Here is a 72,089-nt window from a genome sequence, read left to right as displayed (position 1 = left end):
TAATATTAATTATATTTACTATTAATTTATATAATACTAAATATTAATTAGTAAATATTTCTACAATAATTTTATATTATTAAACTAAAATTTTTAAACTATTGAAATCTTAAACTATTAAAAATATTTAAAACAATAATTAAGTTATTATTATTTTTAACATATTATAAATTATTACACATATTAACAAATTTATTAAATTTTATCGATTAATTAAATTTATATTATTATTTATATTTAAAATAATTATAATGATTATACAGTGTGGATAAAGATTAATTCTATTGTAACTTCAATATAAAATAAAAAAACGGGGGACTAATTTTTATTTTTTTTTATAAGAAAAACATAAAACTCATTCCATTTAAAATATCTCTGAAGGCTCTGCGAGAATGATAAAGTCTGCGTATGGCTTTATTTTTAGGACAGGCTAACACCCTTTTGGACAAAAATAAAATAAAGTAGGATAAAGTATTATAAAATAAATAGAGGTAAAATTGTATAGAATAAGATCAAATATTTAATTATATTTTATTTGGAAAAAATAGATGTAAATATAAATCTCAGATTTTTTTTTAATTTTTTCTAAAAATTTAAGCTTTTATTTAATAATTATTTTCTAAAAAATAATAATTATGTTGGTTTAAAAGCATAGGTTTATATTGGGCTTTACGCCAACCCATCTGTATATTATTATCAAATGCAGTTGCATTTGAAGAAAAAAAATTATTGAGGTAAGTGTAGATTATTTTAGTATATCAGATAGATATAAAAATTATAAAAGAATTTATAACGAAATCCAATTAGCCTAATCTAAGATCATGTTAGAGGCTAGATTGATTTGTTCATGTCCTTTCATTTTTCTTCTTATTTGGCATTCCTCTCATTTTATACACTTTTTAGATTAAAATTTAAAAAAATTATTATTTGTTGTTTGATACTTTTTTACTTGATGGATAAATATATCTTTTGCACCAAAAGAGTAATATATATATATATAATTTCTTAAATATTTTTAAATATATTTAACATTTTATTTTATTTTTAATTATAAATATTAATAAAAACATAAATTTTTAATAGAATAAGTATTTTCAAATAATTTAACATCCAATTAGATATTTTATAATCATAATAAATTGTTTGAATATATTTTTTTAATTTTAACTAATTTAAAAATAAAGATTTTAATATATTTATAAATTTTATAATATATATTATTAGATACCACATTACTTATAAAATTATAATTTAGTAATGGTTCATTTTAAATATATATAAAATTATATAAAAATATAAATATATATCTAAAAATATTACAAAAATAAATTATATAGTTCTCTTTTAATATAAAAATATCTATATTTTTTAAATAAAAAAATATTAAATTACATAATAGTTTTTTAAATATTCCTACAATACTGTGGCTATCGTATTCATAATAAATGGCTTATCAAAATTAGAAGTGGCAGGATTGCAACAACTATTACACAATCAAGTTAATTAAATTGACTTCATCAATTAATGTAATAGCCCCGTACTAACTATTACACATTATGGATGAGGTTGGGGAAGTTGTCACAAAAGTTTCACCACTAGCACCCGGAAAAGTGAAATGTATGAGTTTAGTTTAATAATGAATTAATTTTTACATATATCATATGTGTATATTATAATAAATAAAAGATTGATATATATATATATATATAATTTTTTAAATTTAATAAATATGTCACAATTATTTTTCTCTTTAGTATATAGTAGGAACATGCACATAAATTAGTCAATAATTTTTCCTTTAAGCACACTCGAAGTGGACTCGCCATCTCCAAACCAAGAGAGGGATAATCCCTCTAAAATTCTGAAACAATTATAAAAATAGTGTTTAAATTTATTAAAATTTGATAACCAAGTATTTAGATTTTTAAAAATTATAAGTGTGTGAAATTGAATATTATTAACGTTTAATTGTATAAAAGCGATTATTATATAAAAAAATTAGATGATTATGAAAATAATATGTACATTTATTAAATTTGATAACTAAATGTTTAGACTTTTAAAAGCTATAACTTATGAATCTAGTACATATAGCAAGTCAATAGCAGTTGCGTACTTGAAATATTAAATTTTATCAACTTAGATAAATAAAAAAAATAAGATGATGAAATCTTATAAAATATTTACTTCTAATAGAGTCGTTATACCGCCTCCTCTACCACCGTCATCACCATTAATTTTTTTTTAAAATCTCTATCTAATATTGAGCAGCACAATGTCTTTCACAACCTACCGCCGCATACATCTAAATTAAAATTATTTATTGTGATTATAACTTTGATTACTAATATTTTAGATAAGACATGTGTAGTATATATATATATATATATATATATATATATATATATATATATATATATATATATATATATATATATATATATTGTTATGATTTTTAGTGAAGTTTAATTTATTTATATAAGCTTTTGATATACTGATGGGTTCTATATACTCAAATATTAATAGTTCTCGATCTTACATACTAAATTTTGACTTATAAAGTTTAAACATTAATTATCAAATTTTAATAAGTTCACGCACTATTTGTAATATCTCTAAAAGAAGCTAATGTGAACACTTTATTACATGTAATCGACCTACTATTTATACTTAAACATAAATATTTATTAGGTTTATATACTAAATTATAACTTTTAAAAGTTTTAATACTTAATTGTTAAATCTTTACACACTATTTTTGTAGTTTCCTAAATATTTTCTGGCAACATCCACAATCATGAGAAGTCTTTGTTGAAATTTTAATTAGTGAAGGAATAATTACAAAAATAGTGTGTAGACTTATTAAAGTTAGACAATCAAGTGTTTAAATTTTTAAAAGTTATAATTTAATATGTAAAACCATAAATTATTAACATTTAAGTGTATGAAATTGATCACTTGGATAATTATAAAAATGATATATGAACTTATTAAAATTTGATAATTAAGTGTTTAAAAATTTCAAAAATTACAATTTTAGTGTGTGAATCTATTAAATATTTATAATTGAGTTTATATAGCAGGTCAATAACAAGGGGTAGAAGGAGAAAGTCCAGTTTTTAGGAAAGTAACCTACTGAGATCTTCCTTCGATGCATGCATGATCTTAGCTCATTAATGGTAATACTGTATCTTTTTTTTTAATTCTCACTCTTTATCGATTCATTTCCTCCCTTTACGGTTCACGACCACCTCTTTAAACTTTCCTTTGCTGTATATCCCCACTACACACATTTTCCTATAGCTTGATCCCCACCTATCTTTCTTCTCACCTTCCTCTATCCTCTCCTGCATGCAATGGCTAAATAATCCATAAGCATGTTAATACAACAAACCACGAAGCTTCATTGTCATGATCATGTCCTTGATCTTATTCCTGAAGTTGTGGACATTACAAATTAACCTTTTTAGGTGATGGGGAAACTTATTTCAGCCAAGATTCTTAGTGCTCATGTGATTCACAAAGCTGTAGCTCCTGCATGGCATCTAATAGGATAGTTCAGGTTTTTAAGTTGGGAAAAGATACTTTTATATTTCAACTGGATATCGCAGAATATGCGAAGGTTTTAGCAGGGAGCCCTTGGTCGGTGCAGAAGCAATTGTTAAATATCCAGTTGTGGCTATCAAATAAAACCCTAGATGAGGTTGACTTCACATATTCCCTTTTTAGGTTCAAGTTTGCAATCTTCCTCCAAATCAGGTAACTAAGAATAATGCCCATAAGATCAACAATCTATTTAGAGGATACACTAGTATTAATGAGCAACGACTTTAAGGAACATCAAGTGTTAAAGTCCTAAGCTTCAGGTGAATGTTGATATTGATTAGAGCTCTACCCAAAGGTCTTCGTTTGAAAAGCCAACACCCTTTTGACTGTTGGTGTCTGTTCAGGTATGAATAGCTACTCAATGTTTGCTATTATTATGGTATAGTAGGTCACATAGCTAAACTATGCCCTAAACATGAGGATGATATTGAGGCATCTTCAAAAAAGATAGTTAAAAAAAATGCAAGCTCTTCCTCAGACAACAGTAGAATCCAATAATCATTTAACCTCAAACAACTCCTGAAAATCTCAATATGGAGATCATCCAGGAGTATGGAAAACGATTTGCATGCTATAGTAACTACATTAGACCAACCTTAAGCTAGTAAAAAAATAACCATAGTTAATGCACATCTTCCTTCACAAAGGATGGATGCAGAGGAGCCTACTCACTCTGTGATGACCTCACATGCTCTCACCAAGACTTTAGATTTTGTCAGATATCATTCGCCACACATCATAACCATGACTTCTGAGTTACTGTTACATACAACTGAAAGTCATCTTCATCAGCAAGATATGGTAAGCAATATTTGGGCCAATATGTATCGTTTTGCTCATATTCCAAGGTATTATCTCTACCCAGGGCCACCAAGCTTTCATTAATTGGCATGGCTCATTTTGTCTATGCCTTTAGGTTCTCTATACAGGCTAGGTATCCCAAGGAACAGTCCTATTTTGAAAAGGGGCCAAACTTGAAGTTTAGTATCCAGTCCACAGATGGGTGTTGCTACAATACCTTAATGGCTTCAGCCTCTACTTCTATTAAAGAGCAACTTAGGCAGCAACTGCAGCCCATCATTCCACCTCCACTGTTGCTCAACTTCCTAAGTCCAACATTGCAACCTAAGTATGCTACATTTACTCGCTGTGAAGAATTATCCTTTGATAACCAAGTTGAGGTTGCTATGGACATGCTACATGGAGCGGAGAATATTATGCAAGAGCTGGACACTCTTAATAAAATGAATCCTATTCTAACTTCTCAATCTGGAGTCTTGGGGGATAGTACTGATGCCATCCTTGTCATTATTGTTGTTTCATATTTAGAACTTTACATTGCTTCTTCACTCCCTTCGATAGATATTTTTCATGACAACTCTTTGCAAGTCATAGAGGCTATAATAAGTCTAAGAAAACGGAAAGTTCGTGCTAGATATGGGGTTGTCATTACTGACATCACAGATTCATCTTTACATGTGGTGCCAAGTAAAAGAGCTTTGGAAGAAATGGAGGAGGCAGAAGGAGCAGCAATAAAACTCGGACGTTTTGTTAACTCAAATATTGAATAGGTGGAAAAGGCTAGCCTTGAGTAGCCCCAACAATCAATATGAAGCTCCTCAGTTGGAATTATCAAGAAGCTGGGAGACCCCTGAAAACTCGCCATCTGAAAAAGTTGGTGAAAACTCATCTTCGAAATATTGTAATTCCTAATGGAAACTGAGATGTCAGATGCTAAGGTTAGCAATCTATTGAATGGTAATGGTTTTCATGATTTCTCTATGGTTAGTCCAATAAGAACTTTAGGAGGTTTGGCTCTAGGCTGGATGGGCATAAATATTAAAGTCCTCTTCAAATCAGAATGTTTTTGTCATTGTATAGTTAAAATTTTTAATTCGAAATGGGACTTGCTTGTTTGCTATTTCAATCATAACCAGCAACTTAGAAATAATCAATTCAACAACTTATATGCTTACTTTCGTGCTTTGGATATTAGAACTTGCTTATTCATTGGTGATTTTAACGCCATGCTATCCCCTTTAGACAAAATGGGAGAAAGGGACTTTTTGTCACGACCCCACCCGTGGGCCCGTGACAGGCACTAGGGAATGGGTAGGCGTAAGGCCACCGAAACCCGTAGTAAGCCTGACACTCACTGACTTAAACAAATCTCATCTCAAATTAATATTATTAAAACCACAAATTATCTTAATAGCTACATTCTACATAAATACTTGATGCGGAAAAACTAGGCGAGACTCAAGGCTCGAAAATTTGCAATCGATACATCTACTATTACTACTGCGGAGAATCTAAGATTTACCAATTTACATACCAAATCAAATACATCACCCGATGATGAAGGAGTCGGGTTACTGAATAAGAGTCGCGAGAGGACTAACAGTCACGAATCTAAAAAAAAAACATAAATGGAGACTGTCAGTCTCGAGAGTGAGTTAAAATCAAATAATCTAGGGACTATTGCTTCTTCTCAGAAAACATAGATTATTCAAATCAGTATATCAAACCATACTATAATCATACCCTACTATTTCCTTCACATAAAATATTAATCATTCGAATCAATATATCAACCATGCACGTAAATACAAATCACATTATAATCAAATACCATAATAAATAAATAAATAAAAATATATATTTACTTTTACGGGACGAGTGGCTCGGTAGAACCCTAAACCCCAAAATCTAGTAGCCATTCGGCTCTCTTAATCCAATAAGACTGGCGCCCAGAGAGCAATGCTCGACCAGGGACCTTACCTCCAGTCTGATCACTTGAATTCCAAATAAGCCGGCGCCCAGAGAGCAATGCTCGACCAGGGACCTTACCTCCGGCAATTACTCAAATCAGCCCAGAGAGCCATGCTCGACCAAGGCAAACCCATGAAAATCTTATTACATGTCCATGATCATTACCGGTGCGCACGCGATCCTGATGTAACCCATCAGGCGGCATGTTCTACAAGCCACATTTCCCAAAACACAATCATCACATATAATAAATATCATTATCTGATGAACTCAACCAACACATATCGAAATAAAGATTAAAGATTTAAGGTAAAACAACGTGCAATTTGTGAGGGAAAAAATAATAACGTTTATCTTATTATAACATACTAATAATAATATTTATATTATTTCAAATATTAATAATCAAGTGAAATCATTTATTTTGCGATACTAATAATCATATTAAGCACAAATTCTAAATAGCATATTAAAATCAGACTAGCAATAGCGCAAAGATTAAATGACTTTAACTCACAGGTTTGACGACCTCCTAGCTCTGCTCCGGTGCCTCGGTAGGAGCGAGCCGAACGAACTGACAATTTAGACACGGAAAACAATTTATCAATACGCTGAGACAATCGATCATTAATCCTAGGTCTAGACTCCTAGGACTGACTGTCTAAGAATCTCGACTCGGGAGAATTCTACCGAAAATCCAGCAGAACCTCCCCTACAACACGAACATTACCCCCCGTAAAAACGGGTCCAGGACCTGCCAGAAGAACACTTCAAATACTTAACGATTCAAACAATAGGAGTCGGGTCCCCAAACTTCACTATTTTCCGACTCCGCCACACAGCACAAAATACGACTATGGCAGGTCAACTGACAGACAAATATTTTTGACTCACAAAATCATCAAATACTCAATATAATCCAATAGACACAATTAAACTAAGAATTTCTAAAATTAACGGGCCAAAGAAAATTACCGAAACACTCGATCGCTCGGTCGACTCGCCTCCAGCCGCCGGAGTCCGATCGACGATCCGAACACACCATCGGACTCACAACGACGCGCTGAAGACGATCCCCGCTTCCGATTTTTCGATCTGACACCCGATCATCCGGAGAGATTTGCGGACGATCTCGACCGTCGATTCGCAAACGAAGCCCGATCGCCACGAAACCGGTGCCAATGCAAAGCTTGAGCTGAGGAGAGTCGGGATACGTCCTCCGATCGTCCATCCTCCGCCGGAGCTCGCCGGAAAAGCTGAAAAACGCGGCTGCCCCCTACTTTCTCTCTCCACCGGATCTTCCGTCTCCGGCCACCACAGGCGTTGCCGCTGCTGCCAAAAGAGAGCCCTTGCCGAGAGGAGCCGATCGCCACTCGACTCGGCCGCCAACATCACGGAAGCAGGAACGGCCTTGCCGCCACACGTCGCGATTCCGCTGCGGCCGCCACCGCCTCCACCGCCACCATCGTGCTCGCTGGTTGACGTGCGCTCCTTCCGACGTCAACGCCCTCGGCCTCGGCGTCCGTCCACCATGGACGCCGACGCCCCTCTCTCTCCTCCCTTTCTTCCTCTTCCTCTTCCCCGATTTTCTTTCCTTTCAATATCGACATTAGGCCCTCGAAATTTTCCTTATTGCAATTTGGTCCCTCAACTTTCTTAATTACTTACAATTTCATCCCGCAGAATTCCAATTTGACCCCCAAACTTCTTTTTAGCCTTCAGTTAAGCCCCTAACTATTTAATTTGGGCCAAATCCGAATTATTGAAAATACACAATTACAAAAATACCCCTGACCGACATATTTATTTACAAAAATACCAAGCTCACAAATTTCCATTAAACCCTCACAAAAATAAAATTATACTTTTAATCCTTATTCCAAAATAATCCTCCAATTAAATCCTACACACAATTAAATTAAATAATCAATTTCCAACTTAAAATTTAATACTACTAATCAATTATAATACCAATTTTCCCAAAATTCTTTTATAAAAACATCCTTTATAATTTCTTCCAAAATTTTACAATATATAATTTTACTTATATAAATATGCATTTGGGAAAATTTTGAATAACCAAAATATAATCATTTTTCAAATAATTTACTTGAATAATTTCTTAAAATTTCAAACTAATTGGGTATAGAAAATAACTCATTTATTTGATTAATATTAAATTTTTCATTAAATCATTTCAAATTAAACCCAATAATAATGAAGCTAAAATTAACTTAAATAAAAACTCATTATTAAATATATAAAAATTCCGGGTGTTACACTTTTGTAGCTCTAAAAAAATACAAGTTCTATCTTGTTTAATATGCTACTTGGTCTTATGGCTTTACCTCTTAGAGGACCTTCATTCACATAGAATAACAGGAGAGCTTAGAACTTTAATGTCCAAGAACACATTGATTGAGGTTTATGCACTTTTGGACGAAAACCATTGTTCCCTCAAGCTTTCCTCTTTCATTTAGATGATTTCGGGTTTGATCAACGGTCCATATTGTTAGAGACTACCCCTATTACTTATCATCATAAGAAACTATTTTGGTATGGTCGTAGATGGGAACACTCTCGAGAGATTTCAGTTATGATCCAGTCTTGATGGAATACTATATGTTCGAGATCCCCCATATTCAAAGTAATGTTAAAACTCAAATCATGTTGCTTTGCATTAGTGGATTGGTACAGAAATCACAATTGAAATTCCAAGAAGGATATTGATAGTATCAAAGCAAACATTGCTCAGGTTAAAGAAACCTTCGTTGGTGCAGATTGTGATAACATTCGAGCTCTTGAAAATATGCTTAAATCGGTCATCTTTCAAGAGGGAATTATTGGGCTAAAAAAGCTCATAAGTCTTGGCATAAATTAGAGGATATAACACATGCTATTTCATGCTATGGTGTTTCAAAGAAGGAGGTACAACCAAATCCGAGGAGTCCTAAACTCCTATGGTATGCGGATTTCAAACCACTATGATATAGCGTAAGCCTCTATTTATTACTTCGCTCAGCTCTATACCTCGACAGTCCCTCTTAATTTGATGTTGTCATGACCAACTTCCAAGCTGGGGTATCAAAGGAAGACAATGACATGTTAATTGCCCTTTTTTCAATGGAAGAGCTAAAAGCAACAGTCTTTTCTATTCATCCGGATAAGGCCCCAGAATGGAACCGTTTCACTAGTTGCTTCTTTCATAAGTTCTGGAATATCTTGAAGGACAATTTATTTCTATCCAGTTTAGATTTTTCAGGGGTGGGCATATGCTTCGCAGCATAAATCTTGCAACAATCTCATTAATCTTGAAAAGTGTCAACCCATATGAGTTTCAGCATTAGCATCCAATTAGTTTGTTTATGGTTTATTATAAAATCATTTCTAAGCTTTTGGTAACCAGATTGCAACATATTTTGCCAAAGCTCATTGGTCAATTTTAGTGTGCCTTCACCAAAGGCATATCTATAGCAGATAATATTCTAGTCTGTCATGAGAATACTTATCACATTTGAAATAAGAGAAAAGGGAAAGTCGGGCTAATGGCTATTAAAATGGATATGAAAAAGGCTTATGATGAATTAGAATGAGGATTCATCTGACACATGCTTCTATCTATGGGTTTTTCAGATTTATGGACGAATTGAATTTTGGAATGTGTTTCATTTGTCTTATATTCTAGAAATATTAATGGAAGCCTAGAGGCATTTATCATATCATCTAGGGGCATCCGACAAGGTGATCCTTTGTCCCCCTTGATTTTTTTTATTATATGTGGAAGGGTTGTCTCATTTATGCTCCCAATTTATGAGTTTTAGAAAACTTCGGGAATCAGAGTAGCTTTACAAAGTCCATATGTCAATCACCTCTTATTTGTTGATGACTCAATATTCTTTTATAATGCCTCAAAACTGGATATGGTGAGCTTTAGGGATATCCTACAATTATATGGCCATACTAGTGGTCAGGTCAATTCTTGGAAAATCAACAATTTTCTTCAGTCCAAATAATTTGATTCCGACTCAAGTTCACATTGCATGTATTTTTCAAATTCAGAATGTTGGTCACCTGCACAGATCTTTGGGTCTACCCACTTTTCTGGACAAATCCAAGAAAAAGACTTTTGCTGAAATTATCTCAAAAATCATAAATAAGATCTGAGGATGGAAGGAAATGTTGCTATTTGAGTTTTTACTATGAGTTGTTTTCTCCTTCCATTAGGATTATGTAATCAAGTCAATAAACTTATCTCCAATTTCCGGTGGGGTCAAGCTAATAATCAAAACCGAAGACATTGGATAAAATGGTCTGTTTTATGCTAGAGTAAAGCATCAAGAGGGTTAGGATTTAAGGATTTGCATGGATTTAATCTTTCTCTACTTGCAAAGCAAGTATGGAGACTTGGAATAACCCTAATTCTCTCTTGGCTAGAGTCTTGAAAGGGAAGTATTATAGTAGGGCATAAGCTGTCTCAGGCTCGGAGAAGCATTATAGTAGGGAATAACCTTCTTCAATTAGTTCTTCGATGGCAAGTTAGGAATGGAAAACCCATTAAATCCTTTTAGGATCAATGGATCCCAACAACGGTCCTTTCTATGATCCATCCAAGGTAGGATCGAATATATCCTACCAAACGGTGGATTTTTTCATTGATCCTACTCTCAAAGCTTGGAAAACAACCTTTCTCCATTAATATTTGCTTCCTGGCCAAGTCTCAGAGATTTTGAAAATTCCAGTGTCTATCCTAGATAACCAAGATACTTTGGTATGACACTTTCACTCCTCAGGTTTATACTCTATGGGTTTGGCTTACTACGCATGGTATCAGCTCAATCACCCCTCAAACATTTCACTACCCCTGTTGGAAACATTTGTGAAAGATGAGAATTCCAAACAAGATAAAGGTTTTTCGATGGAAATTTCTTTCAGATGTTTGCGAGTAGGATCGTTAATTGCAAGACATTCAAGTCACGATGGTTTATGCCCTAGATGTGGAGCTTAGTAATCTAGTATGCATATTTTCTTCCATTGTGCATTTGCACAACACGTTTGGAGGGTTTCCCCGCTCGGTTCCTTTCTTCAGTTTTCCATCTACAAAAGGTTATTTAAGTACAAGATTATATTCAAGAACAATGCTCGTCAACCAATAGGAACCACTTCCCCTGATTGTTGTAGGTGTGATCTTATGGAATATATGGAAGGCACGCAAAAAATTAGTTCTTGTACATGTATGGCAAAATGAAACTGATATAGTTCTATTTTCTATAAAAAGATCTCATAATTCAACCCGGCAATGCTGGATTTAGACACACTTAGGTTTACGCAACTCTGAGCGCCTTTCTCTACTTCTCCTAGGTAGCAAAGGGATTGGATCATTATCAACTTTGATGCTGCTAGCTGCTCTACTTCATCTCAAGGAAGTATAGGGTTGGTGGCTTTTGATGCCAACGAACAAATCCTCTCTTCCTTCTCTAAAAGATACCTTGGTATTTTAGAGCCCTTCATTTTAGAAAGTTTAGCTCTCAAAGAGAGTTTGGGTTGGGCTTCTCAATCTGGTTGGAGAAAGGTTCTCTTTTCCAACGATGCTCAGGTCGTCATCAATATAGCTCAAGGTCTGCTGTCGGTTCCTTCTTTGGCCAGAATTGTCTTTGCTGATTTATTTACCCTTAAACAAAATTGTAGCTCTTGTTTGTTTTCTCATATATCCCGTTCTTGTAACTACTGGGCTCATAATTTAGCCAAAACTGTTTCCTCTTTCTAATCTAATAGATTTCTATCTTGGTTAAAAAAAATTGAGAATGAAAATCTTGATGTTGATTACTAATCCTTCCATTTATAACATGTATAGTATTTATTTATATATTTTTATTTATCTTTTTAATTTTTATTCTTTAAATGAAAGTTTTACCCTCCTAAATGTAAATATTATTTTTTATTATGAAAATAATAAAAATTAATTTTTTTTATTATATTTTTTTATATAATATTCGGTTCCACACACTCAAATATTAATAAATTTTAATATTACACACTAAATTATAACTTTTAAAAGTTTAAATATTTAATTATTAAATTTTAACAAGGTATTCTATAATTATCTTTATAGAAGTTGATATGGATAATATGTAACATCTTATTGACTTATTATATATACTCAATTATAAATATTTACTAGGTTTATAGACCAAATTATAACTCTTAAAAGTTTAAACACTTAATTGTCAAATATTAACAAGTTTATAGATTATTTTTATAATTATCCCAACTAATAAATCAAATTCAGGTATTTGTTTACGCCTAAAATGAATTAATTAGATGTTTCTCAAGGACTAAATTAATTCTAGTCCAAGGCCCAATTTATATACCCAGTGATCTTCTCAAGCAGCTACAAAAATATGAGAAGGGAAATTACATATGAAAGTTTCTTTTTGAAATAAAAGGAGATTTTCATTAATAATATTTAATAAATACAATTTATGATAGACAAATAAAATTGACTATGTTTAAGAAATACATAGTAATTTTGCTATAAAGATGAGCTTTTCCTCTAAGCTTCGTTGATTGTTTCGATGGAATAATTATATACAGTATATTAGCTATGTTTGGCATATTGGCAAGAAACACATTCCAGTGGTGGCTATACTAAACCATAAACCAGTTTTATTGTTATTCAATGTGTCTTTAAATGAGCTCGATCTTTTGAATATCAGACTATAAAAGAAAAAAAATAAATACTATTAAGCAAGATAAAACAAAAGACTCATAATATTTCATCAACAAAATTAACAAACAATTAAGAAAAGTAAATCTAATATAAAATTCTAAATGATTTTTCAACCAAATAAATTCATATTCCTTGTTGTGAGGTCTTGATTCATGAGATCTTCTTTATATATTTTTATTTGCCATCTATTTTCTCAAATTCACTGTTAAAGAAACATAAGAAATTTTATTATCAAAATCTACAAGTTTTGACCAACTCATACCGGTTTGATTAGTTATTACAACTAGAAAAACCTATAAAAAAATAAAGAGAAGAAATAACTAGCATAGAGTTAAAATTAGCTGCCGTCGACGGTAAAAAAAAACCGCTGATGGCAGCAAAAAGGAAAACAGAAAAGAAATTTCTATAGGTGACTAGGATTTTCTCTTTTTCTTCTTGAAATTATTTTGAATTACATATGAAAGTTAGAGGGGTGCAGAAATCTACAAAAATTGCAGAAAAATATTTGGAGGAATCATGTTATCAGCAACGGTTACTTTTTCCTGAGTCTTACAAGTAACATAAGGATTTTGTAAACAAGGGACATTACTTATTTGACAAATTCCATAGATTTAATTATATAAATTTAAATAAAATTTTATCTTACCTAAATAAAATTATTTAAATTTATAAATTTATTTATTTCAACCAAACAAAGTATAAATTAATTTCTTAATTTTCTTTATCTAATATTTATTGCCCAATACTTTCCGTTTAAAGGAAAATGATATATCTATTTCTTTTATAAATTCCTTTCCATTTTGTTCTATTAGCATCTCAGCAAAATTCTCAACTTATTGAGGTTATGTTTCTTTGTACTTCTGTGTGGGATTTTTTCTTACGGTTGAGTTGTTTAGGCTTATTTTCAAATGTACTTGAATTGAATGTATTGGTTTGGATAGATAAACTCAAATGTAAGCTTTTTTCTATTTATAAATTATCAAATATTCTTACTTAGGATTCAAATTATGTATAGATATTTAAGAATATTTTAGAGTTTTAATGATATATTTCTATATATAAAATGATGAAAATATGTGCTTTTACCTCACTTAAACTTAATTGTCTATTTTCAGAAATATTAGCAAAAATAGGAAAATATGAAGCTAAAAGAAGCTTAATATGACATGTTCGTGTCAATGCTCAAGATTAAGATACATGAACTGCTAATTACGAGGTCCAAGGGACATTTTAGTCATTTTATATAATTATTAAGATTTATATTAAGAGTTATTTATGATATAGTATTTGGTGGAGATTAAGATACTTTAAGTCTTATCTATTAGATAGACTTATATTAGTATACTTATCTCTAGAGAGATTTATTTAGAGGAGGACTCTCCTTTATATATATCTCTACAAAAACCTAATTAGGGGGAGAGGAAGGAAGAGAAGGAAGAAGGAGGGGAGTTTTCTCCTACCTGCCACCATTATTCACTCTGTAATTCTCTACAGCTTTCCATAAACATTTAGTTTCATTACTTTTTTTAGGATCTAAGGAGCTTTTCAAGAAGTGGAGAGTGATGACCAATCTTCTTCCTACTTGAAGAAATTCTTGATCTAGAGGAAGTTTTTACCTTTTTTATGTCTTTCTATTTAATACCATGATCATTGGGTTAAATATGTTAGGCTAGTATTCATAAGTGTTTAGTTTAGTCTTTTTACTTTTGTATGAACCTTGTTATTTATTTATTTAATGAATAATTTTTTTACCTTCATATCTTTATTAGTTTCAGTTATTATTGTTAGTTAACCATCATATTAATTTAGCAATAGTAATTATTATGAAAATCTTTAGGTTTAAAAGTATTAGAAACATCATCTTTGCTTTAATCTATATTGGTATAACAAACCTAGGTTGCATCATTAGCTTGAGTGACTTAGGGAAAACGGCACATCACCATCTCATTCATTAGATCTAGGCTTAAAGTAAAACTAGGAGATTACTCAGTAAATGGCTAGACTAAATACTATTTTTAGCATATAGTTTTAGATCATAAGCATTTGTATTTGCATTGCATCTTTATTTATTGTTTAGTTATTTTACTTTACGAATATTACCCTCTCAACATACTACTTTAGAGTATTTAGATTTACTTTTATTGTTTTATGTTGATAATTAGTCTTTATAATAAGTGGGCTTATAGTTCCTTGAGAGATCGACCTCGTAGTGAACTTACCTTTACTATAGGAACGGTTCGTGTACTTGCGAATACTAAAAAAGATAAATCACTTATTATATATATAAGAAAGCATCTCAGCAAAATTCAAATAAAATTGTACTTTAAGAAGGATAGTTACAAATTAAATTCTAAACTTTACACCTTTTGACAATTTTATTCAATTATTTCAAACTTTAAAAATAAATATTTATTCTTTTAATTTATTTTTAAAAATACATTTTGATGATAATTTTTTAAAGTCTAACAGTAAAAAATGATGTAGAAAGTCGATTGTGCTTACTAAAAGGAATATTAATGATAAATCAGAAAAAATAGTTTATCCTAGATTTAATAATATGACAATTGAAAATCTAATGTATGTCCATTTTTTCACATATTTTACATCTAAATGTAACAAATTTTTTATTGACTCGCTAATTTTTATATTAGTAAGCAGAATTGACTTGTCACATCATTTTTCTTATTGTAATATTTCAAAAATTATTACCGAAAAATATTTCTGAAAATAAATTAAAAGTATTGATATTTATTTTAAGATTTTAAAATAATTTAATAAAATTGTTAAAAAATAAAAAATTAATTAATTAGTAATTAGGCCTTTTAAGAATCTATAAAATTTAAGTTCCTTAAATATATATTTTTGTATAATATCTTGTTTAGAAGTTGAAAAGACAAAAACTTTCAATTAATTAAGGGTACTCCTGTATGAATTCATATTTAACTCTATAACTAAGGGTAAAAAATAAAATAAAAGAATTAATACTTTTAGTGAGATGCCACTAAAAAGTAGAAGTTTAATGTGAAAAAATATTATTAGATTAATAGACAGAAAGGATGCCATTGCAACAAAGAAACAATTCCACTCTCACTCTTTTAGAGCCAAACCGGAAGTTTGGGGAAACTACGGATTTATGTATTGCGAGCCAAGAAAATGAGGAACCATCGGAAAGTCTTTCTGCTAGAAAATGAATATCTAAAAATTGGCATAGAGGGGATTGGATGTTTGGTGAGAAAGAAATTCCAATGGAATGAAATTTAGAAATTTGTGCGAAACTTGATGCTAAAGTTATAGAATATGAGAGAGTTATTAAGGGAGAAAATTCAGAGGAAAGTAATTGTTGGCACATATGATATAGCTATTGTAGAATCCCACTATCTTCGGTTATTAAATCGAGTGTATATATTATGATAAATAAAAAAAATGATATATATATATATTTAGTGTTTTATATTTTGATATTAAATGATTAAAATATATTTTAATATTTAATTAATAAATACGTATCAATTATTTATTAATTTGATGTTGGACTAAGCAAATATTTTTCTTAGTTATTACTTATGAAGGACAATCGAAAATAGATTTACGCTAACAGTATAATGAATTGTGGATGAAGTATTTTTATAATATATTTTTTCTTTACATGTTTTATTTTTAAATCAAATTTATACATATGTAAAAATATGTATTTCAAGAACTTTTTAATATACAAAAGTATAATCTTGGTGCGTGAGTTTTATATTTATGTATCTTTAATACTAATTTATATAAATATAATTAACAAATTATTTCTTTAATTAAATAATGACTCTATTATTATTAATTTATAAATATAATTACCATATTAACTAATAATATGAAAAAAAGAAAGAACCATAAAGATTTTAGAATTTTATTCGAAAATATTTAAAATTTTGAGATATTATTAATTGTGTCATTTATTAAATAAATGTTATATAGATTTAACTTATTATTAATTAAATTTTATACATATATATTTTTTGCTTAAATAAATTTGAATTAAAAGAATATTTATAATTGATAATTCGGTCGGCTAAGATGAGCTATCAACATAAATCTTTAGAGGCTAACCTCAATCTCTGGAGTACCTGCAAGGAAGGTTAGAAAGTGTCGGACGGGGTTGTCCAATCACTCACTCCGATGATAAAATAAGTAATTTGTATAAGGATGACTAAAGTATATAAGGGTGGCTAAAGTCATAATGGATATCAATTTCTAGTCAACTACGTCTTTTTAGGATGGGACAGGTTGACTTATTATACTCGGTTATCAACAATATATCCATTTGAGATCATATAACTTGATCTCAGAGAGTTCAGAGTCGCCCTTTATTTGACAAATTCCATTAGCAAGTTTTAGAACAAACTACATACAAATGCAAAGGAAATTCATATAACAACTACAAGGTTAGTGAAGACAACATATTCCTGCTTTTTAAGATAGAAAAAATGCCTTATTTGGCCCCGTACTTTTATTTTTTTGAATTTCAGTACTTGCACTATTATTCGGTGAGATTAAGACCTTGTATTCTTAATATTGTAAAATCTTAGTCCTTTTACTACAACTAGAAACAAAATTAATTTACATTAACTGATATGCCATGTCCTTTGTTGATGTCAAGCAACCTGTCCACGACATTTTTATTGTAAGAAAATTTCCATCCACGTCATTAAGTTTTATAATGTGTCCCAATATAAAATTTAAAGAAGTAAAGCATTAGGATTTGTTTCATATCTTCTTCTTCATTTTTGTTGAGTTCATAGCTGCAAAATATGGATGGTGAATGAGAGATACCTCTCTATGGCTTAGGGTTTGGAGCTGTTGTTGATATCTCAAATAGCAATCGCGATCCAGGGAGCAGGTTTTATACCTGTCCTCGCAAAGATGAGCAAAAATATGATCCTTTTAGGTGGTACGACCGTGAGTACAATGATTACCGATTGATGTAAATTAATGGGTTGAGGAAGGAATTAACTGACCTAAGGTGTGAGCGAAACCAAGCTTTGGTTCAAGCAGGTGAAGCGCGAGCAGAAGTTGAGGCGGTAAGAGCAGTGTTGAGTCTAATGTCTAATGAGATACAATTATTGAGGGCAACACATAAGGAAATGAAAGGGGACATTCAGTTTCTTGGTGAAGAACAAGATTTGTCAATGATGGAAATGGAGAATGTGAAAAATCAGCTGAAAGATATTGATGGACAGTGTGCTACATTCTAGAAATCTAGGTTTTTGTTTCTGATGGATGTTAGTGTTGCTGTAGTTGCCATTGTTGGTGCAGCATATAGCCGTTAAGATGCAGATTGCTGATCACTGCTGCAAGAAGCTCTTTTTAGATGGTTTTGTTAAGAAGCTTTTGTTTTAGATGGTTTTGTGGAGAAACTTTTGTTAAGCAGATTTTGTAAGAAGCTTTAGTTATGTTTTACCTTCTGATAATGATCCTTCCTATTTAATGAATATGAAAGCATTTTATTTGACCATATTGTGTTGTTTATGAACAACAAAGAGAAATAATATAAATTGTTGTTCCAAATAAATAGCAGTTTTGTCTACTCAAAACAAACATAATAAAAATAAAGAGTAGTTTTGTCCACTTAAAACAAACATAATAAAAATAAAGAGCAGTTTTGTCCACTTAACATATACATAAGTTGCATTTTAACTTTTCGATAATTCCAAAAGTCAATATTTCAATATTTTAGGGATTTAAAATTAGAAAGTAAGGATTTATTTAATCTACAAGGGATTAGGGATTTGGTTTTTATTTTAGAAAATTAGGGATTTGTTTTTCGCTTAGAGCTAAAGACAAAAAGTTCAAATCCAAACTTAAACATTCTCACGTCCTACTATACAATTTATACATAAGACAGTCTCATTAAACAACGACTGTAAGCCACACTCCTGACTCCTGTAATGGAAAATAATAAAAGTAAAAGATCTCAGTCTCACTGAATAAAAGTGCAAGTACTGAAACCTAAAAAGAATAAAAATATAGAGGCCAAATAATGCGTATTTCCTTTAAGATAACATACGTGTAGTTTTATAAATAAACTAAGCTTTATTTTAGGATCACATGCATGTGCCATTGTGTTTACATAGAGAATTTTTTTAATATTTGTAATTATTTTTGAGGTTAAATTGATATGTAATTTTATAATTTTATACATTAATTTATTAAATATTAAATTTAATTAACAAATTAATTTCTTATTTAGTCAAAGATTTCCACTTTAAAAACTAGCATTTAAATTTATAATTTTAATATTATGTAACCTATTAAATTAATTTCCTAATTATACTATGATTTCTAATCATAAAAATAATAATGTCATTTATCTTTATAGTATTAATTTTATATATAATCAATACAGTGCTATATTTGTTAAAATATATATATAAAAGCACGATAGAAAGAGAATTTTCAATTTGACTAAAATACTCTTAAAATTAATTAGTAATTACTAATTTTTATTCTAATCTTATATGTAATTAATTTAATTTTCTAATCCTAATTGAATTAATTAGTGATTAATCTATTTCAGTCCTAATACTATAATAATTTCATATACATTCCTAATCCTATAAGAAGTTAAAAATTACTATATCACATTATATATATTATTACCTATTGATGGATACCTATGATAGTATTCAAATAATTCAATTCAAATTTCGCAAAAATTGAAGATAAGAAGTCAAAAAAAGATATAATACTTTTAAATTTATTATATTGATATTAATTAGTGTTTATTATTATTATTATTATTATTATTATAATACTTCATTAGTATGCTTATTGCAAGTGAATTACTTCATGTGATCAATATATTTTTATTTACTAAACTAATTATCTATCATAGTGTCTATATATATATATATATATATATATATATTATATGTATATATATGTAATTGAGTTTTATTGCTATAATTTTTGAGATATATATTTATTTTTTATTTCAATAGCTCATTCCTCCTCCATTTTCATTTCAAGCAATACATAAAAAATATCATTTATATCTTCTGGTGTTTATTTATGATGTAATATCTTTATTTCTTCTACTATCTTTTTTTTTTGAAAATATTACTATTAAAAGTATTATATTATAAAATTAAAATTATTAAAATTAATATATTTAACTCTTTTTATATTTTCAATTAATTTGAAGGTTTTATCTTAATATATTTTTAAAAATAATTATGAAAATAATATAACTAAATTATTTTAAGAAAACAAATAAAAAGTCTATTCAACTATAATAAATTTTTTTGATGAATAATAATTTAATTAAAAAATAAAACTAGATAAAATAAACATATCGTTAGATTAAATTAAAAAAAATTTAGATATTTTTTAACTTTATATAAATTTATTTGAAGTCTAATTATTCATTAAGTTTGGAAAGTATATAATAATTCATGAGCTCATATTATATGATAAAAAATATTTATAAATTAGTTAAATATATTTAATAAATGTTATATTATATATTAATTTACCAAACATAGTTAGACGATAATCTCTATAATAATAATTTATGCGGCGGGATGATAAATACAAATATATATATATATATATATATATATATATATATATATATATATATATATATATATATATATATGAAATTAGATAGAAGTTGTGATTTAGTTTCAGATATGGTAGTGCCGCCACAATCGCGACCTCTATTAATCATCGCTATTGTCGGTAGCTTGATTCTTGTTACTTTTTTTTTTTTTTTTAATGGGATTATACAATTCTTTTTTATTTATTGAAGAAAATGGTTCTTCTTTTAAAAGGACGATGAAAAGATGAAAATCTAATTTTTTTTAACAATTCGATTAATCTAAAGACACTTAAAAATTGATTTATAAATTAATATATGGATATAATAAGCATTCTTTTTGAAAAAAATGCAATTTATAACTACTCTATTAACATAATTAAAACACTTACTTCTTATGTCAAGCTGTACTTATTTATTTTCATAAAAAAGCATTTATATTCTCCTAGAAAAAATAACTACTAATAATCTCTGTTTAGAAACTTAATCAACTTAATTAGAGCATCAAAATCAATAAAAGATTATTTTGCAAATGGTTAAATCCTTTTTTTTTACTTTTAATATATAGTACTTTATCTTTTTGAAATAAAGCTGAAGTCAAAATAAAATAAAATAAATTATAAATATTCTTATATATTGTGATAAGTTATCCTAAAAATAAAAATTTAAAGCATGAAAAGTTCTATTTAATATGTTTTTTAGAAATCAATATTAAAATTAACTTGAAATAATATCTTTCTACAATAAAGATTAATCTAAATTATTTTCCTCCAAGTAATTGAAATTCCTTAAATTTGAGAGTCTTAGGATAGGAATTCCAACTCTAAAATCTAATTTCTGCATTCCTTTTGGTTATTTTAAATATAATCACATTATAAATATTATATGTTTAGTTAAATTATTATATTAAACCACATTTGTATTGCATGATTTCATACTATTGGCTATCATGACTGTTCTGAAAGCGTCAGTAGTCATATATTTATAATGTGATATTCAGAAAAACTTAGCCATGAAAATTTATAGTTTTTGGTTATTACATTTAAAACTTATTTTATTAATTTCTTTTTAGTTAATTTAAAATCTGAAATATATCGGGTACATATTTATTTTATGGCAATTGATTTGATGGGATATGATACTGATCTCACAATTATTTGTACCTACAATAATAGGTAAAACAAGTAACAAAAAATATTTTTTTATATTATTTAAAAATTACTAGAATTAAAAATATTTTTTATATTATTTGTACCAATTACAAAATATTTTTTATTAAAAAAAATACAAACCACTTTTCTCTTTCAGTTATTTTTATTTTAAATTTTTGCTGCAATAAGATAGTATATATAAAATGGCAAATATCTTTGAATCTTGAAGGAAACAAAAAATAGTTAATTAAAATATATATCATGCATATCTAATTTATTAAACATACAAAAACTAAAAATCTATGATCCCATTAGTTAATATTTTTTTTTTTTACTATAACGGACATAAATTTGAATATCATTCTATATTAAAAGATTTATAATGAATTGTTAATATTTGATAAAATCAAATCCAACAATATATTATCTATAAATTAATGTTGAATAATGCCAAATAAAACTCTTACGGTTCAATCATAAAAATTAATAAGGTAAAAATAAATGAATTCTCAATTATATGGATTAAGTTTCTCTGTATCATATTTTTGTTGATTTCAATTAGCTTTCCTTATTCCATTATTACAAATAAATGTCATAATTTATTGTAATCATATCGTAATAGGACTTCATCTAGCATTTTTAAAGTGGTACTGTGTTGTTTTCAGAACTTAGGTTTAGATTTCCTTCGACCTAGGTTAAAATTCTTGGTACTGCGGAGCTAGGGTCAAGTTTGTTTTGTTTGTTTTCATTAACTCCAATGTCTCAGCTTTCACTGTTAGAGAGTCTATCATTCTTTTCTTGTGAGCTTGTCTTTGATGCTATGTTTAGAATGAGTATTGTAGCGACAACAAAAATCAGAAGCGCGGTAGACTCGTGCCGTTTTCTTCAAGTGATTAGTGCAGACCGGCCTTGGATGCTTCGATTGTTGTTTCAATGATGGGCACCACCGTCAGAATTAGTGCAGAGCGTAGTGGCAGCCGTGTCATGAACTGCCTCGTCATCGCATCAAGCATCGCCTTAATGAATAACACTGAAGTTAGTGCGTGAAAGGTCGAGCAGAGGTCAGAGCATATATGGTTGAGTTATGGTTATAAGAAGCATAAAAAAGGTGGTAGGAGTATTTTCGTACGCTCGAAATCCAGAGAAGTTTAAGCAAACACTATTTATTTTTCTAAGTAGAATAAAGTGTTTTAAAATTCAATATTGCACCCAGTCCCGTAAGAAATCATTATGGCATTTCATTGTTAGGCATATGCACAATTCCATACTCATTTTTAGAGCATGCATCATACGTCGTGCATTGCAACCCTTGGTGATAGGGGGCATCATCACGCTGGTGCGCGATATTATAGAATTTTATATATAGAAAATGGCTAGAGATTTTATGATTTTATAAAAGTATTTTTCAAGATAATAAAACTTTTATGAATGATAATTATAAAGCAAATAAATAAGTAAATTTCTCAAAGTAAATTGTGTTAGCTTGGGATTCTCTAGATGACAAGCTGAGTTGCTGTGAGAATGAAACTGTGGCACAGTAGGCCCATGTTGGATTATAAAGGAGACTTGTAGATTCCAGTCGAAAGGAATTTTGTGTCAGGATGGCATAGTTTTGTATCGGTTATCGCAACCAGATGGATGATATGACGTGAATAATTTGATGTAGATGTTGAGGATATTCTGTACGTGCAAGGGACACGTAGTTAGGAAAGAGTTTGGCTATCTAGATTTTTGGCAGAACCAGAGTTGGTCCTGATCATTTCAGAGAAGATTCCTTTTTGCCCGCGAGTAGCTGAAGACAACTTTCAGAAAGCAGAGGAGTGGTTCGAACCCGAAGTGGAAGTGCGTGGAGATTTGTATTAGAGAGTATGTAAATCCTAAGGCGTATCATATGCAAGAAGTGATGTTGTTTAGTAAGGAAGGCAAGTTAGCCCTTTTTATGTGGAACCCTTGGATTTATCGGCAAGATTGATGAGGTGGCATGCAATTTGGACTTGTCGCCAAATACTTTCTCGCAGGTCAATCTAGTATTTCGTAGATCTGTGTTGAGAAAGTGATATTTTTTATCTTTAGCTTGTGTTGCAACCTCGGTGTGTGGAAGTAAGTGAAGATTTGACTTCCGAGGAGCAATAAGTCAGGATCGTGGATTCTCAGGTTCACCAGTTTTGCTCAAGGGTTTTATCGATGGATCTTGTGGTTAAATATTTCTACCGAAGAAAGTACCCGAGAAGCCGAGCTCGAGATGAAATGTTCCTATTCTCATTAGTTTCAGTCTTAGTGTGAACCCCCTTTTTCTTTTAAAATTCGAGGATGAATTTTTCTTAAGGGGGAGAGAATGTAATACCCGGAATTTTCCTTTAATAATGATAATATTAATAATAATTAATAAATGAGTTTTTATTTAAATTAATTTTACTTTATTTTTAGTTGGTTTAAATTAGAACGATTTAAATGGAATTTTAATGCTAGACAAATAAGGGAGTTATTTTCTATATCCAATTAGTTTGATTTTTAAGTAAATTCTTTGGAAAATAGATTATATTTTCGGTCATTCAAATTTATTCCCCAATCTGAATATATAAATAAATTTCTATATTGAAAGTTATGAAAGAATTAGTAAAGGATATTTTATAAAAGAATTATTGGAGAAAATGTCATTTTAATTAGCTAATGGTGTTAAATTTTAATTGAAAAATATTTAGCAATTGATTAATTAAATTAATTGTGTTAGGATTAAATTGGAAATTTATTTTGGAATAAGGATTAAAAATATAATTTTATTTATATGGGGTTTTAATGAAAATTTGTATGTTTGGTATTTTTGTAATTAAATATGTCGGCAAGGGCTTTTTGATAATTTTACATTTAAAAGCAAGGGTAAATATGTAATTTCATATTTTCATTAATTCTAGTTTGGCCCAAATTAAATAGTTAGGGGCTTAACTGAAAGACTAAAAAAAAGTTGGAGGGTCAATCAGAAAGTTTATAGAACAAAATTGTTAGTAATTAAAGAAGTTGAGGGACTAAATAGTAAAGAAGAAAATTTTAGGGACCCAATATCGATGTAGAGAAGAAAGAATAGAAAAGCAGAAGAAGAGGATCGAGGAAGAAGGAGGAAGGAAGGGAAGCAGCGGCGGTGTCGTCTAGCCAGTGGTGGCAGGCTTCGGAGGCGACGAAAGGTATGGAAATGGGAAAGGCAGCCGCCTTGCCGCCGTTCATGGTGTTTCCGGCAACCGTTGCCGATGGTTCTAAGCTCCAAATGATCAGTGACTTTTGGGCTTTCTTTTCCGACCGTCGCCACCCCTTAAGGCTGCCGGAATTGCAAGATCCAGCGAGGTGAAAAGTTAGGGGCAGCTAGCATTTTCTGGCTTTTTCGGCGAGCTCCGGCGAGCTTTGGCCGATCGAAGGGTATATCCGGACTCTCCTCAGCTCAAGCTTTCCAACGGCACCGGTTTCATGGCGATCGGACTCCGTTCGAAAATCGACGGTCGAGATCGTCCTTAAATCTCTCCGGATGATCGGGAGTTGGATCGGAAGATTGGAAGCTGGAATCGTCATCAGCGCGTCATTTCGAGTTCGTTGGTTCGTTCAGATTGTTGATCGGATTCCTACTGCTGGAGACGAGTCGACCGAATGATCAAGCATCTCGGTAATTTTCTCTGGCCCGTTGTTTTTAGAATTCATTAGTAAAATTATGTGTTTATTGATTTGTGTTGAGCATTAGAAATATTGTTAGTTAAAAAAAATTGTTTGTCGGACTGTCTGCCATTAGTCGTGATTTGTGATGTGTGGCGACGTCGGAAAAAATAGTGAAGTCTTGGGGACCCAATTCCCGTTAAAATAAATTGTTGAATATTTAAAGTGTTTTCTGGCAGGTCCTGGTCGTTATACAGGGGGTAAATGTCCGTAAATTAGGGAAGGTTCTGCCGGATTTTTGGTAGAATTCTTTCGAGTCAAGATTCTTAGACAGTCAGTCCTAGGAGTCTAGACCTAGGATTAATTGTCAAATGTTTTAATGTTATTGATTAAGTTGTTTTCCGTGATTAGATAATCCGTCAGTTCGGCTTGCTCCACTCGAGGCATCGGAACAGAGCTAGGAGGTCATCAAAACTGTGAGTTAAAGTCATATGTCTGTTTACATGTGTCATGCTGAGATTTTACGAAATAATTATGATTACATGATTTAATATTTTAATCATTTATTTAATTTCTATTTATATAAGTTTCATTTTCTGCTTTATGATTTTATTGATTGCGAGTTGACTCGTGATGGGACGGCAATAGAACATGCCACCTGATAGGTTGCATCAGGACCGCGTGCGTATCAGTATGAATCCGAGACTGATAACAAAAGGGTAAAAGGTTAAATTAAAAAGGTAAATTTAGGACTTGCCCTGGTCGAGCCTTGCTCTCTAGGCTGAGTAGAGTGTGCTTGCCGGAGTAAAGATCCCTGATCAAGCATTGCTTTCTGAGCGCCGGTCTTATTGGAGTAAGAGAGCCTAAAGGCTAAGACTAATAGTGATAATTAAGTAACCGGACTGGAGTTAAGGACCCTAGTCGAGCTTCACTCTCTGTGCGCCAGTTCTATTGGAATGAGAGAGTCAAGTTGTTAGTGTTGGGATTAGGGTTATTCTGAAGTACTCCGTCCCGTAGTATGTGAAAGTTATTTTTATTTAAGCATGACATAACACGTATATTTTTGCATGACTTAATGTTTATTTTCAAATTAAATAAATGTGTTATTGAAGTGTTTGAATTTTTTTCTGGATATATAATTTTAACTCATTCTCGAGACTGACAGTCTCAATTTCACTGTTTTTCAGGTGATTGTTAGTCTTCCCGCAGTTCTTATCCAGCAACTCGACTCCTTCATCATCGGGTTGATGTAATTGATTTTGGTATGCTTGACTTGTAAAATTTTAGATTCTCCGCAGTAGAAATAATAGACTTATTAGTTGTAATTTTATGTAAATTCGGGTTTTGCCTAATTATACTAGCAGACTGAATTTAATATGTAAAATTTAATGGTTAAGATAAATTTTTGAATCAGTGCTTTGGACTGAGTCCGAATTTCAATTTGTTTGAGTTAGTGAATGGTTAGGCTTATTACGGAATTCGATGGCTTTACGCCTACTCATTCTCTAATGCCGATCACGGGCCCACAGGTCGGATAGTGACAATTACAATTTATCTATTATTATTATTTTGAGTTAAATTTAATTATTTTAACCATTTTTTAAAATTACAGGTTATTTAAATAAATAAAATTGAAGCCGAGCAATGATATATAGAATGATAATTAACTAACGACATCATAGATTTTGTCTTTTTATGATCTCTTTTACCCCTATTTTGTTAGTTAGGAGCATTATGACATTCTTTTTAATTCTTAGTTGAACATTTTTCATATTAAAACATTCTGAAATTTTTTATTATGAAATTGAATTTCTATAAAAAAATGTGATTCTGGATTGAAAAATCAAATCTTGGTAACGTGACGCAGGATCTATTTCTCAGTTATATGAATAGTAGAAAGAGATATTTGTATAATGATAATAATACAACAAACAAAAATGAATGATTGATTCTTTCATTATCAACAAACAATGGTGGATTGGACTTTTGCTGTGAGGAGGATATGTAGGGCAGGGGCGGCCATAATATTTTGAAATAAGCAAACACTATCACCTTTCTTATGTTATCTGTTCCATCATCACAGAAGAAAGAAAGGAAGAAGCCATGAGGAAATTGCAGGTACTGTTCATCTCCACCCCTGCAGTGGGAAACCTTGTCCCAACAGTTGAATTTGCCCAACGATTAACCGATCATGACCCCCGATTCTCCTCCACCGTACTCATCATCTCGATGGCTCAAAGACCCATCGTCAATGCCTATATTCAATCGTGTTGCTCCACAGCCTCCTCTGCTACTGCTATCAACTTCATCCACCTCCCTTCTCCTGAGGACCCTCCTTCACCTGATCAGTACCAGTCATCATTCGGATATATGTGCCTCCTCATTGACAGACACAAGGTTCATGTGAAGCATGCAATTTCTCAACTCCTGCATAACGAGGTCCAAGTTTCTGGGTTATTCGTTGACATGTTTTCTACTTCCATGGTTGATGTTGCTGATGAGCTAAATATTCCCTGTTATCTCTACTTTGCATCTCCGGCTAGTTTCTTGGGGTTTATGTTACATTTGCCAATTCTTGATACCCAACTCGCTACTGATTTCATCGACTCAGATAATGATTCCATTGTACCAAAAGACCCTTCCACCAAGTTGATCATACCAGGTTTTGCCAATCCTTTGCCCCCACAAGTTTTGCCTACGTATGTTTTGAGAAGGAAGCAAGATGGGTATTCTTGGTTCTTATACCATGCAAGCAGGTACAAGGAGACCAAGGGTATGGTAGTGAATACATTTCAAGCACTTGAACAACATGCCATTAACTCGCTCTCTGCCAGTGGGTTGCCTCCGATTTATCCGATTGGACCAGTTCTTGACCTTGGTGGGCCGATCCAATGGCACCCAAACCGGGGCCAACATCATACTATCCTGAAATGGCTTGATGATCAACCCATGTCCTCAGTTGTGTTCTTGTGCTTTGGGAGCATGGGAAGCCTTGGCAGCTCTCAATTGCGAGAAATAGCAATTGCGCTGGAGCGAACCGGATTTCGGTTCTTGTGGTCCATCCGAGAACCAGGCAAGGGCAAACTGGACGTTCCAGCTGACTATGCAAATGCCAAGGAGATACTGCCGGAAGGGTTTCTAGATAGGACGGCTGGAATTGGTTTGGTTTGTGGATGGGTCCCGCAAGTGACGATCTTGGCTCATCAAGCAATTGGTGGGTTTATATCACACTGTGGGTGGAATTCAATACTTGAGAGCTTGTGGCGTGGTGTACCAATTGCGACATGGCCAATTTATGCAGAGCAACAAATGAATGCATTTCAATTAGTGAAAGAGTTGGGATTAGCAGTTGAGATTAGACTGGATTACAGGAACGAGGGCAATGATTTGGTGCCATCAGAAGAAGTGGAAAGAGGGATAAAGTGTTTGATGGAAGGTGATAATGAGGTGAGGAAAAGGGTGAAGGAGATGAGTCAGAAGAGTAGAATAGCTGCAGTGGAAAATGGATCATCATATGCATCTTTAACATCCTTGACTGACAGATTAGCAGCCGGTATTTGAGAATGACGTTGTTGTGGTTGCATTCCATACTGATTAACCCCTCCAAGTTTTAGCAGTAAGGATGCTCCAGTATCTGAAACCTTAAACAATATATAGGATAAATATTATGTTGTTGACTCCATCCACATTCTAGGATCTGTTTCAAATTCTGAGTTAATGTAAAAGAATACCTGCAAACATGATTACGGATTAATCAAATCAAGTTAGTCGTTAATTATCAAGGAAGCATAGAATAAACATATAGCTGGAAAAAAAAAATCATTATGAACAGAAGCTTTATTTCCACCAGCAACAACCTCATGCAGAATGACTTTGTGATAAAAATATTATCCAACTAGCCCAGGCTTTTCTCCAAAAGATATGATTCTGATGCCAATTCATTTTTATGCATCAGTTTGCTTCTAATTTGACAAAGTTATAGGTTTGCTAATAAATAAAACTCAACTGTGGGAAAATTACATTAACCCTCGAAATTTTCTGTACGAGAGCCTATGAGAACTTCATAAAAGCTGAAACTTCTCTGAGATAAAGGCCATCTAAATATTTCTTCTACATAAATAACCCAAAATTTGAGCAAGGTAACATTCAGAGAAACATCTCAACTATGCCTGAAAACTTGCAGAATTTTTTTGGTTTTCACTCAAGTCTCTCCATTCCACATTATATACGAGACTAATCTCTGTTCGGGTTGGGACGCTATAAACAGTAAAGCCTTCGCAACGAGTGCGACTCTGAGAATCTAAACTCGTTACTTTTGGCTAAAAAAAAACACCTTGGGATCTAGCCAGCGTTCTACTGTACCAACACTGTATTGGTTAAAACTTGCAGAATTTAATAGTACATTCAGTTGAATTTTGAACATACCCATCAATTGAACACACAGCTTTTACCAAAATTTTAGCATCTTGAGTCATCTTCCATAAAGATTAAAAAAATAGCTTAAGCCATATTCAGAAAAAATTAAAGTTGAGGAAATACTATCTTCCACAGACACAAAGATGAGTAGCAGGTACTGGCCAAGAAAGGGATATAGTTCAAGATGCTCATCAGACAACATTCAGGACAGATAAGGAGCAAAAGGGTGAAGGGTTTAAGTTGTTGAGAAAGCACATGGAAGCAGATATCATACTGTGGACTTTTACTATTCCTCATTGAATTATGAAAAATAACAAATGTGAATTTCTTTTTTTACCTGATGGGATTAGATAACATTGTATGCGTAAAATGGTAAACCAGGTGCAATTTTTTGAGGTTATTGCCAACAGCTCTTGCTAAAGAATCAGAAAGCCTATCTTTTCCAGACTCCTAACAGTTCCAATCTACCATTTAACAGTAGCTAGACGGTAGTCAGAGACTCACAGTTGAATGATTTAGTTCTGCAGGTAGCTTTTCATTTTTGATAACCGAGTGGTACTTCAATATTTAGTTTCTCAATTTCGTGACTCCTATAATTGGTGTTTTTTTTTTTTTTTTCTTTCACTGTTTCGGTTAAATAGTGAAAATGCACTTATTTGATGCAGATAATGTTACCATTTCACAGTTGCTTCCCCAGCTTTCTGCGGTCACCTAAATTCAGATTTAGAACAAACATCCAGGTACAGAGTGATAGGCTAATATTCAAGCTTAAAAGAGATTTGTCACAGAAAGAAGAAGACATTGGAGAAAAATCACTTTGAAGCATTGCAAGAGATAAGCAAAGAGACTTTTCAGGCTATTATTGCATATAAGATTTATCACTAAATGGTAATAAATTAAATATTTTTAAGTATCTTCCTTAAAATATAATTTAACTTATTAGGTTGATAATATAAAAATTATTTTAAAAATATTTATTAAGTGACTTTTACTATTACATAAATTAATACTATAAATATAATATATTACTATTTTTAGGATTATAATTTTATTCTATAATTAGAGATTAATTTATTAATTAATATAATATTAAAAATATAATTTAAAATTTTATTTTCTAGAATTAAAATTTTTATTTAATTATGAATGTATTATTAATTAATAAAATAATAAAAAATTATAAAATTATATATAAACTAAATTTTATATGTCAAAAATAAATATATATACTGAAATAAATAATCTATATGTCATGAATAATGACTAATATCAAAAAAAATGTATGTATTAAAATTTAAATTATATATATATATATATATATATATATTATATTATCACATTATACAGATATAAATTGTTCGGCTAATATAAATTTTTCTTTCTTTCTTTTTAATCTGAATGATTTTTTCAATTTTTAATATAATTAATAATTGATAAGTGATTAAAATTAATTAATAATTTTGCTTTCTTAAACAGATAAGACAAAAAATGAAAATAAAAAATAACAACATGAAAAAGGTGTTAGAGATCAATAAAAAACACATAAAAATTCATATATAGTATAAAAGTATATATATATATATATATATAAATTCAATATTATATATTTTAACTTTCTTTACACATTAGTTATATATGTTTAAATTTTATTTTATTTTAATAAATTTTTAGTGATTGTGGTGCCTCAAAAATCACTCTCGAATCAGAATGAGATTATTTTATCAATGAAAATCACCAATTTTCTCTTTTTCCTTAAGGAATAGAAGTTCATTTCCATTAGAATCAATTCAAATTAATTATAAATTGTCAAACAAGCAAAATAATACTTTGGGTAAATTACTACTGACTCCCTAAGGTTATGTGAAATACACAAGTCAATGTCTTATTTTTGAATAATATATTATGACCTCTTTAAGATTTAGTTTTAGTATATTTTTCACCATTTAGTAAAAAACTCAGCGAATATTTCGTTAGTCAAAGCACTAATAATTTTTAATATTCCAAAATTACCCTTGAATTATATTACTCTTTCTCCTCTCAGTTATGATACAATATACTAATAGACCCTTAAATTTTAAAAATGAAATTAATTTTTTAATTTATTATCAACTAGTGAAATGTATTAGAGATCAATAAAAACATATAAAAATTCATATATAGTATAAAAGTATATATATATATATATATATATATATATAAATTCATCATTATATATTTTAACTTTCTTTACACATTAGTTATATATGTTTAAACTTTATTTTATTTTAATAATTTTTTAGTGATTGTGGTGCCTCAAAAATCACTCTCGAATTAGAATGAGATTATTTTATCTATGAAAATCACCAATTTTCTCCTTTTTCTTAAGGAATATAAGTTCATTTCCATTAGAATCAATTCAAATTAATTATAAATTGTCAAACAAGCAAAATAATACTTTGGGTAAATTACTACGACTCCCTAAGGTTATGTGAAATACACAAGTCAATGTCTTATTTTTGAATAATACATTATGACCTCCTTAAGATTTAATTTTAGTATATTTTTCACCATTTAGTAAAACATTCAGCGAATATTTCGTTAGTCAAAGCACTAATAATTTTTAATACTCCAAAACTACCATTGAATTATATTACTCTTTCTCCTCTCAGTTATGATACAATATACTAATAGACCCTTAAATTTTAAAAATGAAATTAATTTTTTAATTTTTTATCAACTAGTGAAATGTATTAGCATTACAAAATAAACTATAATAAAAACTTATTATAAAATTTAAGTTTCTTGTAAATAACTATAAGAACTTTAATAAAATAAACTATAAAAAATAAGGTGAGCGTGATAAGTTTGTTATGATATATTTTGAGAAGGGATAATTATATTTTTGGTGTTTAAACTTATCAAAAAATAACTACTGAGTGGTTGAATTTTAAAATTAATAATTAAGTGCGGCAACTTGTAAAAATATAACAAAATAGTATTTTAGCAAGTCACACATTATAAATACCGATTTTAATTTTTTTATATTAAATAAGATGAGAAATAAAAAAAAACATATGGTAAAAATGTGTTGTAAAAATAATAAAATGATAAACTTGTCCATCATATACAATCGTATTTTTACCAAGTTATTAAATTTTCATAGCGCAATAAATATTAGGATTTATGAATTGGAGATTAAAGATTGAGACTACTAAATTAAGGATCAATAGAGGTTAGAGCAAGAGAATTATATAAAATAAAATTTACCCTAAAGCTATATCGTTAATGAATCTACTTTAGTTTTTGACATGTTTAATAATTTTTACTTTTTTATTTATATCTGTAAAAATCTTACAAAAACCTGAAAGTTATTTGCTAAAAACATCACTTTGTTATTTTTTTACAGGTTGCCACATTTCAATTATTAATTTTAAAAATCAACCATTCGATTGTCATTTATTGACAAGTACAACCACTAAAAATATAATTATTTCTTTCCAAAATGAAATTAAATGATTTCATATAAATTCTTTGTAATTTACTAAGTTATTAAAAAATTAAAAATTTTAGTTTTATAATAACAGTATAATCAATAAAGTCACAAGTTTCTGTTTATAAATTGTATATATAATACATGATATTAGCTTTCTTTAAATTTATATAACTTTAGTGAAATAAAATTTGAATGATAAAAATATAATTGTAGATGCTTTGTTAAGTCTTATAAATAATATTAAGTATAACTATATTTAGAACTTATAATTAAATTATCATAGTTATAATTTATCTTGAATATATAATAAAAATTTTAAAATTTATTTCTTAAAATTTTATAAATTTGATATATGGTAATTTTAATATGATGAGGGGTTAAAAGTAATTTTAATATAGTATATTAAACTAAATCTTAAAGAAATCATAATATATTACTAAAAAATAAAGAATCGACTTGTGTATTTCACATAACCTCACGAAGGTCTTAGTAATGTACCCTAATATTTTTTGATGCATATAAATATTAATTTTATATATTTATTAAATATAATAACTACAAACTAACCATTATTATTATTTTTAACTGTAATTAAATATTATTATTAGTATCAAATAATAAATGAATTTAATTTCTATTTCATACTCAACCAAATACCATATAACCATTATCATTCTCATTCTCATTTCTCTTTCGCTTCCATTCGCGTTTACATTCACATTTCCGTCCTCGAACCAAATGGATTCTAAGATTAATGAGTACTCGTCACTTTGTTTCGACAAGATTCACATTTTTATTTCACATTTACATTCCCATTCCTGACCTTGTGCTTTGTTTTCTTTCCTTGCACGATTTACATTCTTCAGGAATTCATCATTAGCACCGTCTGTTAACAATGGCTCAAGTTCTGCTTCTCCGGGTACGAGTTTCCCTTCTCTGTATATGTAAAGAGAAACTCTTTGTGCTCTTATCTGATTCACTGAGAAAGGAAATAAATAATGCAAATCAAATCTAAGTAATTAAAACCTTCAGTAGAAAATGGATTCAAATGGAAAATTACTCTTTCCCATAATTCTTGATCAAGGTAATATATATTTCAATCTCACTAGTGAATTATCCAACAGAAACAATTTTTTTGTAGCCTACTTTAAATTCATAATAATCGCCGAATGTTCAGGTTTTCCATAGTGAGGCTAAAACATAATAGAATAAAAGAAGAAAAGATTAATAAAAGTCGGAAGAGCTAAATGTAGACTGTTTAAATAATAAAATATAATATTATCATTTTATTGAGATACTATAAAATAACAGTTTCTTTTATCCAATTAGATGGTGAAACAAAATATAATCATTTTCTTAGGTTCGTCATAAAAGTAAAATTTTACCTAATAAAGAGGTGATAGCTTAAATTCAAGATCTACACATCTCAAGAGCAATCGCTTTTACTATTCGAACTAGGCCTTGAGCCTTAGGTGTAATAATCCAATACATATTTTGCCTCAACGACGACCCTTTTGGACGAGGACTCCTTTTTAAGTGTATCCTATCATTAAACAGATAGAGAGTTCCTACATACTCATATCCTCCATTTTCAACATCTGTATTGTAATGATGTTTCGTGATTGGTATTGAAACAAATTTAGTGGGAAGATCCTGTATGTCAATTATGGTAAAAAGAACAAGGAGATTGTAATGACTAGCCCGAAAGCTAAAGATAGCCGCATGATTTGGTGCGGGAGACAAATCATATTCTCCGGAACAAAGATATAAATTTAGAATTTGGAGTTATCGATGAAAAACAAATGCAATTTTCTGGAAAGTAATAAAGGAATTGAAATAGTTAAGGGATAATAATAAAATTAGTTTTTTAATTTTTTAATTTTTCAATTTTAGTGTTTAAATTATTGTTTTATTCAATTAAATGTTTGAACGTACTAATTTGTATATATTATATATGATGTCTCCTACATGCTTTAGAAGTTAAAATAATAATTTAACTCATTTTATACATAAATATTCTTACTCATTATTACTTATAATTTTTTTAGTTTTTATTAATCTCTTAGCACTAAAAAATAAAGGTGTTGAACTAATTTTTAATTGTTTATTGTTTTTCTAAAATAATTACTCATCTTTTGTTTTTATAAATTATTATTTTTAAGAAAATTCAATACCTACTTCTGTCTCTTTAAATTGTTTTGAAATAAAATAAAATAATTTTATTTTCTTAAAGTGAATATAAGAAAAATAAAGAATAAAATATAAAAAAATTACATTTTATTTTTTATTTTTATTCGAATGCATCAACAAAGTTTTTTTTTTTAATTTTTTAATAAAAAATAAAAATCTAAAATAAATAGTGCTGAAACGAATAGAAAGAAGAACAGAAAAGAAAAAAAATGATTTAAAAAAAAAAGAATATATAAATCAATTTACTATTTAAAATAAGTTAAAAAAAATATTTTAACTCAAAAAATAGATTAGAGATACCATATTAAATATTTTTAACAGATTTAAATAATGAATTTAAAAGAAATTCATTAAAAAGAAAAACTAAAAATTAAACTACCAAGTTATGTAATTTTCCCATTAATTAACTGGTACCTTTCTTTGCAACCTAAGTTGGACCTTTTGATCACATGCTCTCTCTCATTCTAGTAGTTGTTTATACATGGCAACTTCAGACAACACCTGTTCCTTTCATCATCTTTTTACAGCCAAGTAGGCTATCTATAGATATGCATATTGTCACATGCGTAGACTTTTACTACTCAAATACATGTGGCACTTACTTATTTTTCATCGAAACTAAGTTAGCCTTGCCCCTGACAAACTATCAACGATAGCCAAGAAGTAAGTTAAGACTATGAGGGTTATGGAAAGGATGGAAAAGGCACAATTGGAAGCTTAGAAAGAACAGCTTCAATTATTCAAGAGAGCAGTATAAGAATTGGTGGAGTCTTTACAAAGCTTGGCTATGATTTTACTTCCACTCTATGCTTGGGAAAACCTATATATAGCCTTCCAACCGACCTAATCTATGGTTGAGATTAATCTTAGCATTAGAAATAAGAAACATAATTATTAAAAGAATCAAATGATCAAAATATTTTTAAGTTATACTTGATTGTACTCGAGATACAAGTCATAAAGAACAAATGTCTCTTACATTAAGATGTATAGATATTTCAATGAGTCCCATAAAAAATAGAAAAGTATTTTATAGAATTTATGATACTTCTGCCAAAGAATTTTCTGATGTATTTATAAAAGGATATAAATGATGTAGAAGATAATGATATGATAATGATTCTAATATAAAAGGTAAATACGAAGGTGTACAAAAAAATATTGTTAGATAATAGGAAATAATCTCTATATATTAGCTGTATAGTCTTGTAGAGTAAGAAAAATATTTTTTTTGATTAGGTAGAGATTTTCTTTCCTTTATAGATGCTGAATTTATTCTTGATTTATAAGACTGTAATGCTATATATATATATGTGTAAGCTTTCTTCATGAACAATGAACACTTTATGTTCTTTATCAAATTCTGTTTTGTTTTAAAATACTTTTCATGGTATCAGAGCTATGAATGGGACGAAAGTGGTGACAAAAAAGGAGGCAGTAATGTCTCAACAAAATTAATGATGTCTCCGTATTTTATTTCAACAAATGATAACCCAGGAAATATCATTACACAGGTTCAGCTGAAAGGAGAGAACTATGACGAATGGGCAAGAGCGATAAGAATGGCGCTCAGAGACAAAAAGAAATACAGATTCATTGATGGTGATATAAAACAACCTATAAAAGACTTTTCAGAGATGGAAGATTGGTGGACTTTTAACTCCATATTAGTTTCATGGATGTTAAACATAATATAACCAAGTTTGCGATCAACTATCTCATATATGGAAATCGCAAAAGATCTTTGGGATGACATTAAAGAATGATCTTCTGTAGGGAATGGACCACGTATTCATCAGCTCAAAACTGAGTTGGCAAAATGCAAACAGCAAGGAATGGCAATAGTGAACTATTATGAAAGATTGAAGATGATATGGGAAGAATTGGCAAACTATGTGTAGAACCGAGTGTGCGGATGTGGGAACTGCAATTGTAATACTGCTGCAGAATTGGATAAGAAACGAGAGGAAGAAAAGCTACATCAATTCTTAATAGGATTAGATGACTCAATTTATGGAACAATATGTTCTAATATTTTGAGTACTGAACCATTGCCGAATCTGAATCGAGCATATGCTATGGTGGTTCAAGAAGAACGGGTTCGCAATATAACTCATGGAAAGGAACAACGAAGTGAGCACATGGCCTTCACAGTACAAATAGGCTCGATATCAAAAGGACGAACTGAAAGTAAAGATAAGTCCATAGTCTGCACCAACTGTAACAAAACGGGCCACAATGTTGAATCATGTTTCCAACTTGTTGGTTATCCAGATTGGTGGGGAGATATGCCAAAAGGCAGCGGACGTCGTGGACAGGGAGGATCAAAACAGACCACTAACCCAGCTGGTAGGGGACGTGGTGGATCAATTCGAGCTAATGCGACATGTACACCAGGACAGGGTAATGATGCAACTGATACAAAAAAATGAGGATTGAGTGGACTGAGTGGTAAGTAATGGAACACATTGATCAATCTTTTGAATGCACAAAAAGATGGAAATCAAGAAAGATTGAATGGTACGTATAACACCATGAAATGGATAATTGATAGTGGAGCTTCTCACCATTTGACTGGAAGTCTTGAATTGATGAATAATGTGAAATACTCATTCTGTCCCGGTTGGATTGCCAGATGGAAAGGAGATTATGGTGAAGAAAGAAGGAGCTGTGATGTTGAATAAACATTTAAAATTGAATAAAGTTTTATATGTTCTTGATTTGAAGTGTAACTTGATTTCTATATCATAGCTGACTAAGAAAATGAATTGCACAGTTCCATTCACTAATAAATTTTATATAATGTAGGACCACAAGTCAAGGATGTTGATTGGTGTGGGTAAGAAGCATGAGGGGCTCTATTACTTCAACCAAAATGAAGGAATGAAGAGTGCAATAGCTTTAAAAAGGTGCAAAATAACAGCTTTAGAATTTGGCATCAAAGGTTGGGTCATCCTTCTAATAAGATTGTTAGTTTGTTACCTGTTGTTGATGTTAGTAGTGATAAATGTGATAGTTATGAAATTTGTTTTCGAGCAAAACAAATTAGAGGAGAGTTTTTATCTAGTAACAGCAAAGCTTCTAGCATTTTTGAAATGATACATTGTGATTTATGAGGTCCTTATAAAACTCCAACTTTTTATTATGCACATTATTTCTTGACGATAGTTGATGATTTTTCAAGAAGTGTGTGGGTTTATTTGTTATAAAATAAATCTGAGGTGGAACAGTTTCTTCGTAATTTTTTTGCATTAAGACAAAGACAATTCAATGGAAATGTAAAAATAGTGCGTAGTGATAATGGAACTGAATTTACTTATCTACATGAGTACTTTGTAGAGAATGGTATAATGCACTAAACAAGTTGTGTTGGGACGCCTCAACAAAATGGAAGAGTAGAATGAAAATACCGACACATACTTAATATAGCTCGTGCTCTTCGTTTTCAAGCAACCTTGCCTATTGAATTTTGGGGAGAATGTGTGTTGACTGCGACTTATTTAATTAATAGGACTCTATCTATGTTGTTAAAAGGAAAAACACCTTATGAATTATTGTATGGTCAAGCTCCATCATATGAAAATATTCGAGTATTTGGCTGCTTGGCATATACTTATAATCAACGACGAGAAGGAGATAAATTTGCCAGTAGAAGCCGCAAATATGTATTTGATGGATATCCTTTTGGAAAGAAAGGATGGACTTTGTATGATATTGAAACAGGTGACTTGTTTGTCTCTCGAGATGTGATTTTTGTAGAAAATCAGTTCTCCTATATATAAAAATCTGACGATGAACCAAGAATGACTGACAATACAAATGATGATCTTTTAACTGAAGAAGAATTAGATTTCTTCGATAAATGCCTAAACAAAAGAACAATGATAGAACAGATGAAGAAGTAATTGAGTCCAACAATGAGCAAGATCAAGATATGACTACAGCCGGGGGGGGGGGGGGTATGACTAAAACTGAAACAAGTCAAGATTTGCAACCCGAAGAGATGCTTGGCAGTGGTCACAGGGGAAAACGTGACAATGTTTTGTTAAGGGACTTTGTCTTACATACTGTGAAAGTAATGAGCCCCTCTACAAAATCACTTGATAATCAGCATTCCTTAAGTAGTCCTTATCCTCTTACACATTATCTGAACTGTGATAACTTTTCTTTGTGTCACCGTGCTTTCTTGGCAGTAATTACTGCAGGAGTTGAACCTAATTCTTTTGCTGAAGCTATCAAAGATAAACAATAGAGAGATGCTATGGCAAAGGAAATACAAGCCTTGGAGGACAATGAAACGTGGACAGTAATGAAATTACAACCGGGAAAGCAAGCAATAAGATGCAAATGGGTGTTTCACATAAAGTATAATGCAGATGGAACAATTGAACGTTACAAGGCTCGATTAGTTGTTCTGAGAAATAGGCAAGTTGAAGAAATAGATTACAATAAGACGTTTGCACTTGTGGCAAAAATGTCTACTATCTGTACTTTTCTTAAATTTGCTGCAGCTAAAAATTGAAAACTTTATTAGATGGATGTGCAAAATGCAATTTTACATGGGGACTTGCAAGAAGAGGTGTACATGTGCATGCTTCCTAGTTTTTGTGCTCACAAACCAAGAATGGTGTGTCATTTGAAGAAATCTTTGTATGGGCTACAACAGGCTCCTCAATGTTGGTTTGCGAAATTAGCTTCTGCTTTAAAGAAATATGGTTTCAAGTAATCTTATTCTGACTACTCTCTCTTCACTTTGCAACAAAACAAAGTGCAAATAAATGTTCTTGTTTATTTTGACGATATTATTGTATCAGGTAATGAACACTCAACTATACAAATATTTAAACAGTATTTGAATAGTTATTTTCATATGAAGGATTTGGGAGTCTTGAAGTATTTTTTGGGCATTGAAGTTGCACGTAGTTCTAAAGGAATTTATTTGTGTCAACGGAAATATGCCTTGGATATTGTTTCCAAAGCAGGTTTACTTGGTGCTAGACCAGTTTCTTTCCCTATGGAACAAAATCATAATTTGGCAATGGCAAAAGGTGATTTTTTGCCTAATCCAGAAAGTTATAGGCAGTTGGTGGGTCGACTTATTTACCTTTCAGTCACTCGACCTGAATTATCCTATTGTGTGCATGTGTTAGCTCAGTTCATGCAGCAACCCCACAAAGAACATTGGGAGGCAGCCTTGAAGTAGTTCGTTACTTGAAAGGGAAACCCAATCAAGGTATATTGCTACGGTCACAGAATAATCTGCATCTTTCTGCTTGGTGTGACTCTGATTGGGCGAGTTGTCCTCTCACTTGTTGTTCTTTGATAGGCCGGTATATTTAACTTGGTGGTTCTCCCATTTCCTAGAAGACTAAGAAGCAACAGATTGTTTCTCGGTCATCGGCTGAAGCAGAATATCGCTTTATGGCTATGACTACTTGTGAATTAAAATGGTTGCAAAGTCTGTTACTTGATCTTGGTGTACATCATTCAGCACCTATACAGTTATATTGTGACAGTTAGGCAGCCTTGCATATTGCCTCAAATCCAGTATTCCATGAACGCACCAAACACATTGAGATTGACTGTTACTTTGTTCGTGCTGCAGTTCATCATGGGATTATTCGACCAATGTATATTCCCACTGGTTCTCAGTTAGCCGATATTTTCATAAAAGCATTGAGTGGTCGTCAATTTGAACATCTCCTTTGCAAGTTAGACATTCTTAATCTTCATGCTCCAACTTGGGGGGGAGGGGGGTGGTAATAGGAAATAATCTCTGTATATTAGCTGTATAGTCTTGTAAAGCAAGAAAAATATTTCTTGATTAGGTAGAGATTTTCTTTCCTTTATAGATGCTGAATTTATTCCTGATTCATAGGACTGTAATGCTATATATATATATATATATATATATATATATATATGTGTGTGTGTGTGTGTAAGCTTTCTTCATGAACAACGAACACTTTACATTCTCTATCAAATTCTGTTTTATTTTGAAATACTTTTCATTAGATTTAAACTCTAGAGCATTTTATATATTATGTGGTTGTCATAATCTAAATTTAGTTGTTTGTGATATGGCTAATTCATGTTCTAATGCTATTACGTTTCTTGGAGTGACTCAACGCTTATACTCATTATCTTCTTCTTTTACAAAATGTTGGAAAATTTTGCAAGATCATGTTTCTAATTTAACACTTAAGCCATTGTCAAATACACGTTGGGAAAGTCATATTGAAAGTATTAAAACAATAAAACTCCAAACTCCATAAAAAAAAAATGCTTTATATCAATTAGTAGAAACTAGTGAAGATCCTATAACAAAAAGTGAAGCTATTTCTTTAGCAATACATGAGATTGAAAATCCTGAATTTCTATTAGGAATGATTATTTGGTGTGATATGTTCTTTGTTATTAATTCGTTTAGTAAATATTTACAATTAAAAAGTATATATCTTATTGTTGCAATAGATCAATTGAAAGGTCTTCTTTCTTTTTTCAAAATCTATCGAGAAAATGGTTTCACGTTAGGTTTGAGTAATTTAAAATATATGAAAATAATTTTTGTTTCCTTTATAATGTATCTAAGTTAAAATTTCTTGATGATGATAATTTGAAGAAAAATTGTTCAAATTTAAAAAACTTTTTAAAACTTAATATGCTTTCTGATATTGATGGTTCATATTTATTTTCAGAAGTAAGCTTTTTAAAAGAAATTAATGGGGAAATAAAAACACTAGTTGAGATATTAAATTTTATAAAAAAGATAGAATTCTTTTCTAAATGCATAGATAGCTTATAGAATACTATTAACCATTTCTATTACGGTAGTGTAACACCCGGAAATTTTATATATGTAATAATGAGTTTTTATTTAAGTTAATTTTAGCTTTATTTTTATTCGGTTTAATTGGAATGATTTAAATACAAATTTTGAATGTTCATGTTAGATAAATAAATGAGTTATTTTCCTTATCCAATTAGTTTGATTTTTAAGGAGTTAATTAAATAAATTATTTGAGGAATAAATTATATTTTTATTTGGTTATTCAAAATTTTTCCAAATGTATATATATATATATATATATATATATATATAAAATTATATATTGAAAAAAAATTATGGTAGAAATTGTAAAGGATGTTTATAAAAGAATTTTGAAGAAAATTGGTATTATAATTGATTAGTAGTATTAAATTTTGAGTTGGAAATTGATTATTTAATTTAATTGTGTATAGGATTTAATTGGAGGATTATTTTGGAATAAGGATTAAAAGTATAATTTTATTTTTGTGAGGGTTTAATGGAAATTTGTGAGTTTGGTATTTTCGTAAATAAATATGTCGGTCATGGGTATTTTTGTAATTGTGTATTTTCAATAATTCGGTTTTGGCCCAAATTAATTAGTTAAGGGCTTAATTGAAAGGCTAAAGAAAAGTTTAGGGGTTAAATTGGAATTTTGCTGGATGGAATTGTAAGTAATTAAGAAAGTTGAGGGACCAAATTGTAATAAGAAAAAGTTCGGGGGCCTAATGTCGATATTGAAAGGAAAGAAAATCGGGGAAAAAGAGAGGTCGGGAGAGAGAGGCAGGAAGGAGGCCAGCCAGGGCCAGGCGTCGATGGCCACGGCTAGCAGACCAAGCGGCTCTTGCGAGGAGGAAGATGGCCGAAGCTTCCTTGCCGCTTGGTGCCGATCGACTCCTCTCGCTCTTGGCTTTGTTTTGGCGGCAGCGGTGTCGACAGTGGTGGCCAAAAACGGAAGATCCGGTGGAGAGAGAAAATGGAGGTAGCCGAGGTTTTTCAGCTTTTTCGGCGAGCTTCGGCGGAGGATGGACGATCGGAGGACATATCCCGACTCTCTCAGCTCAAGCTTCGCGATGGCACTGGTTTCGTGGCAATCGGGCTCCGTTTGCAAATCGACGACCGAGATCGTCCGCAAATCTCTCCAGACCATCAGGTGTCAGATCGGAAAATCGGAAGTGGGGATCATCGTCAGCGCGTCGTTGTGAGTCTGATGGTGTGTCCGGATTGTCGATCGGACTCCGGCGGCCGGAGGCGAGTAGACCGAGCGTCTCGGTAATTTTCTCTGGCCGTTGATCTTGGAAATTCTTTGATTTAATTTGTGTGTCTATTGATTGTATTGAGTATTTGATGATATTTGTAAGTCATAAATAATTGTCAGTTTGCCTGCCATAGTCGTGTTTTTGTACTGTGTGGCGGAGTCGGGAAATAGTGAAGTTTGGGGACCCGACTCCCGTTGTTTAAATTGTTGGATATTTGGAGTGTTTTTCTGGCAGGTCCTGGACCCGTTTTTACGGGGGTAATGTTCGTGTTGTAGGGGAGGTTCTGCCGGATTTTCGGTAGAATTCTTCTGAGTCGAGATTCTTAGACAGTTAGTCCTAGGAGTCTAGACCTAGGATTAATGATCGATTGTTTCAGCGTTTTGATAAATTGTTTTCCGTGACTAGATTGTCCGTTTGTTCGGCTCGCTCCAACCGAGGCACCGGAGCAGAGCTAGGAGGTCGCCCTAAACCTGTGAGTTAAAGTCATTTAATCATTGCACTATTGCTAAGTCTGATTTTAATATGCTATTTTGGAAGTTTATGCTTAATATGATTATTAGTATCGCAACGTAAATAATTTTACTGGATTATTAATTATTGAAGATAATATAAGTATTATTATAGTAATGTTATAATAATACCAAATATAATCAGTTTTCCACATGAGTTGCCTGATGTCTTACTCTTAATTGTTAATCGTTATTTTGATTTGGTTGAATGATTTCATTATACAATGATATTTATTAAATGGATGATTGCGTTTTGGGAGATGTGGCTTTCGTAGAACATGCCACCTGGTAGGTTGCATCAGACCGCATCGTAATGATCAAAGACAGGTAATAAGGTTATTATGGATTTGTTTGCCCTGATCGAGCATTGCTCTCTGGGCTGAGTTCAGTTGATTGCCGGAGTTAAGATCCCTGATCGAGCAACGCTCTCTGGGCGCCGGCTTATTTGGAATTCAAGTGTTCAGGCTGGAGGTAAGGACCCTGATCGAGCTTGCTCTCTGGGCGCCAGACCTGTTGGATTAAGAGAGCCGAAAGGCTACTAGAATTGGGGTTAGGGTTCTCTTGAGCCACTCGTCCCGTAAAAGTAAATATATATTTTTATTTATTTATTTATTATGGTATTTGATTATAATGTGATTTGTATTTACGTGCATGGTTTGATATACTGATTTGAATAATCTATATTTTATGAGAAGAATGCAATAGTCCCCAGATTATTTGATTTTAACTCACTCTCGAGACTGACAGTCTCATTTTTACTGTTTTTCAGATTCGTGACTGTTAGTTCTCTCGCGACTCTTATTCAGTAACCCGACTCCTTCATCATCGGGTGATGTATTTGATTTGGTATGTAAATTGGTAAATCTTAGATTCTCCGCAGTAGTAATTAGTAGATGTATCAGTTGTAAATTTTATGAGTTTCGGGTCTCGCCTAATTTTTCTGGCAGACTGAAGTATTTATGTGGAATGTAGCTATTAAGATAATTTGTGGTTTTAATAATATAAATTTGAGATGAGATTTGTTTAAGTCAGTGAGTGTCAGGCTTACTACGGGTTTCGGTGGCCTTACGCCTACCCATTCCCTAGTGCCGGTCACGGGCCCACGGGTGGGGTCGTGACAGGTAGCTTCAACAAAAAATTTCTTTCCAAAATTAAAATTACTAAAATCTTATTTATATTCAACCATGTCACAAGAAAGACTAGATAATTTAGCTATATTATTAATTGAAAAATATTTACTTTTTAAACTTGAATATAAAAATTTAAAGAATAATTACTATTTCTCCCCTGTATTTTTTCATATTATACTAATTACCCCATAATATTTAAACAATATATCTTTTCATCCTTCTACTTTATATTTTTATACTAGATACTAATTTGGTTAAAATTTTCGTTAAACAACTGTTAACTAGATTTGGTTTTACTTGTCTTCTGATTTTTTGTATAATATATAAATTGCCCTTTATAATTTATTTATTATACTAAAACTCCTTTGTCTAATTTTTATGCAACAGTCAATTTTAGTATCTGTATAAAAATAATTAACTAGTGTTGTTTGATTTTTAGCATAACTAATTCTAGTAAAATTTAAATATCTTAAAAGTACTTATATTAATCAAAATATTAAAAACTCATACAATTTAACTAAATTGTTAAAGTAAAATAGATATTATTTTTATAGTTAATTTTATTACAATAAAATTGTAACTTTAGTAAGAAGTTTGAGGATCAAATTCTATATCTTTTAATTAATTTAGTTTTTAATTGTATTAACTTTCAAAATACAAAAAAAATTAATACAATAAATAAAATATAAGGAGTAATTTGTATATTACATAAAAAAATCAAGAGACAAATAGTATAAAACCAAACATAAATTAACGATTTCTTAATATAAATTTTGATGAAAGAGTTTTTAGTATAAATTTATAAAAATCTAAATTAACGATTTCCTATCATAAATTTTGATGGAATGAGTTTTTAGTATAAATTTACAAATTAAAAGAATGAAAAAACATATTTTTAAAATATTGAGATAAATAGTATAATATAGAAAAATATAAAAAATAAATAATAATTACTTCTAAATTTAATTAGTGATTTTACATCTAAAAAAAGGTAAATTTAAAAGGTTTTAAAATTAACTCTTGCATACTGCCATAAAGAGTGTTGAGCCGGCTCTGTTATCATCACTAAGGTAGTGCCAAAATCCAACTAGCAAAACTAATCCCTAAGAAGCTTGCCTTACTCTTTTGACAGAAACACAGTGCACAGATCACATAAAATCCATTTAGGCATTGTCAATATCGAGGGATATCTGTCGTCATGCATGTATGGCCATGAAGTTTACTGAAAAAAGGAAAGAAACCCAACGGATGCGTTCAAAATTATATAATATATATATACACATTATTACTGGGAGTTTCATTCTGCAGCTAACTTCAAATTTAGTATGTGAGTAATTAAGATTTACGAGTACTCGTGCCTTGATTCTATGTAATTACTTGTGTTCCAAGAAATAGTAGTCAATATATAGGGTTACAAAAATTCTATGTAAGGTAGAGAATCATCATATGCATGATCACATTACATGCATAATTAGAGAGATCATATAATCTGCACATGATTCTAAATATCTATTAACAGGAACAGCATTTTTATTTGGGATTTAAAGACCCAGATACAACTCACTGATTGTTATTTATTAACATTCATACGGAGACTTCCATTGATTTCAAGAACAAGTGGAAGGATGGATGGATACAGGGAAGCAGACCAACCTTTAAGCACCAACCTTTTCTTACTTCGCACGTTTTACGTTCTTCATCTTCAAAGGTAGTTCCATTTGCTTCTTCAGGAATTCGGCGTTACTAGCACCACCTGTTAATAATGGCTGCACTTCTGCTTCTTTAGATACGCCATTCTCTCTATATATGTAAATAGCAACTCCTTGTGCTCTTATCTGATTCAATGAAAAAAAAAAAGAAAGAAAGAAAGTAGTAATTGCGAATCAAATCTGCAGTAGAAAATGGATTAGAATGACTGGTAATGAAAACTTACCCTTTCCCATAATTCTTTATCAAGGTTATAAATTTCAAAATCTCTAGAAAGAAGTCCAATGCTAATCGATTTTGTTCCCAGAGATTGGTCTCCGACTTTAAATTCGTAATAATCGGTGCATGCCCAGCTTTTTGCAGAGCGAGCCTAAACAAAATGGGAAAGAAAATATAATAATAATTAAAGTTAGAAGAGTTAAAATCAAGAAAATATTAATTCTCGATACTTAATTAGATTTTATTTATTTATTTATATGTATAACAAGCCCTTAATTTTCTTTTTCCATATTGATTTAAAGAGTTACCATATTTATAGAAGAATAACCGAAATTGTTAAGAAACTATTTTATATTTACTTTAAATATTGGATATTCAATACAAATAGAATAAAATATGTGTAAGATATTAGTTTACATTTCATACTGTGTGAAAAAAGTAATTTCTTTTGTCTTTAATTCAGAATAAAATCACTTTAATTTATTATCATTTAAGAATGAAATTCTATCTTACATTTTATTTTTCAAATTTATTATTTTTAATATATTTTATCTTATAAATCCTTTAATTTGAATGACATATAACTAATTATGATATTAAACATCTTAAATTATATATATATATATTTATAAATAAATACCATGAGGTGAATAATAATAATAATAATAGGCAAAAAAACATTAATACTTAGAAATAAATTATGTCATTCTAATTAAAAATCAGGTTAAAATTCAACGAACAAAAAGTGATTTTAAATTATGTCATTTTAATTGAATTATGACCCGCATTGAAAAACCAACAAAATAAAATAATCCATGCATGTTATTTTATTTTATTTTTTTACCTCAATAACAACCCTGTTCCATAGACTGTATGGGGACTCCTTTAAATAAGCAGTGTTTTGCTGAAAGCATTCACCCCGAAAGTGTATCCTGTCATTAAATGGATACACAGTTCCTACATATTCATATCCTCCGTTTCCAGGATCTGCGCTGTAATGGTGTTTCGTACCTGATCTTGAAACTTCTTGCCAGGGAAAATCTTGAACGTCAACTGCATGTCCAGCAATTATTGTAAAAAAGGAGATCGTCATGAGTATTCCGAAAGCCAAAGATAGCCCCATGATTTCGTGCGGGATACAAATTATATTCTCTGTAACAGAAAAAAAGAAAGAAAAGAATTGGAGTGATAAATGAAAAATAGATATAATCTCTTAGCAAACAAAGGAACTGAAATAATTATGTGGGTACCTTTCTCTGTAACCTAAGTTGGACCTTATGATTACATGTGCTCTTAGTTGTACATATATGGTAACTTCATAACACACACCTGTCCCTTTCATCATCCTCTTGCAGCCAAGTAATCTATCTTAGATATGCATATTCATACTTGCTGATACCAACAACAGAGCTATATGCATTGTCATACTTGCTATCAAGCTATGCCCTCCACATGTACATAACCACATCTCAGTTGTTGACACTTCTATATATTAACATCCTATTGTTGCCATCTGTGTAGAGCTCCTGCATATCCTAATTGTTGGAGTAAATAATGTAGTTTAGACATGACTAAAGGGCTAAGTCTAGCTGGAACCATCCGTTCACAGTTTATAATTAAGGGTTCAAATAGTTCATAGCCGATTATGGTTTAAGTCCATTATTATACCGGTTCAATTTAGATGAACTCTAGTTCAAATAGTAAAAGGAAATTAAGATTTTTAAATTAAAAATTAGTAAAACTATAATCTTGTTTAAAAAAAATTAAATTATTAAATTCATCAGGAATACTTTGCTGTGTCTTTACTTTCAGCTGTTCAAAATTATTGATTGATTGATAAATCATTCTTCTTGAGTTCTTGCAACTCGATGTTTAATTGTAGCCGGCGATTCTGAAATACAGAACCATACACACTTGCTAGTGCATTCCAAACAGCATATACTGAATTAAAGCCAATAATATAAGGATAAACCTCTTTTGCTACAGTTATAGAAGCCATGATAGTAAGAGTTGATCTTTTCGAAACCAAGAAACATCAGCTGGATTAACAACAGGTTGTGTAGCGTCAGCGATGGAATTAATTGTTTCGGCAGGGACGGATTGTGTGCCATCAAATGGTGGCCTAGTCCTTTTCTTTTTGTGTTTCTTTTTGGGTCTCCTACTCCTCTGTATACAAAAGAAACTGTTATTCATTATTTTATCATGAAGCTTATGATTAAGAAGATATTCTATATCCGTCCATGGAAGTAGCATGTGTTTCAGAAAGAACATAGTTTTTTAAAATTAAACTTTATAAGACAACACACTCTTTAATCTTAATATTGTTGCTGTCATTAACATCTATTCTATTGAAGTTCTTATCAATATCAAGCAAAAGAGGAACATAGGACTCAATATTTGGATTCAGACATACTTCCATCCAACCCTTGTTTCAAAAGAAGTTGCCTCAATAATAAGTTTAAATTATTGCCTTTTTTGAAGAATAATTTAAACAGTTATTAATTAACTTACTAATAGCCAATAAGAAATGTGTAGAAATATTGTTGTGATTCAAACTTTAACCCTTTGATTAAGTCGTATGCCTGCAAATTAGAATCATCACTACCATTGTGATAACTTCTTTAATATTGCCTTCAATTTAGTCCAAGTCCATTTTGGAGTCGCCATGGACTTGCAAGTATGGAATAATTTGACAAACATGCTTGAAATAATTTCTCTTACACCAACGTGCAAGAGCTTGCACATGAACCTTATCAACACTTGGTCGCCAATTTCAAAGTGGCTAGTCTTCTATACTACATTGGCCTTCAAGTTTAAAGTAGCCATAATTATGGCTGTCTACTACGATAGTGACAAAGTTTAAAGTGGTTATAAATATGGCCTAAAAACTACATTAGCCTCTCTCTTTAGGTTCAACAATTTTTATTGTGAGCTTATTGGATGTACTTGGGTTCAAGAGCTGGAGAGTTATTTTTGCAATTCTATTTTATACTCTTTAGACTAATTAATAGTTTTTGCTTCTCTCTCACTCTCGCGGATGTAGACTTATGCCAAACCACGTAAACTTATATCTATTATTTTGTCACTTTATTTATTTATTTATTTTATCTTCCAAATTATAAATTTTAAATAAAATATTTTCGATATCTCTTAGAATTTCCTTACATATTGTATTAGCTGTTCCAGGAATATAAAAAAATGAAATAGATAGAAAAAAAAGGACTAGAGAAATGTGAGATATCAGCTACTAAGAGACCAAAAGGAGACCGGTTAAGCATGCTCTTGTTAATAAACCCCAACAAATCCAGTTCTCTAACTCACTCCAAGTTTATGGGATGTTATTCCTTGACATGTTCTCTACTTCCATGATTGATGATGCTAATGATCTTCGTATTCATTTTTATCTTGTGTGCCCGCCTTATAGGCAGGACGCCTCTCACTTTTGAATTAGACAATCTTTAAAATTAAAACAAATAATATTATTATTTTATAGAATCAAAAAATCTTTTAAAAAAAACTATAATATTAGTATTTTGAAATTGTCATTCTATTTCTAATCTAATTCTTATTTGTTATTTCTTTATAGAACTGCACTATATGCACTCTTATGACAATACTTATAATAAAGTGGTCGTAAATATTTACTTGTAAAATAAACTTGGCAGTCAAATATGACTAAAATATAAATAAAAAAAATATACATTTTTATCATGTTTTAATGCTTCTAATGAAGCATATAGTTGTTTAACATTGTAAAAATATTTTCATTTCTGCCAATGATATTTTTGTCTATTGAGTGATATTTTTTATTTGAACTGCTTAGTGCTTACTGTCTTAATTTTCTGGTTGCTCATTCTATTACTACAACAATCTGATGCTCACTTTAATAATTTTATAAGTTCTCAAAAACTAAGTTTCAAATGTCTTGTTAATATCACAATTAATAATCTTCAAGATCGTTCAGTAATGAGGTATATTATGACAATCTTTAGTGACTTTATAATAAGTTGATCATCAATGTAAATAAAATGATGCGAAACCATATGATTTTTTTCATAGTATTTTTTATTCTAAGATATATAGGTGAATACATCTTGCCTAAAATTGGAGATACTTTTCATGTCATTAACACTAACATTATAAAACTATCAATTATTTTAATCACAAAAAGACGATTATTCTTACTATATAATGAACTATTATGAAAGAATTTTTTTTCATAAAAATTAATAATAGAAAATATGGTCAATTATGAATTTAAAATTTCGAAAGATATATAAAAAGAAAGTATACTAATAAATAAATATACGTACTGAAATAATTATAGGTTCTTTTTTTTGATAAAAAAGGTAATTATATTTGTAATCTCCATCTTTAATTTTAAATTAAATAATTGAAATTTTATTAAAAACTTAAATTTAAGATTTAGAAAATGAAAAATTCTAGCATCAATTTAAAAATAATGAAAAAATTAAACTTGTGTGCCTAACCTTGCTATGAATATTAGAATTTACTAGTTAGCTATGAATATTAGAATTTCTAGTAAAGTATAAAGCAGGTCTCTTATCAATTCTATTTATGGCAAACTGTATATAGACTAGTTGAGAATGCAATAAATAAGATTCCATTTGACAGATGTAGTTGTGATTATCCATCATATTTATTTTTGAAGTAACACACTAAAAAGATAGACAACCAAGAGACTAAAAAATTAGAGAATTTTCAATTAAAAATTGACGATTTAACTCCTCCACAGTACTCGTTATCTCCATGTCTCAGAGATCCATTGTTAATGCCTACACTCAGTCACGTAACTCTGAAACCTCTTCTCTCAGTTTCATCCACCTCCCTCCTGTAGACCCACCTTCACCTGATCAGTATCAGTCATGTTTAGCTTAATATATCTCCTCATCGACGAACACAAGCTTCATGTTAAGCATGCAATTGCTAACAAACTCCAGCAGACACAGTCGTCTGATTCACTCCAAGTATCTGGGACGTTGTTCGTTGACATGTTTTGTACTTTCATGATTGATGCTGCCAATGAGCTTCATATTCCTTGTTATCTTTACTTCTCATCTCCAGCTAGTTTCTTGGGGTTAATGTTACATCTGCCGGTTCTTGATACCCAACTCGCCACTGATTTCATCGACTCGGATAGTGATTTCATTGTGCCAAAAGACCCTTCCACCAGTTGATCATACCAGTTTTTGCCAATATTTTTCCCCCACAAGTTTTTCCTACGTATGTTCTGAAAAGGAAGCAAGATGGGTATTACTGGTTTATACCATGCATGCAGGTATAAGGAGACCAAGGGTATAGTTGTTAATACATTTCAAGCGCTAGAAGAATATGCCATTAACTCGGTTTCCGCAAGTGGGTTACCGCCAGTTTACCCAGTTGGACCGGTTCTTGACCTTGCTGGGCCGATCCAGTGGCATCCGAATAGGGATCAACATCATAGAATTTTGAAATGGCTTGATGATCAACCCAAGTCATCTGTGGTGTTCTTGTGCTTTGGGAGTGTGGGAAGTCCTAGCATCTCTCAATTGGAAGAGATAGCTATTGGGCTCGAGCGGACCGGATTTAGATTCCTGTGGTCCATCAAATCGGCCTACCGTCTGTTGTACCTTCCAGGCGAGTATGCAGATGCCAAGGAGGTATTGCCACAAGGGTTTCTAGATCGGACGACCAATATTGGGTTGGTTTTGTGGGTGGGTTCCGCAGGTGACCATCTTGGCTCACCAAGCAATTGGTGGATTTGTATCGCACCGTGGGTGGAAGTCAATACTAGAGAGCTTATGGCATGGCGTACCGATTGCCACATGGCCACTTTATGCAGAGCAAATGAATGCATCTCAATTAGTGAAAGAGTTGGGATTAGCAATTGAGATACAGAGTGGATTACAGGAAAGAGAGTACTGATTTGGTGTCATCAAAGGAAAGAGGGATAAAGTGTTTGATGGAAAGTGATAGCGAGGTGAGGAAAAGGGTGAAAGAGATGAGTCAAAAGAGTAGAATGGCTGCAACGGAAAATGGATCATCACATGCATCTTTAACATCCTTGATTGACAAATTAGCAGCTGGTATTTGAATGACAAGTATTTATTCCGCTAACCAAAATAAGCACCTTAGTTTCTGCAGTGAACTTTGTTTGATCCTTGGCTGCAAAGTTCAATATCACTCGGCTACCCAAAATAAGCACCTTGAGGCATCCGAAATAGGGGAAAGAAAACAGAGGCTTCATTCTCTCAAAAGAGAAATTGGATACTTCTAATATCTGGTAGTACAAATATCAGCATAAGTTTTAAGGCGAAGAACCTTATTTCCAACTATTTTACATTTATCTAGTGGACAAACAATGAACCGACATTGCATTTTCGTGCATTGAACAAGAATCTTAGTTTCTTTTTTCTCACTTGCAAAGAACTGTATTCTTGGGTAAACGAAGTCATGCCCATCAGCATAAAGCATTAACCCATCCTTTGATACCATCATTTGTACAAAATAAGCATGTGGTCGCGGTTGCACTGTGGTGCTGATCAACAAAGTTTTAGCAGGAAGGATACTCCGGTATGGGCATAAAGAATTAGTCAGTCATTCATCTGAAACCTTGAAAAACGTATAGGATAAAATTATGTTGTTGATTCCGTCCATCCTAGGATCTGTTTCAAATTCTGGGTCAATATAAAAGAATACCTGCGAACACGAAACAGACTATTTAAATCAAGTTACTTGCAAGCTAATGGGGAAGGGAGGTCGGGTGGAGAAACTATACTCACGGGCATGTCAATCTGCTCCCCAGGAAGAAGACGCTGCTCCTCAAAGCAAAAGCATTGTATTTTATTGAAGTACACTGCAGCCTGCAAAGAGTTACAACCTAAATGTTGAATGTTCTGTAGTATTAACATGCAGATACATGAAAGTTATAAATCGACCGAGCAGTTTTTATGGTGCCAAATTTTAGTAGTGTAAATGTGAAAAAGGCCAAAGTGGGGTGGGTTAACTTCTGCCCTCTATACAATCTACTCCTGGTAGACAGAAGTTGCCTATACATTATCTTGATAACTTTTATCATGGGTTAGACAGCACAATTGCCAATCCAATGGGGTTAATATGTAAAATAAAATCCAACATATGTAAATCCGTTTGTGTATAAACCAATTGCAGACACTATTTAACTAAATTAACAATACTCATCTTTACCTGTTTCTACAAACGAGCTCAATTTTTTGCATGACAGGCATGGAAAAGCATAGTGTAAATGCATGGTGAGAAGAACAACTCCAAACAAGTACTTCCAAACAAAACATGTAGTTGATCAAATTGGTTGTTAGCAGGCTTTATTTCTACCATCTATACTTCAAAAAAACATGCAATTTTTTTTCTTGAAGCAACAGTTTACCCTACTGACAAATGACCTGATGCCAATTAGCATTATTAACCATGGGTTTGCAACTAACTCAACAAAGTTTTGCCCTGATAACTGTGGAAGATCACATAAAACTTCAAAAATGTCCTATATTAGATATGAAAACTTCGAAAGCAGAAACTTCTCTGACATCATCAGAACAATGAAGAAAGCAATGACTTTCCCAAGAGAATAATTTAGATTATTAGTAGAACATCACCAAATCAAAGGATACTGAATATTAAAAAAAGTTGGATGATTTCCAACTACTCCTATATTTTCATTCCCATTACTGATTCTCACTTATAAAGAACTATATAGAACTTTGTCACAGATAATTAGAAACATAACTGCACACTCCCCTGGCACTTTAAATCATCCATCTAAAAATGTTAGTTTAAAAACATAATTGTCCAGACCATTCCGCTTAATGTCTATTACTGCCCTTCTTGATCTTTTCTCTTTTTATTTTTATTTTTATTTTTATTTATACATGAGTAAATGATTCTAAATGCCCTTCCATTAAACCTTTATTTGACCAACCTAAAGATAGGAATGTATTACTTTAAACTCCATCAGGACACTTGGTGGACACCCATACATGTTAATTATAAGACATAATCATAGGATTAAGATTGATATACTTATGGGGCACAGATGACAGTAGCATACAGCAGACTCTTGAAACAAACTTTTCAGTATATTTAATTATTAATAGGGTTTCTACTGGCTAAGCCAGGAGATATTGAACAATTTGTTAATCTGAATAGTCCAATCTGATCCAATGACATATCAACCTTGCTGCTTCTTGTCAAAAGTTAACTCAAAAATTGATCGACAGTAACATTCAGCAAAACATCTCAACTGAGAGCTGCAACCTTCCAGACTCTATCAGTTCACTCAGATGAATTTTGACAATTTCCATTAATTGATCACGACTTTTTCTTAATTTTATCATTTTGAGTCTGTTTTTCAACAAAGGCAAAGAAGTGTAACCCATCCAACTCCATAAATTAAAGATAGGGGGAAGACCATCTTCAACATAAACAAAGATGAGTAGCAGATCTAATAGGCACTGGCCAAAAGAGCTTGCCATCACGAGGGATAGACTTCAAGAAGCTCGTCAAACAACACGCAGGACAGAAAAGAAGCAGCCAAGTGAAGGGTTAATGTCATTAAAGCGCATGGAAACAGATAGCATCATTTTCATCTCATTAATTCCTCATTCAAGTATGAAACTAAAAACAGAACAATAATACTTTATGAGAGTAGCTCAAGTTGTGAGATTAGGAAAATGGGTAACAAGAAACAATTTCTTAGTGTACATGACAATAAAAGAGGTTACAGCTGCTACAGATACGGCTATAAAAAGGAGAGATTGAAGCGTGAAGCTGGTATCTTATCGACTACGAAACAGTTTCAATTCTGTCCAGTTTATTGCTTAAATCAATTTTGCTAGAGATATCAGTAGGTAGATCGTAACCACAGTAGAATTCTTCTGAATGATTCAGTTCTTCAAGTTTTATCATTCCAATATTTAGCCGCTCACTTGTGTCTTTATGATTGGTTTCTTCAGTTTCTTAACTAATTATTTAAATCCATTTGTTTGACGCAGAGAAGAGTAATATTGAAGGGTGGATTCCCTAACTTTACTTGGTCACCTGAAACAAAATTTAGAACAAAGAACTGGGGTACAGTAAACCAATCATGAGCCAAGATTCAAGCTTAAGAGACTCTTGTCACAAGAAAGAAGAGAACTTTGACGAAGAAACACTTGGGTTCATTACAAAAGATAAGCAAGTGGAAATTTTCAAGCTTTTGCATTGAAGAATTAGCAGTAGGTGGTTGAAACACAATGTCAAAATGACAAGCCTGCAAGTTTTTCCAAGCAGCTATCCTCCAATAAAACTCATGCAGCAAAATTAATCCTAACAGAATTACTCTTTTGACATAGTAAGAACAAGTTAGAAGACATTTTGGTTTTGCTAAAGTTAAGAGTCCTATTTGTTTCATGCATGCACGGACATGAATATAATATTAAAAAAGAAAAGAAGACCAAAGATGCATGTTAAATTAATCCCCTCATTTTTTTAACCAAATTTATGCACCATACATAAAAGATAACTGTTATCAGCTAATGACTAGGAGTTTAATGCAAGTACAGGTGTAATATAAAATAATTCCTTCCCAAATGATCCAAATTGAATCATAAATTCAACCATTTATAGAATTCTGGATACTAAAAAGTTAATCTGCAGATACAAGTTCATCAGTTAACTATTGTTTGGGTTTTCATATATTCATAAGATCTTTTTACCTCTCATGCTAGTAATAACTCAAGAAAGATAAAAATGGGTCACAGCCACCATTATTTTCAAGAGATCACAGATAAAACATGCTCATGGTGTCTAAGGTAAATACTGAAGGTGAATATTAGGACAAATTCAAAATTGATTTGAAAGTTGCAAAGCAAAAATAATATTTATGTAGAGATAAAAAAAGTTAGTATCACATCCAACATCAATTAAAATAAGAGCATAGTACCTTCATAGGGGTAACATTATATGTAGATACACCAGTTATTGGAGTTTTACTTCGATTTTCCGCTGTATAAAATGCAAGAGCGCTCTCTCCTGGCTTTACCCTTACCTGAAAAAACATTATAGTGAAGAATCAAAATTAACAGGAGAAATCCAGTTAACTGAAAGAAGGTATGTGTTAATGCAAAGGTAAACCTCTCTTTGAGTGGGAATAAACTTCCATGGCATTCCATCAGCCACGTCAGCGTTGAATTGCACCACAATCTCCCTGTGAAATAGAACGACGATATAGGTCATCACAAAACTGCAGGCATAAAACTTAAAGCAAAGAAAGAAAAAAAAAGAAAAGAAAAATTATGGTATCTAGAAATACAAAGGACTAGACATTTGAATAGTAGAAATCCTGAGTTCACTTTTCAATCTAGAATGGAAACAATGGTTCTATTGATACATCAGTTTGGAGCATTAACAAGCTCACAATTAAATGAAGCAAATACAAAAATGATATCAACTAGATCTTTTTTCTTTTTCCTTTTTCTTTAAAAGAAATTCGCATAAGAAGAAAAATATCAAACACCAAAAGGCATACAAGTAAAGCAATCTCAAACTAAAATGTATAGAAGACATTCTCCCTCCAATTATTAAGGAGAAAACAATTTTACATTAGAAAATGGTACAAGAGAAATACTAATAACCTTGTAGCAACCGTTCCTTCTTTACTATGCCTTGCAATCTTCTCTTCAACACTCTACGCAATGAAAATTAAGAAAAAAAGAAACAATTATGAACTATTTGGTCTTGTTTGGACTCGCAGGCATGACTTCATTCCTTTCAAAATGCTCTTTTCTAGCTTTTCCAAACACGAGAATCGACTAAATAAAATTCAATTAAATTTCCCAAACACGAAAAATGAGTAAATTGAGTTCATTTGAATCAAATTCTTGCATTTCAGGTTTTCCAAACACACAGAAAAGAAAAGAAAAGACCTCCCGGCGCTGAACCGTGCCGCCATAACCAGTAGCTTGGCAGAACCTACGATAAAGAGGAACAGCAGCATAGCTGCTCCCAACCATTGCAAATACTAATCCCGTTAGATACATTAGGGTTTTTCTCGATTTCTGTTCTGTTGCATTAGAAGCCTTATTATTATAATTAGCATAATGCCTCTTATGAATAACTTCACATCTTGGTACAAGATTCCGATTATAACTCCCAACACTTTGCCAATAATTTGCAGAACTACTCGTGTTCACTCTGTTGCTGCAATCACACATCAAAATAAATTTAAAAGAAATCAGTTTCAAATGAGACATAAAGAGGGAGTTATATATATATATATATATATATATATATATCAAAATTACCGATTTTGGAGTAAAGATTTGAGTTGAGGGAGTGTTCTAGCTCTAGCAAGACTTGACCATGACATAGTTTTTTTTTTTTCTTTCTGTGGGAATTTTATGAGATCAAAGTTTTGTTTGGGTTCTGAGAAAATGAGAATAGAAAGAGTTCTAACTTCTCCTTACTGTCTGCTATTAGATTTCTGACAAATACGCTGTCGTATGCTTAATAAAAAAATAATAAGGTTTAAAAATGCAACCAAGATCATGTTGCCACGTGGATTTAAAATAACTAAATAAATAAGTAAAACTTAATCAACACAAAAGGGTTACAAGCAGAACACAAGAGGTAATGATTATGGAGGGAAAAAGAAGTTAAAGAAAGAAGAGGAGAGAAGAGAATAAAAATGCCGGTGGCAAGACCCGAATCATCGGATTCAAGAATTATCGCACACGTCGACATGGATTGTTTCTACGTGCAAGGTTTCTTTTTAATGTATTAAAAAAGTTATATCTTCAGTGGGATTGAGTGTTTATGGACTTAATTTGGTTTTTTTTCTTTTTTGGTTCTGAATGTAGTGGAGCAGCGAAAGCAGCCACAGTTAAGGGGTTTGCCCACAGCCGTTGTACAGTACAATGAGTGGAAAGGTGGAGGCTTAATCGCTGTTAGTTACGAGGCTCGAAAATTCGGAGTCAAACGGTAATTTCTAAAATGGCTACTTTTGTTTGATATCAATAATACCCTTTAATTGAGGCTATGTAATGTGTAAAATATTTGGATATTTAGTTCGATGAGAGGTGACGAAGCAAAGGAAGTTTGTCCACAAATTCTGCTGGTTCAAGTCCCTGTAGCACGTGGTAAAGCTGATTTAAATGTTTACCGGAATGCTGGTTCTGAGGTTTGTGTCATTTTCATTATTATCATCATTATTCTTTATGCTATAATGTTTATGATCAGTAATTTACTTTGAAAGTTATGATTTGTTTACTCTTCTTGTATTTGTTGGGTATTGAATTAAACTTACAGGTGGTTTCCATTCTTGCAAGGAAGGGTCGATGTGAGAGGGCTTCAATTGATGAAGTTTATCTTGACCTTACTGATTCTGCGGAAGCTATGTTAAAAGACACTCCTCCTAATAGCTTGGATGTAATAGATGATGAAGTTTTGAAATCACATGTTTTGGGTCTGAAGAATGAGGTATTAGGCAACGCTTTTCAGTTAATGTCTAAATGCTAGTTCTTATTTTCCATATATATGTGGTGAATTTGTATGTGTTAACGTATAAGGTTCTTTTATTAGATTAATCTTCTAGGAACCTTTTATATCTGTGCTCCTGCTGTATCCTTAAAGACACGAAACATTATGCGTCCTTTCGCCACCCTAGCCAACTTTTCTCCTCGCCTTGCTGCCATCTCACCTATTAAGAGCTGAAAACTGCAGGCTGCATGCACGGTGTTTCTCTTTTTTCTTTTTTATCCAGGACTATGAACCAAAAAATATACAAGTACGGAATATCACACGCTCACTCTTTTCATCAAACCACTGCAAATTATAGGTTAAACAGCCACAAAGTTGCTTCTTCTTTTTTGTTTCTCCTTGTTGATCCAAATCTAAGCCTTAAATGTATTGAATTATTACAATACATATATCTTTTGTGCAAAGCTGAGATTTTAAGTTTGATTTAATGCCTTCTGATTATTAGTGGAGTTCCTGCTATTCTTCTGTTTCTTTTCTTACCTAGAATTGTTATACTGGATTTTGGCATTGAGTTCAGAATGGAAATGATGCTAAAGAAGATGTGAGGGAATGGCTATGTAGAAATGATGCTGATCACCGTGATAAATTATTAGCTTGTGGGGCCATTATAGTTGCAGAACTTAGGATGCAAGTTTTGAAGGAGACTGAATTTACATGTTCTGCTGGCATTGCTCATAATAAGGTATGAAAATGTCCTAAATTTCTCAGTGTCTTCTTTTTTGAGTATGATCTTATATCTTGGTAACTAGATGTGATGTCAATGATCTGTATATGAATTTGCTATAGATGTTAGCCAAACTTGCAAGTGGTATGAATAAACCTGCACAACAAACTGTTGTACCTTGCGCATCTGTAAAGGAATTGCTTGATTCATTGCCAATCAAGAAAATGTAAGTTCTTTAATCACATATGTGGTTTCAGGTAACTAAAAATGTTAAGTTGAGATGCGATATGCAACTATGATCATCGGGGCATAGATTAAAAAGTCTTGATCTTCAATTATTTTCTTTCTTTTGAGGTTCATGTGGTTTTCTAAGATGGACTGCAATATTTTATTTGATTGTAGGAAACAACTTGGAGGGAAACTGGGATCTTCTCTACAAAATGAACTGGGTGTGGATACTGTTGGAGATCTCCTGCAGTTTTCAGAGGAGAAGCTACAAGATCGTTATGGCATTAATACTGGGTAAAAGTTTTTATTGTAGGCAAATTGTGTGCTTCAAATTCTCTAATTATAGTGCTTTTTTGCTACATATGTTTAATCAGCTTTGATCAGATGTAAAAACACTGAAGTTGTTTAAGCTTTTGTCCACTTCAGAACCCAAATAGATGGAATTCTTATGCTTTCTTCAACTTAATTTCATGTAGATTTTGAAATTTTTATTGGATATTTTGGCTAAATGTGTCATTCTCTGGTTTTCATTTATTCTCAACCTTGATGACTTTCACTGGCATATTTTTTCATTTCCTTCCCTGTAATTTTTTTAATGCTGAAAGAACCAATCCTGTGGAACAATCCTTAAGCACATTAAGAGGTAGCTTTTCATGTGCATAGCACTCAAATAATTGTCCAAATTAGTGGTCCTAACTCCCATTTTCACTTGCTATCCAGTACCTGGTTGTGGAACATCGCCAGAGGAATTAATGGGGAAGAAGTTCAGGGACGCCTTCTTCCTAAGAGCCATGGTTCGGGGAAGTCATTCCCTGGTCCTCGGGCTTTAAAGACAATTGCTTCTGTGAGAATTTTATATTGATCAAACAATTACATTTATGCACAATGCTGATGTTATTAGCCTCTTAATTCCTGTTAGCAAATGAGGAGTTTATTTGATTTATTGTTTACTGTTAAACTCATACTTGCAAAGCTTGTGGGACTGCGAATTCATTCCAAAAGAAGCTCTTGAACATAGAGTTGAAAATGGTTAGGAGAAGCTTTTATCTTTGACTAAGGGAAGCAAGAAAATGAGTAGAAATTGGATAGATTGAAGCATGTTTGTCGGTTGAGTGATTTCTTTCACTGGAATCGCATTTAAAATATTTTGGTGCTATCATTACTGTTTGTCAAACAATTTCAAGGGCAAGCTTCATTTGCTTTACTTCTATTCTAACATTTACTTGTTCTATAGTTAATTTTCTTTAAAGATTTTTCTTTTTTGGAGTTTGACAGGTATAATTTCTAAAAAGTGATTGTATTTCCTTTTTCCACCTCAGCAGTTAGCTTCATGAACAAAAGTTTATCTAAATCTACCTATGTGCCATATTTTGCTTTTTCTTAGGTTCAACACTGGCTGAATCAACTATGTGAAGAACTAAGTGAACGCCTTTGCTCTGATTTGGAGCAAAACAAGCGGATGGCACACACCCTTACTCTGCATGCTAGTGCATACAAGGTACTTATTTTCTACATGATATATTTATTTAGTTATCCTTTCCCTATCTCAGTTTATCTCCCAATCAAACACCTTAAATATTTGAAATCACTTGCAAAACCTCCATTGCATTTTTGCATGATTAAAAGTTTTTCCTGCAGTCTAGCGACTCAGATTCACATAAAAAGTTCCCTTCAAAATCTGGGCCGTTGAGGTATGGGACGGCCAAGATTCAAGAAGATGCATTCAACTTGTTTCAAGCTGGATTACGTGAATATTTGGGTGCACATGGAGTCAAGGTTCTGGGAAGTCATCACAATGGATGGGGAATAACAGGTCTATCTGTTTCAGCAAATAAAATTATCGATCTACCCTCTGTAAGTTTGATAACTTAGTTTGCCATATATCTGACCTGATGTCTTTTCTAGATTTTACTGGTTTTTAGTCTTCTGCCTATTAAGTTCAGCCCATGCGCATTTTTCTTCATTTTCAACAAGCCAAAACATGCAAATATGCTTCCTATGCAAGGAAAATAGTTTTTGCTTGGCATAATATAATGGTTGCCTTTTGTATTTGTCCCACCAATTACGTGTTCAAGATATAGTTTTATCCATTGAGGATCCACTGACATTGTTGTTGCTAAAGGTCCTATCTTAAGTAAACCTTTCAAAGCTCTGTTTGGATAAGGAACGGGTGTTCTTTGATATTTACAATTCCAGAAATGAAAAGTTCATCACTTAACTTCTCCTGTTGGAAAAAAATTTTAATCTATTGGCAAAGTTGGAGTTGAGATTACTACAACTAGTATTGTCTGTGGCAAACACGTGGAAAGAGAGGACTGTGCACTGTGAAATGGTTGCAGCCACAATTTGAGCCAAGGTCTGCAATGGAAGGTATGGTGGTAGAGATGATGGTGATAGTAGACTGATTCAGCATATATGATGGTTGTAATGCAGTGGCGGGTAGTGCGGTTATTAGTGCTACAGTGATGATGCCAGTGATGGTGCTGTTAATGCTGCCATAGTGATGGTGGCAATGTTAATTATGGTGCAACCACAGTGGATTCAACACTGACAGTGCTTCATTTGTGCTTGAACACATCCAAACTGATGCTACTTTTAAAGCATACCCTTTTCTGAATGAGAGATTAGTAAATTCTATGCTGGTATTTTCTGAATGAGAGATTAGTAAATCCTATACTTAACTGTCCGAAAAATTCTAGAAATGCTTAGTTAATCATATAGTGGAGTTTAAATGGGATTTATAAAATTATCAAGTTCCTCTGCAATTATTTCATTCAAATACAACCCAAATGTCACCTTGAGCAATTGATTTACTTAACACACTGTATGCTGCTAATAGGGAACATCTTCAATCATGAAATACTTTAATGGCCAAAGTTCATTTCACTGTCCTTCAAAGCAAACACCAGATAGCTTCATCCATGATGCTCCACCATCGTCCCCCTCAGGTATTTTCATTATACTGAGTGCTATTATTTTATTTTTTTTGCTATTGTTTTTCTAGTATTTTCTGTGACAATTTGATGAAGGTTTAATGTTAGTTCAGGTTGTGAGAGCTCTGAGATGCAAATTGAATATGGTGTTCCTTGTTTGGATCAACCAGAACAGAAAATCGCTGCTAGCAAAGATCAGGTTTCAGTGCTAGCAATCTCATATTTCTGTTTATTACCTAATGAAATGGCTACCATGATTGTCAATGTCTTAAAAATTCCATTTATACATATACATGGCGAATCCTATATGGTTAGATATTAGTTGACTCAAAAACATGTCGAAAATAGAGGGTCATTTTACATAATCTTTGGACAGCCTGGTTGAATTTGTTAAACACAAGATCGATCAAGTTTTATATGTATTTGGAACTTTCTATATGCAGTTCTTCAATCAGCTGAATTAAAACTTGGGGCCTGTTGTCATCTTGTTGATGTAAAAGTTTGAGAGTTATAAATGTGTAACACCTTCTGTCATCCAAATAAAAAAAAAAATTCATTTACTAGGAACATTTCAACTCCTTTATTTCTTTGTTATGCCATCGTAATATAGTATTGAGCATTTCAAATGCATCAAATCAGCATGCACTGTGTTGGGTATTATATAAGTTTTTGTCTATTATACATTTGGTAAATGATATATTGATTTGCTTCTTTAAATAGTTTACTGGCCGTATCTATAAGTGGCTGAGCCACAGTGGGAGCAATGGGGGAAATGGCCCCAGTGCCGCTTCCCTTGCCAATGGAATATCCTTTTACCCTGTTAGCTTAACTGATAAGCAAATTTCCTCTCATCTTTCATTAGTTCTTTGATAATCATTAGTCATGGAATAGATGAAATTTATTTTTAACCAGATCAAGGAGTTTAACTTAATAAAGTGCTGCAAAAATTAATCTGTCATGTCACCCTTGTTACTAAAAAGAAAAATTACATGGTTCTTATGTTTACTTATATAACTTATAAACTACATGGATGTAGACATATATATAATTTACATCTTATTCATATAAAGTTATATATGTCAATTTCTTCTACAAATTTTTATAAAGTAATAGATAACGAGAGATAAAAGAAAAGTTCTCTATAATAATTTGGACCAGTTTTATGTTATTTATTTGTGATTTTTCATCCCCGCTGAAAATCATTACTGCTCTTGTACGTCAGTTTTATGCATTTAGTTAGTCTAGATATATTGGGGTTCTTTAATTTGAAGATTGAGGACTTCAAATTCAGTTTTGTGTTTGCAGAGTGAAGATTTTATTCCTCTTTTTTTTGCCCTCTTCAGCTTATTGCTCCACTCTTATTGTTAGATAACACAGATAATTCTAAACCAAGCAATTAGGTCTTTCACCATTCCTTCTTGGAAAGATATCCTCTTGATGAATGTGGTAAAAAAATGGGCCCAAAATGGCTATAGCAGAAAATTCATTCATTTGAAGGACTGCCCGCTTATAGTTAGTTTTTGATAACTATTTGACTCGCTTTATTTGACAGTGAGGATAGACTATGAGGAATGATTAACAAATAAAGTAATGTAATATTTTCTCCTTATTTAGGGTTTATGCTTTCATGGTCTGAAATAACTCTACTTATACTGTGTTTTCTATACTTTAAAGTTAGCATATAGCTGGGACTCTGTCAAACTAATTGAATTAATTATGCCGTTGCAATCTGCAAAAATTCATTTTGTTTTAGATGCTTGTATTTATACTTTAACAAACAAACTGCATAATTTTTTCTTTGTTGTGACTTGTAACCATTTTGTTTTTAGAGTAATTATTCATACTAATGCATATGTCAACATGAGGTTCTTCTATTCGCAGGATTCATTTTACTCCTCAGCCATACAAACAAAAGATGGTTTCATGCTTGGTACTAGACAGCCATTGCCCTTAGGTCTTTTATCTTTTTATATTGGAAAATTCTGCTGGTAATTCCTTCAGTGATCCACCTTTTAATATTACAGGTTCAGGGGTTCATTCAGGGAGTGAAAGTTGCTCAGGACTAACCCAAAGTAACTCCAAAGGATGTTTTCCTGGGGATGAGTTCAGGGCTACAATGCCCAGCCTTGTGCACAAGGAACAGAAAAAAAATGCTGTGAGAGACAAGGTAAATTTGTCCACTTGCTTACAGCTCTTTCCCTTAATTCCACCATATGAGCTGCTGTCAGTTAAGGCTTTCTTTTTTCGGATTCCTTTCAATTTGTGGTGTTTTTGGAGCATGTGAGACGATTAATTAATAGTAGGCATGTGGACAACTAAATTATTGTTCTTTTAACTAGATTGAAATCTATTAGGTTGTAATGCATTCAAAACTTAACTTTTGTTTAGGTCTGCTGTCATATGCAGTCCCTTCATTGTCATTCGGTTTTTGAGACTGGGATTAGTTTTTTTTTTCTAATTTTAATAGGTGGTAGTACTCATGTTCGTATGTCTTGGACGGGTAAAATGTTAAAAGCAAAAAGAATCTTGAACTAGGAAAATATTGAATAGTTTTGCATTAGTCCAGAGGTTATAGTATCTTGAAAGTTCAGCAAAAACAATGTAATGTATGCATCCACATGTATGAAAGATGCTAACATAATGTATATAATTCCATTTGCTCATCATACTGTATCTTGTTTTTTGGTTTAGCGCCTGCATTTGCCGAGTTTGTCTCCGTATGAACGTCTGTGGTTTTGAATAAGTATTTTCTTTTTCCTTTTCTTCTCTATTTTCTTTGCTGTGTTGAATCAGGGAACAATCTTGGAATTTTTCAAGAACTGTAATCCCTCCTGCTCTTCATCAAAACTGGAAAGTATTGACAGGGTTCGAGGTACTATATTCCTAAACCTTTGATTTTGTAGGATCCAGCTTCTGGGTTGTATCCTTTATGCTGGTTCTCATCCTGAATGAAGAGCTGAATTTAGGTTCAGAAGTAAACCTAGTTGAGCTGGGAAAGGAGAGCCTTCTTGCAGAGCACAGGGCAAATTATGACAGGCATAATTTAACTCAGAATGCAGAGAGGGAATCATGGAACTACAAAATTGATGAGATTGACCCGTCTGTGATTAACGAGTTACCACCAGAAATTCAAGATGAGGTTCGGGCTTGGCTCCAACCTCACAAGCGTGCCAGAATAGTTAAAAAAGGTGCTACCATTGCCCATTATTTCTCACCACCTAAAACATGAACAAATGACATGTCATAGTCAGATAGTGTACCTTGTATCTGTATATAGGGAATATCATATCTTGTATATAGATTCTTTTACTTATGGATAACTAAATTAGACTTGGAACCTCAAAATCAAAGTTTCTTGAGGTTAAATCCATGTCTGACATCTTATCTACATATATTCTTTTATGTGCGATTTGTGATAGGTTGCAACATTGTGTCTTGTTACTGAAAAAAAATATGGAACTTGTATCATGTAACTTGGAGTTAATTGCCTTTGTAATTAAGCTTCTGTATTATTTCATTTTTGGTGCTAAATTTTAATTTGTATCATTTTAGTATCTAAACTTCAATTATAGTATCACTGAGCGCTAAATTTAAGTGATTTATTGCTTATATAGCACTCATTTAATATTTAATTTATTCTAAATTATGAGTCTCACTGATCTTAGTCCCACTCAAAATTTAATTTTTAATCCGACTTTAAAAATTATATTTCATGTGTAAAAAATAAATATAATTTTAATTGTTGGGCTAGAAGTAAAATTTTAAGAGGGAGATGATCAGGATTAGCAGGATCTATGATTTAAAATGAATTAAACATTGCCACATAAGTAATAATTAGCTTGAATTCACTTTTAAGTATCGACTTTCTTCTTTATACTCTAGATTCAATTATATTTAAATTAAAATGCTTAAATCAAATAATTGATATATGTATATTATAAAAAGAGATAAAAAGATAAAATTAAAGGTGTTTTAATTTACCTTTTGTATATTAATTATTTTAAGAAAATAAGTGTATTATTTAATAATTAATAATAAGACTTTCTTTTTGTTATTTATATCAAGGCATGAGTGGGGACTGTAATCCCACTTAGATTTTGAATTTGGTATATATATATATATATAAAGATTGGCTCAACGCCCTTTATAGCCCTAGTTTTGGCACTTTATAATATATAAATATATTATAAAAATTATTTTTCTTGATTTTACTTAAATTTCATGTTCAAGTTCAGAAAGTAATTTCATAGCTAAACTATTTAATCCTTCTTATGATATGGTTGAAAGAAAATAAAGTTTTATTTATTTATTTTGGCTAAACTTATTGTGATGAGCATGGTTATTGTTATTCTATAAATTATCCGTCCATTTGGAAAAGAATTTATTTTTTTTTATAAATCTTAATATCTCAAATGGCGTTTTTATTTCTCTATTTATAATTTCTTTTACAATTTTAATTTTGAAATAAATCTAAACCATCAATATTAAAAAACATGCTATGTTTTAGAAAGTTTTTCAAAATTAAATAATTTTTCTTCAAATTATCAATATCAAGCAATTTTAACATTAAAACATCAGATAGCTACGTTTGTTTTTTTTAGTTTAAGATATCTTAACAAGTTACCAAACAGATTATTAGTTTTAATTATTACTCTATAAATTAAAATTATTTAAAATCTTAATAAAATTAATAATTATAATACATATATATAAGTATGAATGGGAGCAGAAATTATCGAATTAACTAAAATATCTTTAGAATTAATTAATAAGTTTTAGTCTTATCTATCCTAAGTCTACATGTGATTAATTTAGTTTTCTAACCCTATTAGGACTAATTAGTTATTAATCTAATATAATTCTAATCCTATCATAATTTCATATATATTCTTAATCTTATAAGAAACTGATGAATTAGTATATCACACTATATATACTTATAATGGCGTTCAAATAACTCAATATAAATTTTTACAAAAATTGAACACGAGAAGTTAGAAAAAATAGGTACGATACTTTTAATTTTATTTTATTGATATTTTAATTCATGTTATTATTGTTATTATTATTATTGCAAGTAAATTACTTCATATGGTAAATATTTTTATATGCCAAATTAATTATCCATCAAATATTGTTAATGTTTTGCTCCTTTTTTTCATGAAAATATGAAATTCATCTCTTCTTATATTTTTTCCTTATTATATTTTCTTTGAAAAATAAAAATTCTATTTTTATTTAATTATAATAATATTACTATTAGAAGTATTATATTATAAAATTAAGAATTAAAGAATTATTTAAAATTTTTTCATATTTCTTTTATTAACATGAAAATTATATTTTAATGTTTTTATTAAATAATATTAAAATAACATAATCAAATTATTTTAAGAAAATAAATAAAAATTACTATTCAACTAAAATAATTTTTTTTGATAAATAATAATTTTAATAAAATAATATAATTCAATAAAATAATTATATAAAGCTTAGTATTGAGAATGAGCCATTTAATCAAAGAAAAGAAAAAATTAGAATATTCTATAATTTTATGTAAATTTATTTGAAGTCTAATTATTCATTAAATTTGTAAAAATATAATAACACATGACAAAAAACACTTAGTCTAACAAGTTTTGAGAAGGGTTTTCGGGATAAGAGAGAGGATAGCAAACAAGTTTTGACGGGTTTACAGTCGAGTTTGGCTGAAAGTATTTGCCCAGCTGTGCCTCCTGCATTCTGGATTTTCTTCCTTAATCCGTAACGTAACGACTGGCCGGAAAGAATCACCTTTAAAGGAAAGTCTTAGGTCGGCCTCCGGTTGGAATGAAAACCAAGCTTTATAAGCACGGTCTCTAAGATCTGAGTGTCCATGCTAAGCATAATAAACGGAAAAGATGGAAAATTAAACTTCCCCATCACATGTCTCCTATTCGATCACACAGCAAACTCTTTTGCATGCCTTATTTAGGTTTTAGTTTCTAATGGGCTATAAGAAGATGACCCCGTAGTGTCACGAACAATTCATTCTTGGGTGCATTCAATGCCCAATACTTATTATTATACTTCATGGCGGGCTATATCATGGTGTGGTAAGATTTTCCTTTTTAACTTATTTGTTATCTTGACAACACACGAAACTTCCATGGCATTTCTCAAGTTCGTTCAAGCTACTGTCCATGTTATTGTTTAAATTACTATTCATTGTCACTATTCACTTTATGATTCACCTAACCCTCAAGCAGTCTGAATTAATCAGCAAAACTATTGACAGGTAGATTCAAACATTTGAAGCTCGAGCATGGAGGATTGATAACGGAAAACAATCAAGAACTAATGATAGTATAGATGCATGTATATTAGCTTTTCAGTCGAAGTGTTAAAATTTTAGTAAGAATTAAAGAAAGCTTCCAATTTGAGTGGGGCCAATACTCCACAAGTATGAACTCAGATTAGATGAGAATAAAAATAAGACGCAGGAAATTTGGTAGAATATGGAAGACTTTGCCAATTTGAATTTAACTCGCTAAAGATGGACACAGGCGTGACCTCGCGTTACATGACGAGGCTCCGCTCCCTTCGCGCGGGTAAAACCCCCCGAAGAAACAGCAAAAGAATAATGATAAAACAAGTGGGCAGTAGTTTCCTCGCATTATCGTTCCACGTGATAAATTATTATTTTTTCACTTTTTTTGTCTAAACAATTCATAATTATCTACCAGACTTTTTATATATATACTATAATGAATAGAGATCGATATATAAAGATTTATATTTGAAATTGGATGGTTGATTTATATTTAATTATTTAAAATTAATAAATATATATATTAATTATTTATCGATTGTCAAATATTATATGAAGTAATTTTAAATATACCAATAAAAATAAAATTTGTAAGCAAATTGACTTGTCAAATTTCCATTGAAATAGGATCCACACAAGAAAAAACACTTGTCATTCCTTGATTGTTAGAAACATTCTGAAAATGTTATGAGTCAAAATATGCCCTTTAAATTAAATTTTGAATTAGGGGATGTTAGTGAAGGGAGTGGTGATGCCATATGTAAAAAGAAAGAAACTCATAAAATATTTATTTGGTTGAACTAATAGCTGATAAATTAAACCGTTCGGTAAGATTTTATTAATGGTTATTGTTAGTATGTTAAATGATCATTGAAAGTATAATTTATCGTTAAATATATTTTATTATATTATATTATGTTTAATGATACAAATTAAAAAAAGTAGCTTATAATAATTAAATATATATATATATATATATATATATAATAGTCTTATATTTAAATAAGTTATAAATTTTTACCATATTCATTATTAACATTTAACATCACATTTACTTTTTATAACTATTTATAATTAATATTTTTATAGAAATATTTTTCATTAAAAAACAATATGACATAGCTTTATAAAATTTTATCACCTAAATCTCATGAAAAATTTAGACTTCTTTATATATATATATATATATATATATATATATATATATATAAAGTCAGATATTATCTCTAAGTTTATCAATTGTTTACCTAAGCAACGGAAGAACCAACTCAATCTCACTAATTCCTCTGGGCAGTCATCAACACAAGATCCCTAATTGAAGAGAATCAGACAAAAAATGGCAGAATTATTTTCTATGGTCCAAGCTTTACCCATCAAAGGAGAGCAGTAGGCTGCCCTTTCTCCAACCACCCCATCTACTCCTTTGCTTCTACTATCACTAATCCCCAAAATGGCTCAGGTTCTTGAGATTCTCGGGGAAAAAGAAAGGGGTCCGTATTAAAATTCAAGCATCCAAAAGGAGGAGTGCAGTGTGTCTGTCCTTGACTTGCATTCTGCTGGAATTAAATGTTAGGATATTTTTTAAAGGGATAATTATATTTTTAGTATTTAAATTTATTAGAAAATAATGATTGAATTGAATTTTTAAAATTAATAATTATGATAATTTATAAAAGTTAATAACTTAGCAGGTGACAAATTATAAATACTAATATAAATTTTTTTAATATTAAAATGAGATAAAAAATATGTGATAACGATGTGTTCAAAAAATAATAAAATGATAAATTTATCTATCATATAAAAATATGTTTTTACCAAATTATTAGAATTTTATAGTATAATGAAATATTAAGATTTATGAATTGGAGATTACAGATTAGAATTACTAAATTGAGGATTGGATTACTAGATTTCTATTAGTCTATTGACATTCTTTTATGTAATGGTTCTGATACAAGCAAAGATCACCGTCACCCTGATAGTCTTTTCTTTAGAATAGAAATAGAGAGAGCGAAATAAAAGATGAGAAAAATAAAGGATAGAAAAGGAGAGTTGAAGGAAAGAGATTTAAATAACGTATATAAGATAAAATTTACTTTAAAATTATATCACTAATGAATTCATTTAGAAAAAAAGAGTTGAGGGAAAGAGATTTAAAAAAACGTAGATAAAATAAAATTTACTTTAAAGCTATATTACTAATGAATTCATTTTA

The 72,089-nt window shown here is 31.1% G+C and overlaps 4 protein-coding genes and 1 pseudogene across 6 annotated transcripts; 3 read left to right on the top strand and 2 right to left on the bottom strand.

Moving 5' to 3' along the window:
• The first annotated feature begins 27,366 nt into the window (after positions 1-27,366).
• Positions 27,367-29,323, top strand: LOC8267565 (UDP-glycosyltransferase 43). The gene has a single exon (XM_002528109.4). The coding sequence runs from the start codon at positions 27,581-27,583 to the stop codon at positions 29,036-29,038; it is 1,458 nt and encodes a 485-aa protein (XP_002528155.1). The 5' UTR covers positions 27,367-27,580; the 3' UTR covers positions 29,039-29,323.
• A 17,444-nt stretch (positions 29,324-46,767) lies between these two features.
• LOC8267564 lies at positions 46,768-48,591 on the bottom strand. Its single transcript, XM_002528108.3, has 4 exons — positions 48,438-48,591; positions 48,032-48,339; positions 47,195-47,338; positions 46,768-47,096 (listed from the first exon to the last, which is right to left on the bottom strand). Exons 2-4 carry the CDS (start codon positions 48,308-48,310, stop codon positions 46,935-46,937), a joined length of 585 nt encoding a protein of 194 aa, XP_002528154.1. The 5' UTR covers positions 48,311-48,339; positions 48,438-48,591; the 3' UTR covers positions 46,768-46,934.
• Positions 48,592-52,016: 3,425 nt separating this feature from the next.
• Positions 52,017-53,282, top strand: LOC8267563 (annotated as a pseudogene).
• A 126-nt stretch (positions 53,283-53,408) lies between these two features.
• LOC8267561 (cytochrome c oxidase assembly protein COX11, mitochondrial) lies at positions 53,409-58,710 on the bottom strand. Its single transcript, XM_015724761.3, is given in 7 exon segments — positions 53,409-53,886; positions 53,970-54,050; positions 57,143-57,247; positions 57,334-57,406; positions 57,834-57,886; positions 58,125-58,398; positions 58,503-58,710. Coding segments are annotated over 7 exon segments (1,077 nt in total). The 5' UTR covers positions 58,568-58,710; the 3' UTR covers positions 53,409-53,460.
• A 39-nt stretch (positions 58,711-58,749) lies between these two features.
• LOC8267560 (DNA polymerase eta) lies at positions 58,750-67,078 on the top strand. Of its 3 annotated transcripts, none has more exons than XM_048372899.1 (16): positions 58,763-58,961; positions 59,058-59,178; positions 59,266-59,377; positions 59,530-59,676; positions 60,254-60,418; positions 60,523-60,626; positions 60,803-60,922; positions 61,349-61,472; positions 62,013-62,126; positions 62,267-62,482; positions 63,468-63,576; positions 63,675-63,760; positions 65,443-65,491; positions 65,586-65,728; positions 66,355-66,433; positions 66,528-67,078. In XM_048372899.1, exons 1-16 carry the CDS (start codon positions 58,886-58,888, stop codon positions 66,788-66,790), a joined length of 2,028 nt encoding a protein of 675 aa, XP_048228856.1. In that variant the 5' UTR covers positions 58,763-58,885; the 3' UTR covers positions 66,791-67,078. The 3 variants fall into 3 exon arrangements, with proteins under 3 accessions (XP_048228857.1, XP_048228856.1, XP_048228855.1); XM_048372898.1 differs by having other exon boundaries at positions 58,768-58,961; positions 59,506-59,676; XM_048372900.1 differs by lacking the exon at positions 66,355-66,433 and having other exon boundaries at positions 58,750-58,961; positions 59,506-59,676; positions 66,465-66,683.
• Positions 67,079-72,089: the final 5,011 nt, after the last annotated feature.

The sequence above is a fragment of the Ricinus communis genome, chromosome 4, assembly GCF_019578655.1.
Source record: "Ricinus communis isolate WT05 ecotype wild-type chromosome 4, ASM1957865v1, whole genome shotgun sequence".
Lineage (NCBI taxonomy): Eukaryota > Viridiplantae > Streptophyta > Magnoliopsida > Malpighiales > Euphorbiaceae > Ricinus > Ricinus communis.
Note: the sequence above shows the minus strand (reverse complement) of the source record. Positions and strands in the feature narration are given on the sequence as shown.

Bases quoted from the DNA above. Each gene is read 5' to 3' on its own strand.
- LOC8267564 (XM_002528108.3), bottom strand. From the start codon at position 48,310: ATGGGGCTATCTTTGGCTTTCGGAATACTCATGACGATCTCCTTTTTT. The intron at 47,339-48,031 runs GTAAAAAAATAA...CATTTTGTTTAG, and splicing joins GGAACAGGGTTGTTATTGAG to GCTCGCTCTGCAAAAAGCTG. The intron at 47,097-47,194 runs GTAAGTTTTCAT...TCATTGAATCAG, and splicing joins ATAAAGAATTATGGGAAAGG to ATAAGAGCACAAGGAGTTGC.
- LOC8267560 (XM_048372898.1), top strand. From the start codon at position 58,886: ATGCCGGTGGCAAGACCCGAATCATCGGATTCAAGAATTATCGCACAC. The intron at 59,179-59,265 runs GTAATTTCTAAA...TTGGATATTTAG, and splicing joins CGAAAATTCGGAGTCAAACG to TTCGATGAGAGGTGACGAAG. The intron at 59,677-60,253 runs GTATTAGGCAAC...CATTGAGTTCAG, and splicing joins TTTTGGGTCTGAAGAATGAG to AATGGAAATGATGCTAAAGA.
- LOC8267565 (XM_002528109.4), top strand. From the start codon at position 27,581: ATGAGGAAATTGCAGGTACTGTTCATCTCCACCCCTGCAGTGGGAAAC.